At 44.3% G+C, this 72,089-nt stretch overlaps 1 protein-coding gene across 3 annotated transcripts; it reads left to right on the plus strand.

Moving 5' to 3' along the window:
* Positions 1–12,326: 12,326 nt before the first annotated feature.
* On the plus strand, positions 12,327–50,625 carry LOC143987612 (retinol dehydrogenase 13-like). Of its 3 annotated transcripts, XM_077486481.1 has the most exons (8): positions 12,359–12,485; positions 19,522–19,600; positions 27,217–27,335; positions 35,974–36,129; positions 43,465–43,569; positions 45,217–45,429; positions 49,814–49,915; positions 50,295–50,625. In XM_077486481.1, the coding sequence occupies exons 4-8, from the start codon at positions 35,988–35,990 to the stop codon at positions 50,525–50,527; spliced, it is 795 nt and encodes a 264-aa protein (XP_077342607.1). In that variant the 5' UTR covers positions 12,359–12,485; positions 19,522–19,600; positions 27,217–27,335; positions 35,974–35,987; the 3' UTR covers positions 50,528–50,625. The 3 variants fall into 3 exon arrangements, with proteins under 3 accessions (XP_077342606.1, XP_077342608.1, XP_077342607.1); XM_077486480.1 differs by lacking the exon at positions 19,522–19,600 and having other exon boundaries at positions 12,327–12,485; XM_077486482.1 differs by lacking the exons at positions 19,522–19,600; positions 27,217–27,335 and having other exon boundaries at positions 12,346–12,485.
* The last annotated feature ends 21,464 nt before the right edge of the window (positions 50,626–72,089 follow it).

The raw sequence follows: 72,089 nt of genomic DNA on the forward strand, positions 1-72,089 counted from the left end.
CTATAAAAAAATAACTAACCAACCAGCGTCACCTGTAACAGTTATATGGTGATCACTGGTGAAAGGGTTAACTAGGGGGCAATCAGGGGGCTTTATGCGGTAGTATATGGGGGTCCCTGACGCTATAAAAAGCTGCGGCGAACCTAAATACTTACCTGCCTAACTAGCGTCACCTGTGACACTAATACAGCGATCAGAAAAACGATCGCTTATTAGTGACACTGGTGACGGGGGGTGATCACGGGGTTATTGGGGGTGTTAGGGGGGTATCCTAGAGCTAAAGGGGGCTAACCCTAACTGCCCTAACAGTTATTACAGTCACAAATGACACCAATGCAAAAAAAATAAAATGCAATTGGTGTCACTGTGACTGGGGGTGCAGGGGTGATTGGGGGGGTGATCGGGGGGTGAAGGGGGGGTGAAAGTGTGCCTGGCGTGTTCTACTGTACGTGTGGTGTGTTGGTGCAACTCACCGATCCTCTCTCCTCGGTGCCGGAACGAAAAAGACCGACACGAGGAGAGATTACATCACTTCCTCTGCCTGTGTTTACATTACAGGAGAGGAAGTGATGTCATGCTGCACTTCCATTCATCAGGAGCGATCGCGAGGGGGTGGCCATGAATGAATGGCCGCCCCCTCATCCCGGATCGCTCCTGAACGGATTCCGACCGCCGCTGGCACCGGGGGGGGGGGGGGGCCCGATCGGGCTCCCCACCCGCGGGAAGGCAGGGACGTACAGGTACGCCCATATGCCTGCCCGTGCCATTCTGTCCACGTACATCGTCGTGCGGCGGTCGGCAACTGGTTAAAGGAGAATTAACCTTAGTGTTGCCACCTTTTCTTCAAGTCAAACCTGGACACTTTAGTGGCGCACTGCAATTTTTTTTTTTTTTTTTATAGTATAAACTATACATATATTTTGCTATTAAATAACATTTCTAATCATAGGAAGTTAACAAGAGTCCCCCTTTACATCAGAGTCCACAGAGTTCCCCCTTTTACATCTGAACTCACAGAGTTCCTTTACACTGTAAGGGGGACTCTGCAGACTCTGATGTAAAGGGGGACTCTGGGAACTCTAACATAAGGGATGCTCTGGGAACACCGATTTAAGGGGGGACACTGAGAACTCTGATGCACGGAGAGGACTCTGATGTAAGGGGGAACACCGTGGCTTCTGGTGTAAAGGGGAACTCTGATGTAAGGGGTGCTCTGAGAACCCTGATTTGCCTTAGGGTACTCACTCAGATGTGGGAGAGATAAGGGGGGAGACTTCAGCCACAGACAGGGATGGATGGTGAGCTCACTCACCCCTTGGCACCTCTCATGGGGGTAAGAAGTACAGATCATGCCCTCTCTCTTCTCCTGTCTGTGTGTGTGTGTTTGGGGTGGGGGGGGGGGGGTTGTTAGTGCTGGCTTTGGGCAGTGTGAAAGAGTGTAACAAACATTCTGAGCTTAGACAACTGCAGCCAGTAACCCTGCTGGGAGGCCATAGTCCAGGCTAAATATAGTGTCCGGGTTTCAGGCAGTCTGAAACCCGGACACATGTTTCCAAACCCGAACTGTCCGGGTGAAACCTGGACAGGTGGCAACCCTAATTAACCTAAAAAAAAAAAGATTAGTTAAACCCCCAAGGGCTTTTTTACCACTACTATTCCTTTATATTTGCTTTTGAAATGCACAAATGCAGCAATTTAGATTTTGGATGAAAGGTTTAGCACATGGAAACACTTTTTGAAAGATAAAAAGTGCATTTTATATACAACTATATAGATCAGACCAAAATGAGGGACAAATGTGGAGGAAAGAAGGACAGAGGGAAGTTTCTCCAAATCAGGGACAGTTGGGAGCTATGATGCAGGAGCATTTATCCCTGGTAGTGATGGCTGAACGGTTCGCCCGGCGGTCGTTTCGCGGCGAATTTCGGCTGTTCGTGGTCCGCCCGTTCGGCGGACTATTGGCGCCGTTGCCCGGCGGACTTCCGTGTTTACTGTGTAAAAGAACTTTGACCTATGATGACACAACCATCATGGGGTACAGGACAGCCAATTGAGACATTACAGCACATGGCACTTGGACATTCCCCCTAACTTATAAATACACCCGATCCGGCGGCCATTTTACATTCTTTCTTCTGTCACTATAGGGAGAGGTTGCTGTGTGGAGCAGGGAGAGATTACAGTGACCCAAATTGCTAGCTATTTGGTACACAAAAGTTCTTTTCAGGACTGTTATAGGTGTTAGGTGTAGTTCAGGATAGGCAGTGCTGTGCTAGTGATTATTGCAGCAGCCTGAGTGTCTTTTGTCAGTTTAGAGAAAGGGACAGGACGGTGTGTGCTGCAGGGACAGCCAGTTTAGTCATTAGCTGTTACTATCAGGTCCACAAAAGTGCTATTTCAATTATTGTTCCAGTAGCCTCTGTTTTGTCAGTTTATATAGGGACAGGCAGGAAGCAGTGTGTGAGGCAGTGAGGGTCAGTTTAATCAGTAGCTGTTACTATTAGTTCCACAAAGGTTCTTTTCAGGACTGGTATCAGTGGTATGGTAATAGGCTTGTACACGTATAATATTCTTTCTTCCAAATATAGAAAGAATATTATACTTGACTGCTGCCCTTCTGCTGCAGTCTGCTAATCATTCACAACCCACTTGTTCCACAAAGCTCCTTATAAGGACTGGTAACTCTGTCTAGGGTGCTACAGTACATAGGGTTGAGTGAGGTACAGTCTGCCATTCTATAAGGACTGGTATAGGTCCACAGTACATAGGGTTGAGGTGCACTACTGCTGACCGCTGCCCTATACTGCAGCAGTCCTTCATCGGTATAGGGACTGACGTACAGTCTGCTAATCACTCACACACAACCTACTTGGTCCACAAAAGTCCTTATAAGGACTGGTAACTTGGTCTGTCTAGGGTGCTACAGTACATAGGTGTGACAGTGGGGTCACTTTGGACACAGGGTGAATAAAAGAAACCCCCGATATGGTCTGTGATAGCCATATTCAAGGCTGTATATACATTGTATATAGATTGGCTGTATACTGTATATGGAGGTTAAGTATCATTGCTGTGAGGAATTAAGTTGTTTTGCATTTCTATTGTTCATTTAAGTCTGTCCTTGTGTGTATTGTAAAGTGCCAGACAGACTGGCTGCCACCCCTTTGTGAAAAGATGTGTATTGGGTGGGATCGTTTGAAGCCTAGCAGATGTCAGGATGAGGTGTTGAGTCTTGGGATGTGTGGGTGGAGCTGGGCCCTTGTTCATGTTAAAGCATGTGCCTTGAATTGTGTATAAAGTTACAATGTTTCTCATTAATAAAGTCATTCCTACTACAGAAGAGACAGAGTGCGTCTCGTCTTTTTGCCAGAGGGGTCGGCTCCTATAGGAAAGGGTCGTTTAGCTGTGGATATTGGTAGCGAGTGGATGTGTGTCTAGGAGAGGGAACATCGTAAACGGCGTTAACCTCCTTTATATTAGGGGTGCCGTTACAATAGGGTTGAGTGAGGTACAGTCTGCCATTCTATAAGGACTGGTATAGGTCCATAATACATAGGGTTGAGGTGCACTACTGCTGACCGCTGCCCTATACTGCAGCAGTCCTTCATCGGTATAGGGACTGACGTACAGTCTGCTAATCACTCACACACAACCTACTTGGTCCACAAAAGTCCTTATAAGGACTGGTAACTTGGTCTGTCTAGGGTGCTACAGTACATAGGGTTGAGTGAGGTACAGTCTGCCATTCTATAAGGACTGGTATAGGTCCACAATACATAGGGTTGAGGTGCACTACTGCTGACCGCTGCCCTATACTGCAGCAGTCCTTCATCGGTATAGGGACTGATGTACAGTCTGCTAATCACTCACACACAACCTACTTGGTCCACAAAGGTCCTTATAAGGACTGGTAAGGTATAGGGTACTACAGTACATAGGGTTAAGTGAGGTACAGTCTGCCATTCTATAAGGACTGGTATCGGTCCACAATACATAGGGTTGAGGTACACTACTGCTGACCGCTGCCCTATACTGCAGCAGTCCTTCATCGGTATAGGGACTGACGTACAGTCTGCTAATCACTCACACACAACCTACTTGGTCCACAAAAGTCCTTATAAGGACTGGTAACTTTGTCTGTCTAGGGTGCTACAGTACATAGGGTTGAGTGAGGTACAGTCTGCCATTCTATAAGGACTGGTATAGGTCCACAATACATAGGGTTGAGGTGCACTACTGCTGACCGCTGCCCTATACTGCAGCAGCCCTTCATCGGTATAGGGACTGACGTACAGTCTGCTAATCACTCACACACAACCTACTTGGTCCACAAAAGTCCTTATAAGGCCTCCAAAGACATGCAGGTAGGTAAATTGGCTTCTGTTCAAAATTGGCCCTAGGATATGAATGGGGACCTTGGATTGTGGGCTCCTTGAGGGTAGGGACCAACATGAGTGTGCAATGTACAGGGATGGGGACAATTGTAGACACTCACTCAGGTTGAACTGGATGGACTGGTGTCTTTATTCAACCTAACTAACTATGAAACTATGAGACTGGTAACTTGGTCTGTCTAGGGTGCTACAGTACATAGGGTTGAGTGAGGTACAGTCTGCCATTCTATATGGACTGGTATAGGTCCACAATACATAGGGTTGAGGTGCACTACTGCTGACCGCTGCCCTATACTGCAGCAGTCCTTCATCGGTATAGGGACTGACGTACAGTCTGCTAATCACTCACACACAACCTACTTGGTCCACAAAGGTCCTTATAAGGACTGGTAAGGTATAGGGTACTACAGTACATAGGGTTGAGTGAGGTACAGTCTGCCATTCTATAAGGACTGGTATAGGTCCACAATACATAGGGTTGAGGTGCACTACTGCTGACCGCTGCCCTATACTGCAGCAGTCCTTCATCGGTATAGGAACTGAGAGTTTTGTCACAGGGTCATTTAAAAAATGACAGGCAGAGGAAGAGGCAGGCCCTTCTGCAGGGGTGGTAGGGGTAGGGCAGGAGCAACAGGCTTGAGCCAAAGTGGGAAGTTGCAGAAGGTGCGTTCAATTACTTTAAAGGACACACCAGACTTGGTTGAGTGGCTCACTCAGCCTTACTCTTCTGTACTCTCCTCATCCTCTACCACTACCACCAACAACACCACCACCACCACCACATACCTTCCGCTTGAGTCACAGGAATTATTTTCCAATCCATATCAAGACATTTCTGATGCGCAGCCACTCTTGGTATTGGATCAGGAAGAGGAGGCAGCAACAACCGCTACTCAGCAGTCTGACGACAGTACCCAGATCAGCCCAAGGAGGAGGTTGGTCCCCGGTGTTGCTGCCTAGTCTGAGATCTCTACTTATAGCGGTGGGGAAGGTGACGTTGATGATGACGTGTCTAGTGATGTCACGTGGGTGCCCACAAGAGGGGAAGAGGAGGGGAGTTCAGAGGGAGATATGGACCAGCAGATAGGGAGGAGAAGCAGGAATAACTTACATTGCACAGGAGGGACAAAGCAGACTGCAAATGTATCAGGAGCGAGTCATCGACCATGTACGGTCACATCTGGCGCTCCCAGGACACCGTCACATGGCTCCGCAGTGTGGGCTTTTTTTAACATGTCCGCTGCTGACAATAGCGTTGCCATCTGCAATCTTTGCAGTCAACGCATTAGTCGCGGTAAGCCCAACACTCACCTAGGGACGACCGCCCTAAGAAGGCACATGAGCAGCCATCACCGAGCCGAGTGGGAGCAACGGAACACACAAAGCCACACTGCAGGCTCTCACCGTCCAGCCTCGTCTTCTACTTCTCCTTCTCCTCTCTCCTCACAATTGTCCTCCACTCCACCTTCCATCACGCCAAGCTCACGTTTTTCTGCAAAAAGGCAGGCTTCCGTGGGCCTAATGTTCGAGCGTAAAAAAATGATGACGCCGGATAACCCTCTTGCCCAACGGTTGATGACTGGCTTGTCAGAACTCATAGCCCGCCAACTACTGCCATATAAACTGGTGGACTCGGAGGCCTTTCGCAAATTTGTGGCCATTGGAACACCACAATGGAAGGTCCCAGGAAGGAAGTATTTATCACAGAAGGGCATCCCAGAGCTATATGGCCATGTTCAGCGGCAAGTGAATGTATCTCTGGCACACAGTGTCGGTGCCAAGATACATCTGACCACAGACACGTGGTCTAGCAAACAAGGGCAGGGAAGGTATATCACTTTTACTGCCCACTGGGTGAACCTTCTGACGGCCGTCAAGCATGTAACCCGTGGCACCCATGTAGATTTGGTTTTACCGCCACGGATTGCATGCAGGGCTGACTCTTCTTCTCCTCCTCCTCATACTCCATCCTCCTCCCTCTCCTCCTCAGCTGACTCCTCCTTTTCCGCTGCTAGCGTCTCTTCCGCTGCGCCGCCAAAGCTCCCCAGAACCTATTCGACATGCCAGGTGAGACGTTGCCATGCCGTGCTGCGTCTGTTGTGCCTGGAAGCCAAGAGCCACACTGGCCCGGCACTCCTTTCAGCTTTGCGTTCACAGGCAGATCAGTGGCTAACACCGCTAAATTTGACAGTTGGTAAAGTGGTGTGTGACAACGGTGCCAATCTGCTTAGCGCATTGAAACAGGGCAAAATCACGCACGTGCCATGCATGGCACACGTCTTAAACTTGGTCGTGCAGCGATTTCTTGTCAAATACCCTGGGGTCCAGGACATCTTGCGGCAGGCAAGGAAAATCTCGGCCCATTTCAGAAGATCTTACACGGCCATGGCTCGCCTTGCTGACATTCAGCGGCGACACAATCTGCCGGTCAGATGCAGGGCCGGATTAAGACTATCATGGGCCTGGTGCTTAGGATTTTGCTGGGCCTTTTTATGGAAAGTAAACAGCAGCTCCACCATATGTGAAGGTAGGTGCCCACTTCCTCCTTCCTCCATACCTCCAGCATATGTTGGAAAACCAGCATCTGATCAATGCTAGCAGCCAATGGCAGGAGGGCAGTCCCCCTGTCAAAACAAAAAAGGCACATCGAGAGAGATCGCTGCACTAACATCACAAGTATAGTACATCGGTCTCACCATTTTTTTTTCCGTTCCACCTGCTGGGTTGACAAAAGCAAATATTCTGTTGTGTACCAAGCTTAAAGCGGAGGTCCACCCTAAAGTGGACCTTCCGCTCATCGGAACCCTCCCCCCCTCCGGTGCCACAATCGGCACCTTTCAGGGGGGAGGGGGGTGCAGTTACCTGGATAATCCAGGTAACTGCACCCACTTCTGGGATAGCTCTCTGCGGAAAGGGGCGTAACGTACGCCCCTTTCCGCAAGTGCCCGCCCCTTCCCGCAAGTGCCCCACTGCCTGCTGGGAAACACACAGATCCCAGAGGCAGCGGGGAGCGTCCTTATTGCGCAGCGCGATTCGCGCATGCGCAGTAGGGAACCGGGAAATGAAGCCGAAAGGCTCCATTTCCTGATTCCCATACCCAAGATGGCGGCGGCAGGACCCGACAGGCGACCTAGAGATCGGCTTCGGGTGCCGACATCGCGGGCGCGCTGGACAGGTAAGTGTCACTATTTTAAAAGTCAGCAGCTGCAGTATTTGTAGCTGCTGGCTTTTAAAAAAAAAAAAAAACGCGGAGTCCCGGTGGACTCCCGCTTTAAATGAGATGAAGCATCACGTCACAAATAATACACAATCACATGCAAGGCAAATAAAAAAAACAGCATTTTTGCTTGCACATGATTGGATGATGGAAGTCAGCAGAGCCCCCCCTCATTTACTAAGCTCGGGAGCAGCTGCATTTGCAGAGTCTATTTGTCTTTAGTAAATCCACCCCATGTATTCATGCACACAAAGGCATTTAGGCTAAGTTTAGTCATGTAGCTGGGTGGTGGTAAAAATGTGCAGTTGAATTGCATTTTTACTGCCTTCCAACTGCTCCCCCTTGAACTACAATAGGCAATGGATTGGGGGTGTTTACATGCCACGAGCGTGATGCTTCACGCCTGTGGAAAAATCTACCTGGTATGTAGCGATAGGTGGGCGCTAAGCCTGCAGAACATGACACATTCAGGCGAACGGGGAGGTGCCCTGAAACCACGCATTACATTTGTCACCTTCTAACTATATTATCAATCACCTCTGAAGCGCAGTCTGAATAGGTATCATAATTCAGAGGAGATCTACGCTTAGAGGCAGCAAAAAAAGGAGAGAAACATCCTGTGTGTTTTGTGGACAAATAGATACAAACATATATAATGTTATTATATGGACTTCTATATGAATTAGTCCATATAAAATAGAATCCAATCCTCATGGCTCCTCCCTTATGGGGCATTCCTGTATATGGGACTGTCCATACAAGTATCTCCTTATCACATACATCTCTCTGGGTTCAGTATCGGAGACAGCTCACTCATGCGGCTCTGTTTTACTGGACATGACCGCTGGCAGAATTGTCTGTGATGCCCGTATCTCTCCTCCCAGGTTATCTGTAGGTGACCTGCTGTGTGCTACCAGAGGGGAGGAGGCTCCTTTCCCAGTCAAGCGGCAGCCTCTCGGGACACCGGGGAAGGCCTCCGGATGACGTCACGCCGGCCGGGACGTCAAGCTCCGCCTACAGGATGCGAGCAGCCGAGAACCCTCAGCCTCGGCGGCGCAGTGGTAGCGGCTGCACACACTGTCTGTATCGCCGGCGGCCCTGCGCCACAACTACATTTAACCACTTGACTGTCTGACACATAGTGGGCCTATAAATAATGCAATGTGAAGGTATATAGCGGCTGGCGGCCGACGGCCGGGCCGTGGTGGTGATTGACTGATTGATGTGTTTGGGCCTATAATATGATGGGGGCCTGGAGCTGCAGCTCCAAAAGCCCCTATGTTAATCCGGCCCTGGTCAGATGTCTTATTTGCGATTGCCTGATGCGATGGAACTCAACCTTCTATATGCTTGATAGGCTGCTCCAGCAGAAACGTGCAGTTAACGTCTACCTGTATGAACTCTGCGGCAGAACTGGTTCTGGGGAGCTGGTTTTTTTTTCACCGCGCCAGTGGCTGCTCATGCGCGACGCATGCAGACTTCTGCGCCCATTTGAGGAGATCACCAAACTGGTCAGTCGCAGCCATGGCGCCATCAGTGACATGGTACCTTATGCTTTCTTTATGGAGCGTGCATTGCGTCGTGTCATTGATCAAGCTGTGGAGGAGCAGGAGCGGGAAGATGAGGAAGTCGCAACGCTGGATGAATTCCCAGGGGGAGCTACTCTATCTGAGACAAGTGAACAACAGGAGTCTGAAGAGGAGTCAGAGGAGCATGGTGCCGGGGTGGATGAGGAGGAGCAAGAAGAGCATGCATTAAACCTTTCTGGGATCCCTGTTGTGCGTGGATGGGGAGAGGAGAATGAAGAGGACGACATTATCCTGGATGATGAGCAGGAGCCAGGCCACCACACTGCTTCCACTTTAGTGCAAATGGGGGCCTTCATGCTCCAGTGTTTTAATAGGGACCCCCGTATAAAAAGCATAAGGGTCAAGGACCAGTACTGGGTGGCAACGTACTTAGACCCCCGGTACAAACACAAAATGGCGGAAATGTTACCGCCGTCACAGAGGGCTGTCAGAATGCAGCACTTCCAGGCCTTGCTTCGAGAAATGCTGCATTTTGCTTTTGCGTGCGCTGGCAGAGGAGCAATTCCCACTCCCAGAGAAGGAGTTGCGGGTACCAATCCAACAGCGCCTGCAAGAAGAGGCCGGTTTGAAGATGTGTTGGTGACTTCGGATATGAGGTCATTCTTTCAGCCGACCCATCGACAGGTGTCATCCGGATCCAGCATCAGGGAACGCCTAGACCGTCAGGTGTCCGACTACATCGGGTTAACGGCCGATGTGGACGCTCTGAGGAGTGATGAACCCCTGGACTACTGGGTGGCAGGCTTGACCTCTGGCCAGAGCTTGCCCAATTTGCAATCGAACTGTTGGCTTGCCCCTCATCCAGTGTCCTGTCCGAAAGGACGTTCAGTGCAGCAGGGGGGATCGTGACCGATAAGCGTACTCGCCTAGCTCACAACAGTGTTAACTACCTCACATTTCTAAAAATGAATCAGGCATGGATCTCGGAGGAATTCAACACATGTGATCAGTAGACCATGTATATGTCTATAAACAATTTTTTTAATCGAGCACAGAGACCTTCTTTCTTCATTTGGCTCACTTCCTTGTCCAAAAAAAGCACACCGTACTATATGCCCGTACCCTCCTCTTTGAAGAGGTTGAGCGGTGTCATATTTCTACTGGGGCTGCTTATTATGAGGGGCTCCCACCATCCCTGTGCTGTGCTGACATCCTCCTGGGGCTGTACCTCTGCTGTGCATATTATGAGGGGCTCCCACCATCCCTGTGCTGTTCTGACTTCCTCCTGGGGCTGTACCACTGCTGTGCATATTTTGAGGTGCTCCCACCATCCCTGTGCTATGCTAATTATGAGGGGCTCCCACCATCCTGTGCTGTGCTGACTTACTCCTGGGGCTGCTTATTATGAGGGGGTTCCCACCATCCCTGTGCTATGCTGACATCATCCTGGGGCTGCTTATTATGAGGGGCTCCCACCATCCCTGTGCTATGCTGACATCCTCCTGGGGCTGCTTATTATGAGGGGCTCCCACCATCCCTGTGCTATGCTGACATCCTCCTGGGGCTGCTTATTATGAGGGGCTCCCACCATCCCTGTGCTATGCTGACATCCTCCTGGGGCTGCTTATTATGAGGGGCTCCCACCATCCCTGTGCTATGCTCATTATGAGGGTCTCCCACCATCCCTGTGCTATGCTGACTTCCTCCTGGGGCTGCTTACGGTGCTGGTGTGAGTGCTTTATGTCACGCTGCTGATGTCAGTGCTCTCTATCATGGTGCTGCTGTCAGTGCTGTATATCACGGTGCTGGTGTGAGTGCTTTATGTCACGCTGCTGATGTCAGTGCTCTCTATCACGGTGCTGTTGTCAGATCACTCTATCACGGTGCAGGTGTCATTGCTGCATGTCACACTGCTGATGTGAGTGCTCTCTATCATGGTGCTGCTGTCAGATGACTCTATCACGGTGCAGGTGTCATTGCTGTATGTCACGCTGCTGGTGATCATCTCCTGCACCCTCTTCTTTGCCTACCCTGGTCCCTGACCTTCCCTCTCCTCCATTGCCTTCATGCGCTCCACAGTCCTGAATTGTCACAACAATTTCCCATATAAAAAAAGAATGCTTGTAGTTGTCGATCCCAGATTCACCTCATACATGTGTTATATCATTGGCCATGTGGTGGGACTATGTTTGCACAGCTATTAATTATTTTGTGGCTGCAAATTTGACCTGTAGGTTTGCGAAGTTCGCCTCCCATTGAAGTCAATGGGGCCCGCCGCGAACGTTCCAGTTCGCGAACTATTGGCCGTGTTCGCGGTCCGCGAAACGTCCCGTCGGAAGTTCGTCCATCACTAATCCCTGGTTCACACTGACAGCTGGATTGAAATCGTGTGCGTTCAGTTGAACTCTCACAATTTCATCTCTGCATGTCAGTCCGACTTCGGGGGCAATTTAAGAGACATCTGTGCGGGTTCTTGCACAGATGTCTATACAAATCGCATTTCAAATTTGCCAAAAGTAGTACAGAAACTACTTTTAGGAATCGGTGAGGCACTGCAAATGCGGCGTCGCACCGATTCGGATGGTGCCATTGCCAGCAATAGCCGCCGATTTGGCATGCAATTTGACATCAATCAACGTGAACCTAGGCTTAGCCCTGGTTCACACTGGTACGATTTGACATGTCTAATCGGTGGCAATTGTCCCGTCCTAAGCAGTGCAACGCTGCATTTGTCGTTTCTGTAAAAGTAGTTTCTGTACTACTGTTTGCGATTTCGGGGCTGCGATTTGCATTGACACCTGTACAGAAACCTGCACAGATGTCTCTGAAATCGCAGCACAGTGTGAACCTGGGCTAAAGGTAGAAAATAAAAAACGCCCCTGGGAGCAGCAGGAAAAAAACCAATTTGGCTGTATTTATCTGGAAAAGAATTATAATTTATGACCAACTAATCTCAAAACAGCTTCAGCAGAACTGTGTCTCTGAAAATAAACATAGCAGTCAAAATGTAATAAATCACCAAATTCCCTGGTTTATACAGTGACATCCCTACACATACAGGTGTGACAAATGTCATTTTATAATAATGATATAATAATAATGCAGGCTCAGGCTGCTGATTAGAGTGCAGAGCTGACAATCCATCTGTCTCCTCCTTGTACTGTCCCCAGCAGGCCTCCGTAGCTGTAGTAGGAAGTTCTTCCTGCCCACACTTGTCAGTGACCTCTGCTCAGTGCTGTGCATATGTGTGCTGCTTCCATCAGCTTCACCTCTGTTAATCATGAATAAGTATGTAGTAGGAGCTTCCATGTTCGGAACGTTTATATGTGGATCCGTCCTTCTAAAGTAAGTAGGTTGTCATATGCAGGGGATTTGCTATATACCAGTAACACAGAATTTGTTACAGAGCATGTATACTGAATTTGTGCATTTAAAGTGACCATTTATTTTACAACTTCCAGTGTACCTCTAGCCAATTTCTTTTTAGGGATCATGCACATGAATGTAAATACATGTAGCGTGAGGGCTTGTTTACATGTACTTTAATCTCTGACCAGACCTGCTGCATTTGGATCGCTCTTCACAGAGCACTTGACAGGCGGTGAGGATTGTATTGCCTCCTTTCACCCCTTGACTAAGGATGAGCTCAGGCGTGTTCGCATTTTCCACCTGCAGAGCTCGCCAGGATGTCGGCGCAGCGCTGCGCTAATCACAGGCAGTGAGCCATTTTCCCGATGCGTGGCTGCAGAGATCGGGCAATGTCTCACTGCAGCGCAGCGCTGCGCCGACTTCCTGGCGGGCTCTGCACGTGGAGTGTGCTAACACGTCTGAGCTCATCCCTACCCTCGACTGCCATATTAGTTCAGCACAACAGCATGCATTGCAGAGTAGCCCCATTTACCCGCCAAAAGCAACAGGTGGTATAATTCCTGCCGCAGCGGGTGTACAGTTCCCAGCCTGCTGCCTCTGCAGTAAGGATGAGATCCAGCGTGTTCGCACACTCCACATGCAGAACCCACCAGGAAGTCGGCACGGCGCTAATCACAGGCATTGAGACGTTTTCCCAATGCGTGGCTGCAGAGATCGAGAATGTCTCACTGCCTATGATTAGCGCAGTGCCGACTTCCTGGTGGGTTCTGCGTGTGGAGTGTGTGAACACGCCGGAGCTCATCCTTACTCTGCAACTAAAGGTGGAGCGGTTGAGGAGTGGTAAAAACGTGCTTTCAACTGCAGGGTTTTACCACCCCTCCACTGCTATTTTGAACAAGCCCTAAAATACACCCATATTTATAGTGGCTGAGAGCCCCAGCTGCAGCTTATTTCTGCCCATGTTACTTTATTATAAAATGTGTTTATTATATAAACACGTTTTATAATAAAATATAACGCTTCCCTGTAATTCTGGTGTAAGCCTAGGTTCACTTTGGTCCGATTTGGCATGTCAAAGCGGCGGCTATTGCCAGCAATGGCACCGTCTGAATCAGTGCGGCATCGCACCAATTTCCAGAAGTAGTTCCTGTACTACCTTTGGTGACTTCGTGGGGGGGAGGGAATTTGCATAGATATTCAAGCAGGAACCTGCACAGATGTCTCTGAAATTGCTCCAGAAGTCGGACTGACATGCGGCTATGAAATCATGCGAGATCAGCTGAACTAGCGCGATTTCTATCCCGCAGTCAGTGTGAACCCAGGCTAAACACCGGTGCTAGCGATTACTTGCACATGTGGATAGACGTTCTTTCCCTAATGCCGCGTACACACAACTGTTTTATTCCGTCAGAATAAACTCTGACGGTTTTTCTGACGGAGTTCTACTGAAACGGACTTGCCTACACACGATCAGACCAAAGTCCGGTCGTTTAGAACACGGTGATGTACAACACGTACAACGGGACTAAAAAAGGAAGTTCAATAGCCAGTAGACAATAGCTGCCCTTGTGTCGTTTTTGCTCCATCAGAACAGCATACAGACAAACAGTTTTCCCGATAGGAATTGATTCCGTCGGAAAGATTTCAAACATGTTCTATTTCTAGATCCGTCAGAATTAAAAAAAAAAAAAAGTCAGCTGAAGCCCACACGCGATCGGAATATCCGATGAAATGATTCCGGCTGACTTTTTCTGCCAGAAAAGCCGACCGTGTGTACACAGCATAAGTGTCCATGCACACTGGCTTAAAAATTGGTACTTCTACAGGAGTTTTGTCTGTAGAGGCAGCTCAGTGTTATCCTGTGCCTAGAGGCGATTCAGTTCGCATTGTGCGCTATACAAGTATTTCATTCATTCATTCATCCTATGTGTCCATGCACATTAGGATGATCAGAGGCATATTTTAACCGCTTGCGGACTGCCCACCATAGATATACTACGTGATCCACATACCTCCACCACCTCGGCTGTGCTGCGATTGGCTGCAGCACGAGGCTGATTAGTCACTGACAATCGGCTCCTGACATTACCGAAGAGAGCCCAGTGTTTGTTTACCTATTTTGACAGCAGCAATGTGCTGTTTTTTTTTTCTTCCTGCAAAGCAAGCGATAAAAACAGAGCACATTGCTTAGTAAAAAACAGTACACAGTAACACATGTTGGCCACACATTTAACCCCTTGATCGCCCTAGATGTTGCCCCTTTTCCTGCTAGTGTCATTAGTACAGTGACAGTGCATATTTTTAGTACTGATCACTGTATTGGTGTCACTGGTTGCCAAAAAAGTGTCAGTTCCACTATAAGACCCCTTTCACACCAGGGCGTTTTGCAGGCGCTATAACGTTAGAAATAGCGCCTGCAATCCGCCCTAAAGAAGCTGCACCATTGTGTGCAGTGTGAAAGCCCCGAGGGCTTTCACACTACAGCGGTGCGCTGGCAGGACGTCTCCTCCACCGCTGCTCCCCATTGAAATCAATGGGGAAGCGCTGTAATGCCGCCGGCAAAACGCAGATATTGCGGCGTATTGCCGGCGGTTTTAACCCTTTCGCGGCCGCTAGCGGGGGGTAAAAGCGCCCCGCTAGCGGCCAAAATCCGCTGCAAATCCGATGGTAAAACGCCGCTAAAAATAGCGGCGTTTTACCACCGACGCTATCAGCGGTGTGGTGTGAAAGGGGTCTAAGTCACCAATCGCCGCTATTACAAGTGAAAAAAAAATCCATAAATATATCCCATAGTTTGTAAACACTATAACTTTTGCGCAAACCAATATACGGTTATTGGGATTATTTTTACCAAAAATATGTAACGTAATACATTTTGGCCTAAAATGATGAAGAAATTCGATTTTTTTTTTTTTTTTTTTTTTTTTTTTATTGGATGGGTTTTATAGCAGAAAGTAAAAAGTATTGCGTATGTGTGTTTTTTTTTTTTTTTTTTTCTTTTATATTATCAGTCTTTTTTTGTTTTATAGCACAAAAATTTTAGTTGGGTACAGTGTAGCAAATGTCAGTTAAAGTAATCCAGTGCCATATTGCAAAAAAAAAGGCCTGGCTGCTTTCACACTGGAGGCGCTTGAAAGGCGCTATAGCGCTAAAAATGGCACTTTAAAGAGCCTCTCCTCTCACTCTAGTGTGAAAGCCCTAGTGGTTTCACACTGGACCGGTGCGCTTGTAGGATGGTAAAAAAAAAAAGTCCTGCAAGCAGCATCTTTGCAGCGCTGTAGGAGCGGTGTGCACACCGCCCATGCCCATTGAAATCAGTGGGTAGCGGCACTTTGCGGGCGGTTTTAACCCCTTTTCTGCTAGCGGCCGAATAGCGCTGCTGAAACGACGGTAAAGTGCTGCTAAAAATATACTTTACCGCCGATGCCCCCAACGCCCCAGTGTGAAAGTAACCTTAAGCTCAATGTTTAGGCTGCATGCACAGTGGGCTTAAAAAAAAAAAGTAAAAGCACTCATATAGAGCATTTTTTTGTACAAAGTCTAGACAAGTTTAGAAGAGTTTTACTTTTTTCTGGCAGTAAGCTCCACTCAGAAACGTGGACCGTAAGGGTTTTTTTTCCCCCCTTGTTTCTAAACATTGAGCTCAAAATATGCCAGAAATCATCCTAATGTGCATGGACATGTAGGATGGCATTACAGGCAGAACACAAAACTCCTGTAGAAGCGGAGGTGTTTTTTATTATTATTATTATTATTATTTTTTTTTTTTTTTTTCAGAGCTGGAGGCTAAACCTTGCTCTACAACAGCTTAATATTGATATTTATCCTACATTCACCTTCCCTGCAGGCTATTTTCTGGTCACCCTTCATCCCAAGCTCTGTTCATCTTACCTTTTGACCTGGTCCCCCTGTCCTCTGTGACTGCATCATAGATGTTTCCCCTTGGGGTTCTTTGATGGTTGCGGTTACTCATTTGGTGGTTGGTTTGGGTTGGATATTACTGCGGGTTCATTATGACATTCGTGGTTCCGCTTGCACATCCCCTGAAGAAGCAACCCAGCGAAACATGTTGGGTTAATGTGCAGCATCTTAAATATCCGAAACAACCTACCTGTCTGGACCACCATTTCTTTGATTCTCTGTGATAATGTTTTTATTCATTTTTTAACTTTGATTATAATAAAATTGTAAAACCATAATTTCATTTGATTGGTATTAATATCCTTGCACCGTTAAAATCCCTATCTCTTCTCATTCCTATATATTTTCTTACCTTTGGGATGTGGTGCCATTAACTTCGGGTGTTTCGCCAGTTAGCGGACTAAAAATATACATCACAGTATCATATTACTCATTGGTACAAAATAAGACAAAGATTGCAGTTGGCTTGCTCAGAGAAAACAAGCGTGACATGACTACAGGGCCTTATTAATAGCATCATGGGCCCCTGGGCAAAGTAATGTCTGGGGCTCCTAGAATGGCGACAGTGCAGGTAAACAGACATCAAGTAGGTAGGAGGCACAGCTTCCCCTTTTTTGGGTGGAGCTCCACATTATCTACATGAACAATTATTCTGTAGAGGAAAGAAACAGTAGGAAAATACTACATACATAAAGTAACAAAGCTGTCCTGTGCATATAATATATCTGCTAGGTTGATGCCTCCCCAGCACTCTGACCCCTCTACATTCCAGATATCCCCCCAGAACTCTGACCCCTCTACACCCCATATATTCCCCAGTACTCTGACTGCTCTACACCCTAGAAATTCCCTCCAGCACTCTGGCCCCTCTACACCCCAGCTATCCCCTCCAGCACTCTGGCCCCTCTACACCCCAGCTATCCCCTCCAGCACTCTGGCCCTTCTACACCCCAGCTATCCCCTCCAGCACTCTGGCCCCTCTACACCCCAGCTATCCCCTCCAGCACTCTGGCCCCTCTACACCCCAGTTATCCCCTCCAGCACTCTGGCCCCTCTACACTCCAGCACTCTGACCCCTCTACATTCCAGATATCCCACCAGAACTCTGACCCCTCTACATTCCAGATATCCCACCAGAACTCTGACCCCTCTACATTCCAGATATCCCACCAGAACTCTGACCCCTCTACACCCCAGCTATCCCCTCCAGCACTCTGGCCCCTCTACACCCCAGCTATCCCCTCCAGCACTCTGGCCCCTCTACACCCCAGCTATCCCCTCCAGCACTCTGGCCCCTCTACACCCCAGCTATCCCCTCCAGCACTCTGGCCCCTCTACACCCCAGCTATCCCCTCCAGCACGCTGACCCCTCTACACCCCAGCTTTCCCCTCCAGCACTCTGGCCCCTCTACACCCCAGCTATCCCCTCCAGCACTCTGACCCCTCTACACCCCAGATATTCCCCCAGCACTCTGGCCCCTCTACACCCCAGCTATCCCCTCCAGCACTCTGGCCCCTCTATACCCCAGCTATCCCCTCCAGCACTCTGGCCCCTCTACACCCCAGCTATCCCCTCCAGCACTCTGACCCCTCTACACCCCAGATATTCCCCCAGCACTCTGGCCCCTCTACACCCCAGCTATCCCCTCCAGCACTCTGGCCCCTCTATACCCCAGCTATCCCCTCCAGCACTCTGGCCCCTCTACACCCCAGCTATCCCCTCCAGCACTCTGGCCCCTCTACACCCCAGCTATCCCCTCCAGCACTCTGGCCCCTCTACACCCCAGCTATCCCCTCCAGCACTCTGGCCCCTCTACACCCCAGCTATCCCCTCCAGCACTCTGGCCCCTCTACATCCCAGATATCCCCTCCAGCACTCTGGCCCCTCTACACCCCAGCTATCCCCTCCAGCACTCTGACTCCTCTACACCCCAGATATGCCCAGGTGTGCCCACTCATTAAGACAGCCCTGCATGTCTATCTTGTAAGTGCAAAGGGGTAACAGGGTCTCCCCAGTCTCTTTTCCTTCTAATTAAGATATAGTGAAAGTGCAGAAAAAGCAGATTAGAGGGGAGAGGAAAGGGGAAGGGAAACTGGTAAGGGGACAACTGGATGAGTGAGTTATGATCCCAGGAGAGTTTTCCCCTCATTGGAGAGAATAAAAATGTTCCAAAGACTCCAGATCTTTGTGTATTTCTCACGGTTATGTTGCGCAGTAAGAACTTTTCTGCAGCCAACTTGCAGTTGTCAGTGGGCATTTATTGTTTCCAGTAAAGAGGTATACAACATTTAGCTGCATTTAACAGCTAAATAGATTTTTTTTGTAGGTATTAGCAGGGATTTTTGAAAGGTGTAGAAGTAAAAATGCTGCATCGTCTGGTATCTTGTATTCTGTGAATTTCTGCATAATGCAACGGACATCTCCCCAGAAATTCCACAGTCTAGGGCAAGACCAGAAGATGTGAAGTAGCGACACCACTCCCCCCCACAATGCCAACAATGATCCAAAGTGGCATTTAACGCCTGTATAATCTGGAGGGCGTGAGGTTCACTCTGATCAATATTTTTCGGCTTTAGGGAAATCTCTAGGGAAAATGGCATTGGAACCGACTGCATTAGAAAAGATATCACCATAAGTTGATCTAGTAGCAGGAGGAGGGTTTTATAGTCTTGTATAGTGTAGCTATCTGGGGCCTGGGGCTTTGCCTGGCTTCAAAGCTCCAATAGCTAGCTGAAGTTCCTCCAGAGTTATAGGGGAATCTGGTTCTTCCAGAACCTCTATTGGGAGGGACAAGAGTCGACAAGTCATTATATAGTCCTCAATGTTGGTTTGGGAATGTGTTCTGTTCGGTAAATTGTAAAGGGCGGAATAGAAGTCCCTGAACTCTTGTGAAACTTGTGCGGGGAGTGTAGCTTTCTGCCCAGAGGAGCACATAATGTGGGGAATGTAAGCTGAAAGCCTATGTTCCCTGACCATTCTAGCCAACACCTTCCCACACATGTCTCCCGCCTCATAACTCGTTATACGACAGAGTTGCAATGCTGCCTTGGCTTTATAGTGTAATAAATCCGTGATCTGTTTGTGTAATAGCCCAAGTTCCATCTCCAACGTGTGGGAGAGGGCATGTTTGTGGCTCGATTCAGCAGAAAACAGCCTGGAAAGGAGTCAGGTGAGTTGTTTTTCATTCCTTCTTTATGCACGCACCATGTTTGATAAGTATCCCTTTTAGAACTGTTTTATGAGTTTCCCAGAGGGTACCTGGGTCACAGCCTGGGCTGTCGTTCGTTTGGAAGTACAGGGTCAACTCTTAAGTCCATACACTCTATCTGATTTTCTGCTGATTTTTTATTTCTTTTTTGTTTTCAGATTTACCAAAACCATGTAGTGCGAGGGCCTGCCTGATTGCATACAAATTGAAACTCCTAAGGTTTGACCTCATATTTTATGGTTCTGGTAAATCTGAAGGAAAAAATCGACAGAAAATCTGAAAGTGTGTATGGGGCTTTAGGATAAATCTGCCAGCACCTCTGGGACCTGTAGGAGGCTCTTGTTTAGATGCCAAAAGCGTTGTGTGGGGGAAGACATTCCGGAGAGTGTGTATACTAGGGATATAGGAACATGATCCGACCATATTATGTGACTGATGGAAGAATCTGACACTGAATGTAGCTGACAATGGGGAATCAAGAAATAATCTATCATGGAGTAGATCTTTTGCAGGGAAAAGTAGAATGTATAATCTCGCTCACCTGAATGCTGTAAGCGCCATATATATATATATATATCAGCTGAGCTGTATGTAGGGCGTTAGCTATCCGTTTCCTGGAAGCTGGGGGGACCGAGTAAAAAACCTGAATAGACGTCTACCAAGGGGGTTAGGGGGACATTAAAGTCTCCACCCAGTATCAGCTGGCCCTCTGTAAACTCCAGGAGTTTTTCTAGGGTATGTTGGATAAAGGTATCCTGGAGGTCATGGGGGCATATAGTGTTGCCATGGTAATTTTCACTTCGCCTATAAGACCCTTAAGGAATACAAAGCGTCCATCAGGATCTTTCATGACATCTTGGCACTGCCATGGTAGTTTACTGGACGGCAATATAGAAAACCCTTTAGTCTTGGCTGTTGGGTTAGTGGAGTGATATGTAAAGGGGAAGTACTTGTTTTTGAGAATTGGGAGTTTCTCATTTTTAAAATGAGTCTCCTGGATGAAAGCAAAATCAGCATGAGAACTCCTTAAGCCATTTAATAGAATGCATCTATTCTTTGTTATATTAAGACCTTTTGCATTTAATGACACCACACAGGGGGAGAGAAGTAGAAACTAAAAGAGCAAATAGGTGTAAGGAAAGAAAATAATCGAAATTTAGGGGGGCAGAGGGTGAGGGAAAGAAACAAACAAAAATGCTGAAGTAACTAAAATTGCAAGTAACAAACTTGTTATATCGTAGCACAACCGAAAGTGTACGCTAGATTTCGTGGGGGAGAAGTTAGTCAGTGACTAATGCCCTGTACACACAGTCGGACTTTCCGACAGAAAATGTGCGATTGGACTGTGTTGTCGGAAATTACGATCGTATGTGGGCTCTATCGGATTTTTTCCATCAGAATTTCCGACACCCAAAGTTTGAGCTCTGGATCTAAAATTTTCTGACATTAGAATTTGATTGTTTAAATTCTGATTGTGTGTATACAATTCCAACGTACAAAGTGCCACGCATGCTCAGAATAAATTATGAGGCGAAAGCTATTGGCTACTGGCCTCTTTATAGTCCCTTTTTACGTGTTGTATGTCACTTCATTCTGAACGATCAGATTTTCCATCAACTTTGTACGGCCGTGTGTATGCAAGACAAGGTTGGGCCAAAATCTGTCAGAAAAAATCCTACGGATTTTGCCGTCTTAATGTCCGACCGTGTGTACACGGCATGATACGTCACTGGCTAACCCCCATGGGAACTTTAGTTCAGTTAAAAACATTAATGATGAAAGATGGGAACACGTGGCAAAAAAGAAAATGAAAATAGAGCATCATATCGCGCAGAGGAGTGTTCCCCACCTGGCACTACTTGTCTCATGAGGCCTGCACCCCAGCTGTTTGAGTCCACCTATTCCCCACTAGTGGATATGAGGTTCCTCGGGGCATGGTTCAACTTTATGTAGCGAACCACGTGGGAAGTCTATCACCCCAAATAGTTATTTAGCTGGATTCTCTGACTCTGGATTACCTGTGGCACTTGGGGTGTATAAAGATTCCCCCTACCCAACATTTGGGTGGGGCAGAGCCCAGCAGTTTAATATACATTTTTAGGCATAAATAGTGTCTGAAATGCCCTCACTGTGAAGCTCACGGCTCCACCAGATCTTACCCTTATGAGTCCCACCATTTCTGCAGGGAGCGGAGATCACATCAACAGAGTGGGGGGGGGGAGCCCACCGCCGAGCGTTCAAAGTGACTGCAGCATGGCCCGCACGGCCGAAAGATTGCAGAATAAAAGCCAGCCAGTTAGGGACCACAATCTGTGCAGAAGCCAGAAAGGTGAAGAGAGCTGGGAGGCACTCCGGTGAGTGGAGAGTGAAGAAGCGCTGGTGCTTTTTGAAAGTAATCGATAGGGGGAAGCCTCAGTGGTAGATGACATTCGGCCTCCTGGCTAGATCCAGGAGAGGCTTCAGAAGGGCTCGGCACTGTAATGTTGGCTTTTGTCGGAAGTGCCTGAAGGATGGATTTCAGTTCAGCATCCGATCTGTAAGCTAGGGCTAGGTTAGATGAATTCCACGGGCCCTACAGGAAAGCTGGTGGGATGGCAGGTTAGGTCTCCGAGCTCAGGGATCCTGCGGGGGAGGCTGGATAGGCAAGAGGGTCGAGTCCCTCTGAGTTCGAGGCAGGTGTATCTGCCATCTTAAACTCCTGTGAGCCCAACTGGGGGAGCTGGAAGAACCACTGGATCTCACCCAAGGATGGAGCAACTTGAGTCAGTTTTGTGTTCTTCATGTTCCGCTTAGTTGAGTACTTCTTGGATGGGAGCATAATGTAATAAATTGAGCTAAGTAAGCTGGGGTAGATAGGAGATGGTGTATTAGAGCTGCACTATGAATCATTATCGTGATCTTCACTAAAGTCTTTCACAATTCTTTCTATGCAAAGAATTCTCTCTGCTCTTCTGAAGCCATGGCCTTCAAAAGAAAGGAAGAGAAAAACTAGGCAGTCTGCCAAGAATCAAAACATTCTTTATCAGTTGAACTTAACATAAACATTATAAACATTGTAACAATTTGTCAATGGAATAGACTTTGTGTGTAAAGAAAAAAGTTTAAACGCTAAACCTTTTTCTGACATTTGTTGGTTTCAAGTTAAAATCTTTTTTTGCTAGAAAATGACTTGGGACCCCTATATATATATATATATATATATATATATATATATATATATATATATATATATATATATATATATACATACATACATACATACATACATACATACATACATACATACATACATACATACATACATACATACATACATACACATATATATATATATACATACATACATACATACATACATACTATGAGAATAAAATGGTGGTTGTTGCAATATTTTATGTCACACTGTATTTGCGCAGCGGTCTTTCAAATGCTATATATATATATATATATATATATATATATTAGTCATTTTTACTTTTCTATATTACTAATGGTGGTGGACTGCGATTGCCCTACCCATCTGACACTGACTGATGCTGGGGGAAACTGACTAATGGCCACTGACATCACCAGTGACATTAATAAAGGGATCAGTGATAATCAATTACATTGTCGCTGTACTAATGTCACTGGCTGGGACGGGGTTAACATCTGGGGCAATAAAGGGATTCAATTTGTCCCTAACAATGTGTATACAGTGTTCTGCTTTTTACTAAAGCTCTCTCTGTGTTGTTTACCAACATAGAGATCTTTGCGGTGATTGAACACAGCCAATCAGCAGGTCCTGGCGGTGAATCATTGCCTGGGATTTGCTGTTAGGCTTATGTGTCAGAGTAAACCGTGAGCCGGCAGGTAGGTATATTTTACTGTAGAAGGACATTGCATGCCTCTAATGAAAAAAGAGCTTGCCTGCTCAGATATTGATAGCAGAACTTTTAGTTTTGCTTTAACACTTTTTAATTTTTACCAGCGCGGCTTGTCACAGCTCCTGGTCTTTGTAAATGGGAGGCAGTAGAACATTCTCTCAATTGTGTGACCATATGGAAAGTACACCCGGCTTCTTGGCATTAGCATCCAGTTAAAGGGACACCAGGTTAGGGGTTCAAAGAGATAGAGCTGTATCCAAGTTGGTTACATTTCTCTAACCCTTTAGTTATTCCAAAGTATGATCCAGGTCCACAAGTCCATGCTTGTGTCTTGAGATTATTTTCAGACTGTTCTAGGATTTTCTGAAACCCATGGTGCCCTATTATGGGTTGTATACTAAGTAGAAAGTTGACCTCAGCAGAAGTTCAGGCAAAAACATCAGTTTGAATTCCTTTTGATTGGCTTTTTTTGGCATCTACATTAAAACGGAGCTCCACCCAAAAGGGGAAGTTCTGCTTTAAGAACTAACCCCCCCCCCCCCAATATGCCACATTTGGCATGTCATTTTTTTGGGGTGGGGCGGGGGAAACAGGTACCTAGTTTTGACAGGTACCTGCTTCTACTTCTGCTCTAGCTGCCTCCTCTCCCCTTTCCTCCTTGCAATCTTCTAGGACATGTCACAGGTCCCAGAAGATTGCCCGACCAATGGGGAGGCACTGCGTGAGTGGCACATGCTCAGTGTGCACCCAGCTGTGAAGCCGCAAGCTGTCACAGCTGGGTGCCCACACTTGCAACGCCGGTGCTGCATAGAGGCGAGGGAGAGAACCAAGGGTTTAGGTGGCCGCATTGCTGGACCGTGGGGCAGGTGGGTGTTTGTTTATTAAAAGTCGGCAGCTACACTTTTTGTAGTTGCTGACTTTTAATAAACACAAAAACTAGTGGAACTCCGCTTTAACCAGGGGGGAGAAAACTGTTCAGATTCAGCATGACGTATTTACACAAATTAAAAGCAATTGCAAATGTAAAAATAATTGAGAACGTCTATGGCCCCTTTCACACTAACGTCCCGTTCAGGCCCGCCTGTCAGTTTTTCAGGCGGACCTGAACGGGTGCTCCATAGAGCTCTATGGAGCGTCGGATGTCAGCGGTGACATGTCCGCTGACATCCGACCCGCTCCGATCCGAAAAAGTGTGACGGAGGAAAAAGCTATTTTTCCATCCGTCTGCGGATCGGATCGGATGACGACGGGCACTGCGGTCCGTCGTCATCCGATCTCCCATAGGGGAGAGCGGCGCTGTGACAGGTCCGTCCCTGCGCAGTGTGCAGAGACGGACCTGTCATCTCCCTGCTCAGCGGGGATCGGCGGAGTGATCCCCGCTGAGCAAACGGACATCCACGGGGCGGATCAGAACTGATCCGCCCCGTGTGAAAGGACCCACTTCCAATCCTTCCCTTTTTCCAGTTATGTTGTGTGTTCATTTCTTACCTATGGGAATATATAGTGTACAAGAGGAGATTGGCCAGAGCGCAAACCATCCAAACTCCAGTTGCTATTCACATAGTAAAATAACCCAGGTACTGGAGATCCTGAGACATGCTGAAAATAATCTGAGGATTTTAGCAGGACTTTGAAGTGCATATTTATGAACCTTGGCACGTTGAGTTGGGAGTTGAACTGCATCTAAAATAGTTTTTATATTGGTGTGGTTGCCTTGTAATATAAATGTGATTATTTGGCAGCTCCTCCAATAGCAGATGCCTGCTAAAGACTTGAATTACAATTGGTAATGGAATATCAAAGGAAAGGATCAATAAGGCCAGCCATAGACGGAGTGAATTCCTTTCCTGGAAACACAGTTAACAGTCAGTGTTGATGGGTGAATCCCTTCAGTGGAGCAATTGTGTTCTCCTGGCGGGGGAATTCGCCCCTGCTGGGAGAACACAGTGATTGCTAGGGGCTATAGCAGCTGCTAGCAATAATCACATGTAAGATCCAGCAGGCTGGTTGTACCCAAGTTTATTGATCAATCAACATGGGTACATTCAGACTGCCCATACATGGTTCAAATCTCGGCCGGTTCCTGCTGAACTAGCCAAGTTTTGAATCCTCTATCGCTGGTTTAGGCAGGCCATACATGGGTCAAATTTTCGAAAGAATTTTCTTTCGAAAATCTTATCTAAGAATTTTTGTTCGAATTTTGCACCATTAGTGGGCTGCAGCAACAGCTACTTTTTGTGCAGCCATTGAATTTGAGTAATTGGGCATGTTTGAAATTTTTGGAAAAACAAACGATTTTCTAATCAATGATGGGAGAATTGTGCAAGAAATGTAATCGAAAAGAAATGTGCAAGAAAAGAAAATTCCTGGAAAGAAAAGAAGATTCTCAGCCACAAATTATTTTCTGTAGCAACAGGAGGTGAAATTGAAAGCTTGGTTTGTCGAATTTTGAAATCAATGGTGGCACCATCGGATCACCCCAAACGCACAAAATTTCTGATTTTCATAAGAAAATTCTTTCGAAATTCGACCATGTATGGCCAGCCTAAAGGTATAAAATGAAAAATTGTATCAAATACTTACCATAATTTTCCTTTCCTGATGCTAAAACATGGCAGCATACTAATGATGGAGATCCGCCTCTTGACCACTCCCTCAGGACTAGTGAATAGCATAAAAATAGGATTAGTTAGCCCCCCCCCCTCCATATTCTTTGTAACAAGCTACATACCGCAACGTACAGGGTGGGTCCATATGCTGCCATGGTTTGGTGTCTGGAAAGGAAAATGATGGTAAGTATTTGATACAATTTTCCCTTTTGCTGATGCCAACATGTCAGCGTACTAGTGATAAATAACTAGCTGACAGGGTGGGTTCTACTTGCCAAATCTTCTAATTAGGATGGGACAGAGGACTAAGTAGTCTTTCCTACAAAGTCCCCTGATCACAAGGCACCCGGGTCTAATCCCTAAAGTTTGAGTAAGTATGCTGGGATCACCATGATACCTCTCTACAGATGGACACCATTGTTGCTCTCAAATGTGCTGCCTATGAGGCTGCAACCGCTCTGGTAGAGTGTGCTGCTGACAGAGGTTCGCGACCCCTTGTCCTATATGCACAACCAAGCCTGCTAGAGTCCAGGCAATAACCATTTTTCCTTGATGGTTTACAGCTGGAATGACAAAAGGTTTATTAGATGACCTGAAAGGAGCAATTGTGGACAGGTACTTCTCTAAAGTTCTGAAAGTGGGGGGGGGGGGGGGGGGGCAGTGGCTAACTAGTCCTTTTTAAATGCTATTCACTGGGCCGAGGGAGTGGTCAAGAGACGGAGCTCTATCACTAGTATGCTGCCATGTTAGCATCAGTAAATATTTTTTTTATAGGTCAGTGGGGTTGTATAAGAGAGAGCAGAGTGGAGAGAGAAAAATCTGATGCAGCTATGCATGGTAGCCAATCAATGTCTAACTTCAGCTTGTTCAGTTAGGCTTTGACCAAAAACCTGGAAGCCAATCTGTTTCTATGTAGATTTTGCACTTTCCAGTTTTCCTAAATCAACCCCATTATCTGATGCATTTTTGGGAGGTCACATAAATCTACCTTTTTCAGTGCTTTGAAGCAGATGTGTGTTGCCTATTAGTGACTAACAGATTAACATTAGCACATGATGGTATTCCATTAAAAAATGCATGATCTTTTTTCCTATTTGTCTAGGGAATATGTTGGTGGTGGACCTTGTCCAAGCAAATCAAATATAGATGGTAAGACAGCAATAGTAACTGGAGCTAACACAGGCATTGGTAAAGAAACTGCTCTGGAACTTGCAAAAAGAGGTAAGATTTTTCTTGGCTGCCTCAAGTAAAGATATATTTGGACATGGGCACAATTTTTTTTTTTTTTCAGGAATTTACCAAAACCTATTCAACCTATTATAGTTGTATAATGGTTGTGGGCTGAAAGTGCACACACTCAGGTTTTATTTGAGAGTATGTACATCCAAATTGGGACCAAAAGTAATTGGCCAATTGAATCAAAAGCTGTTTACTGGCAATGTGTGGGCTACTCCTTCGTTATTTATTCATCAGTTCAGCAGATAAAAGGTCTGGAGTTGATTCTAAGTGTGGTATTTGCATTTGGAATCTATTGCTGTGAACCTACATCATGCGTTCAAAGGAGCTGTCCATGCAAGTGAAACAGGCCATTGTAAGGCTTCAAAAACAAATGCGAAAGAAAAACGCACTGGTGAGCTCAGCAACATAAAAAGGCCTGAACGTCCACGGAAGACAACATCGATGGATGATTGCAGAATTCTCTCTATGGTAAAGAAAAACCCATTCACAACATTCAGGCAAGTGAAGAACACTCTCCAGAAGGTGGGGGTATTATTGTCAAAGTCTACAATCAAGAGAAGACTTCGAGAGAGCAAATAAGAGGGTTCACCACAAGGTACAAACCATTTATAAACCAGAAAAATAGAAAAGCCAGATTAGACTTTGCCAAAAAAATCTAAAAAAGCCAGACCAATTCTGTAAAAGAATTATTTGGACGGATGAAACTAAGATTAATCTGTACCACAATGACAGGAAGAAAAAAGTTTGGCGAAGTCTTGGAACAGCTCATGATCCAAAGCCCACAACATCTGTAAAACATGGTCGAGGCAGTGTGATGGCATGGGCATGCATGGCTTCCTGTAGCAACAGCTCATGATTGGTGTTTATTGATGATGTGACAGAACACAGAAGCAGCCGGATTAATTCTGCAGTGTTTAGAGCTATATTGTCAGCCCAGATTCAGCCAAATGCAGCAAAGTTGATTGGACACCACTTCACAGTACACATGGACATTGATCCAAAACATACTGCAAAAGCAACCCAGGAGCTTTTCAAGGAAAAGTGGAATATTCTGCAAAGGCTGAGTCATTTACCTGATCTCAACCCAATTGATTTAGGCAAAACTAAGGCAGAAAGACCCACAAACAAAGAATAACTGAAGTTGGAGCCCGGCAAAGCATCAGAAAGAAGGAAACCCAGTCTTTGGTAATGTCCATGGGTTCCAGACTTCAGGCAGTCATTACCAGTAAAGGATTCTCAACAAAATATTAAAAATGAACATTTTATTTATTATTATATGCATTTTAACCCCTGAAAATGGGGGGACTGTGTATAAAAATGGTTGCATTTCCTAAAATTTGAACTTGATATTTATGTTCAACCCCATGAATTAAAACTGAAAGTCTGCAGTTCAAATTCATTTGGATTGTTTCATTCTAATTTTATTCTGGTAGCATACAGAGCCGAAAGTATGAAAATTGTGCCAGGTGTCCAAATATATATGGACCTAACTGTATAAATGAGGCAGCATGACTATGACTTTTAACACACACACACACACACACCAGCCCCCTTCAGAAACCTCATCCCATAAAAGGCCACCAAGTCTTCTACTAAGTTCACACTGGTCCCACATGCGCTCCGACTTCGAGACTTCGAGAGCACAGGTTGCATGGCATGTCAAAATTAAAAGTTCCCTATGAGAGCCGTTTTAGCTGGTGTGAGTTTGAAAATGCTTCCTGCACTACTTTAGTCTGACTTGGACATGATTTTAGCCCATTGATTTTGAATGGAAGTTGGGATCATCATCTTAACTGATCCAACGTGTGGCCTCTGAGTATTTGAAGAGGGAACCCCATGCCAAAATGTCAAAAAAAAAATGGCTTGGGGTCCCCCCACAGATCCACACCAGGCCTATGTGTCTGATGTGAATCTTAAGGGGGAACCCAATGCCAAAAATAAATAAATAACAAACCCCCCCCCCCCCTTATCTGAGCATTCAGCCCGGTAGGTCAGGAAAGGGGGGGTGGGCATGCACCCCCCCCCCCCCGGACCATGCCAGGCCACATGCTGTCAACATGGAGGTGGGTGCTTTGGGTCAGGGGTGCTCCGAGCCCCTTCCCGACAACCTTGGGCGGTGGTTGTGGTGGTCTGCGGGCAGGGGGCTTATCAGAATCTGGAAGCCTCCTTTAACAAGGGGGCCCCTAGATCCCGGCCCCCCTATGTGAATGAGTATGGCGTACCCCTACCCATTCACCCAAAAAAAGAAGTGTAGTGTTACAAAAACAAGAGACTGTTTTTGAAAAGTCCTTTATTAAAAATGATTCTTCTCCGGGTCCTCCCTCTGCCAATGACTTCTTCCTCTGCCAACCTGGTCCTCCTCTGATGCTGGCTCCTGCTGTTGTCTGTTCCGGTGTCTGCCAGTTCTTATATAGCCATGGGGCATGGCCATCCAGGGACGTCGCCTTGTGACATGGGGGAAGGGTCTCCATGTGACATCATGAGGGGTGGGATCTCCGGATGACTTCCCCCAAATGGCCATACCTTATGGCTATATAAGAACTGTCAGACACCGTACAGTGGGAGCCAGCGATGGAGGAGGACCGGGTCAGCGGAGGGGATAGAACCAGAGAGAGAAGATATGGAGATATGACAGGCGACATTCCTAATTAACAATGATAAAAAACTTTTATTTTTTTTGTGAACAGTTAGGGGTACATATACTCCATACTCATTTACATGGGGGGGGGGGGGGTGGTCTGCTCTGATTCCAATAAGTCTACTGCCCAGGGTTGTCGGGAAGAGGCCCTTGTCCCCATCAACAAGGTGCTTTGGGGAGGAGGGTACTCCCCCCCCCCCCCCCCCCCATTTTGAGGAGAGTATGGTCCAGGAGGGGGGGGGGGCGCTAAACCAGACCCTTCTCTGGTATGGTCTCGGGGGTGAGCCCAACCTGTTTGTGTGATATATGTATATATTTTTCCAATTTTGGTGTGGGCTTCCCCCCTCAAGATTCATACCAGAATCTCATGCATTCATTGAAGTTGCATGGAAGTCGGACATAAAATTGCAGGACACAGTCGGACCGGAAGTCGTACAACTTTCGTATCAGATTAGTGTGAACATAGCCTTACCCACTCCACAAACTATCCCACCTCCCCACCCCACATGTAGAGCCTTCCAGCATTTCAATATATGTTTTTGTTTCCCATGCCTTTTTATTGTTTGAGTATAAAAAGTTTTCTTCCTGTTAAGGCATGGAAAAGGTTTTGTAAGAATTTACTGGGTCCTGGTATCGAGGTTGAAAACTACTGCCCTACACCACTGGTGCCCAAGTAATAACATGGCAGTTTGTTACCAGATGCTTATTACTTGTCTGTGCAAACATCGCAGTAATTTTATACTTTCATAAGCATGACTGGTAAATATGCACCAGTTAAGATTGCAAATTGAAGCTACAGTAGTTGTTGAAAGGAACAATAAACTAAGAGTATTTTTATACTAAAACTCGCTTTTAAAATTGAAGTAAAGTTATCCGTGACATATATATGTAGTCACATTGTTAGTATAGTTAAAATAAAGATCAGTGTCCCCTTATTCAAAAATAATTCAGTACCTTCAATTCTAAGAAAAGAAAATATTACCTAGCCACTAAAATATTTAGTGGTATTAAACCCCAACCTGTCCAACAAAAGTGGCATATAGAGGTTTGAGAGAAACCATTTGCCATTGACAGGGGTTATTTAAAACCTTTTAGTACTGGTTGACACTGGTGCAATTTCCCATGCGACTTAAGTTGCACAGACTCCCATGACAAGGGGAATTGTATTATTTATTGCATTATATATTGGTGCCTGGTTACATAAATGTGACTGTGGTGTGATCTTTGAAAAAGATTACTGTGCTACTTTGGTTCAATTTCAGTGCAATTTGGCTACATAGAATATACTAACCGCATCAAAGTCGTACTACATAATCACACTGAAAATTATATCAAAAGCACATCGCAGTAGTGTTATCCGAGCCTTATTGCAAAAGAAAAAAACAAATGTTGCTTTAACTGCTAAAATATGTTTTGGAGTTTAGCTTTAATTTGTTAGTCAAGTCCCATCTAACATTGCCCTCTCCCCAGATTGGCAATGCTGGTGTCTTTGTTGTTATTCCAGTGGCGTAGACACCCTAAGCCCTTGTACACACAGTCGGAAAATCCGATGGAAAATGTCCAATCGGACCGTGTTGTCGGATAATCCGACGGTGTGTGGGCTCCATCAGACTGTTTCCGTCGGAATATCTGACCGACAAAGTTTTTTAGAGCTGGGCTATAAAATTTTCCGACGACATGATCCAATCGGACTTTGTCCGACGTTTGTAGAGAATTCCGATTGGACAAAGTGCCACGCAGGCTCAGATCAAATTCCTAGACCAAAGCTATTGGCTACTAGCCTGAACATAGTCCCGCCGTAACGAAATAACGTCATCACATTCTGAACGATTCGATTTTCCGACAACTTTGTCCGACCGTGTGTATGCAAGACAAGTTTCGGACAAAATCCGACGGATTTTGTTGTCGAAATGTCCAACCGTGTGTACAAGGGCTAAGACAGAAATGGCTGGATCATCACTGCCTGGAGGAGGAGACCGATCTGTTCACACTTAGTATGAACAGCAAATCTGTCTCCCTTTTGACAGAACAGAGATCTGTCTATTTACACTGACAGATCTCTATTCTGTCTCTGTCAGGAGAGATTGGGGTGCCCGGCGGACATTGCGGCCACCAGGCATGCGCATCGTCATGCCCCTTAGTGGTCTTAAAGTTGACAACGTACAGCTACGGTGGTTGGCCCAGGGGAGTATAACTGCGGCGGCTGGTCCTCAAGTGGTTTTAAAAGGGAAATGTAGAAAGGCATGTTGATATACAGTAAGTCATGAGCAGGAACAAAGCTTTATGAACAATCAGATGTCAGGTGCCCGTGGCCAGAAAAGGAAATGGAGACCCTGAGAAGTTTAATGCCAAGTGCTCCATGTTGCCCCCACGTGGCCCCCCCACCCCAAAGCACCTTGTCCCCATGTAGATGAGGACAAGGGCCTCTTCCCGACAACCCTGGCCATTGGTTGTCGGGGTCTGCGGGAGGGGGGCTTATCGGAATCCGGGCCCCCAGATACCATCCCCCCACCCTATGTGAATGAGTATGGGGTACAATGTACCCCTACCCATTCACTGGTGAAAAAAAAGTAAAAAAAAACACACAAGGGTTAAAATAGTTTATTGCACAGCCCGGGGGGTCTTCTTCCGTCTTCGGGGGTCTTCTCGCCGGACTCCTCTGCTATCTTCCGCTAGCTCTTTTACTAGCGGAGGAGCCCGGCTTTCTTCTTCTTCGCCGACGCCCTCTTCTTCTGACTTCGGGGGTCTTGTCCCCCTCTTCGGTTCTTCTTGCCGGGCCACCGCGCCTTCTTCTAGCTCTTTTACAAGCGGTGGCCCGGTCTTCTGTCGCCGCTGCCGCTGCCTTCTGTTCTTCTCTTCAGGAGATGTTGCCTTGTTGCTGTCTCTGCTCACAATGACAGGGACGCGGCGTGCGGCGACTTATATAGGGACATCACCGGATGATGTCCCCGCCCATTATGATGTCACAGTCCCAGCATCCTCTTACATTTTTTCGGACAGTCCGGTGGTTTGTCCGCCAGAGTAAGTCCGCCGGATAGTCTGATACATGTGTATGCGGCATAAGAAGTAGGAGTGGAAGGTTTTTGAACCATAGGTTTAGCCTACTTTTTAAGTTGTCACTTTAAAGCCCCATACACGCTATCAGATTTTTCTGTTGATTTTTGTCTTCAGATTTTCCAAAACCATGTAGTGCATGGGCCTGCCTGATTGCATACAAATTGAAACTCCTAAGATTTGACCTCCTATTATATGGTTTTGGTAAATCTAAAGGAAAATCTGTGTGTGTGTGTGTGTGTGTGTGTGTGTGTGTGTGTGTGGCTTTAGAGTAGTCTTACCCATAGTCACTTTCTATGTAATCATCCAGGGCAGGACCAAGCAAATGTTCCACATGGTTCTTACAGGGTAATCTCACTAGTAGTATTTCCCTCTCTTGTTGTGGTGATGAGCCCAGCCTTAAGCCTAGACTTGCTGTCTTTAATGCTACCCTCATCAAAGTACATGAGGATTTAAATAAAGCCTCCAGAGGTTTCATCTTTAAATACTGGTACCTCTTTCAGTGGGCACGTGAGGGTCTTATTGAGATAAGAAACTGCCAGATCCACCAAAGGCATACCTCCATTTCTTAGTGAACTCACTTTCTATGGTGTATTGTTGAGCAAAGCTATTTGGCAGAAATTAGCACTTTGTCCGGGTGAGCCCAGTCTGCATACAATACAGTCCTTTTTTAAATGAGGATGCTGTAGTAGATGCCATAATCCAAATTGGGAGATAAACCCTGACCCTGGGGTTCTTCAGAAGTAGATTCCTCAGATTAGTTTTTTTCAGCATCCCCTTTTACCAAAATATTCCTGTCTTCCTGTACCTCCTCTTCCACTGGTTTCTCTTCCCTTTAACAGAGAGGCAGAAAGAAAAGTACCTGTTGTGAACTGTAATCCATGAAGGAATGTTATGCTGCGACCTGTAGTCCTGAGAACCGTCGGCTCTGATTGGAACTGTAGCCCCCCCCCCCCCCAAGGCTCTGCTCCTGCTATCCCAGAGACTACTTCCTCTACTACACATGGCATAAAGATGGACACTGCCGGGGCGCCTTGCCCTGGTCAAGATGTCATGACTATACTGAGAGCATGCATGTGCAGCCCAGTTTGTTCCCAAGTGAATGCAAAGGGTGGAGACAACCCTCCTGTATTTGGTGACCAGAAATTCCCCTACCGCCCCTAAGGCCCAGGAAGTTCTAATATGTACAAGCACTATACAGAATAAAACTAAATAATAAATCCAAATCGTTCAGGGAGCTACTTTTCCTGTCCTCTGTCAGGGGAAGAGTTGTGTCACTATAAAAGGGTACCAGCAAGGACTACCCCAGGGCACTCGTAAGTACAAACCGCAGAACCCTTCTCCCCCCCCCCCAAAGCAAAGTTCCAATCTTTAGACATGACAATGGGCATTGCCACAAGGGGCTTTAGGGACTCAACTCCACAGGTGGGGATGACTGCCCTGGACCTGTACAGCACCCGTCTGGTCTGCCAGGTAATATTACATTGCATAGGTTTCTATTCTACAGGGTGCAGTGAGAACCGGCAATGTGACAGGGTATCCCTGCGTGGCCAGAGCGGGGTTCAGGTACGATTCCTCTGAGTATAGAGAAAAAAATTGAAAAATGGATCTGGAAAGAGCTAGTCTTCTAATCTCAGATGCAACTGTTGAGAAACTAGCTACATTTTTGTGCAGACATAATCGTGATCTAAGACCCTAACAAAAGGGTTATGCCTGTGAGGGGACTTCCTGTATTTTTGCCAGTACCCTGTAGGTGGCAGTTTAACCTTTTTGTAATGGAGATGAAGATACATTGGGGTTGATTTAATAAAATTGGAGTGCAAAATCTGGTGCAGCTGATAGCCAATCGGCTTCTAACTTCAGCTTGTTGAATTAAAGCGTTTTGTTAACCCCAAAAAATAAAAATAAAGATCCTGTTCCTTTAAAGCATGTTATACAGCACAGTGCTTGTGCTGTGTATTTTGGCCCCCTGTATCACCTAAAATACCTTGCTGATCCTGCCAGTTTCTACCCTCCCCTCTGTACGCTGACTCTGGTGTCAGGGCTCCGCAGCCCTGATCTATACACAGCTATCTGCAGCTCTCCTGTTTCTCCCTCTGCCCTCCTCCTTCCCCTCCCTTCCTGCCTGTCATCTCTCACTGTCGCTGATCTGCTCCTCTCCCCACTGCTTCAAAACAAACTGATCATTATATCATGTCCTCTGTTACATAAAAAGCTGCTTCCTAGTGCCTGTGCTTTAAAAAAAAAAAGATTTCTACCTGTTTTAACAGCATCTCCCAGCGATAAGATGACTCCAGGCTCCCAACTCTCCCTGTGTGATATCTCCAGTGGGTGGGGCCAAGATTCCCCTGCTGACATCAGCCAGGCAGGAGAGGAGCTTGCTCACCTTTACTATGTCTGCATGCTTAGAGGTGCATTTCTTCCTTCTCCCTTGAGAAAGAAGAAATGTAAATGCAACCTTGTAAAAAAAAAAAAAAAAATATATATATATATATATATATATATATATATATATATATATATATATACATACACACACACATGTAAACCCAAATGCGGAACTGCAAACTGGATTTGGGGATTGTGGTGTAAATGAGTACTGATGAAAGCACAATGCGGTTGGTTTACTAAAACTGGAGAGCGCAAAATCTGGTGTAGCTCTGTATAGAAACCAATCAGCTTCCAGGTTTTTTTTTTTTTTTTTGTCAAAGCTTTATCGATAAAGCTATAGTTAGAAGCTACCCTGCACAGCTGCACCAGATTTTGCACTCTCCAGTATTAGTAAATCAACACCATTGTGACATGTCCATAGTCTTTGTCAAAATACTAATAGTTTACACCTCGAGTTACTCACCTTTACTGAATACCATGTGTGCATACTTGGAAATCAAAACTTTTATCTCATTCTTTTTTGTCATTAATGTACAGGTGGCAAAATAATTATGGCATGTAGAGATATGGAGAAGTGTGAAAATGCTGCCAGAGAAATCCGTGGCAAGACCCTGAATCATAATGTGTATGCCAAACATCTGGACTTGGCATCAACAAAGTCGATCAAAGAATTTGCAAAGGAAATACTAAGAGGTAATATTTTTTTAATTGATGTTCTTTGCAAACCAAAGAATGTATATACAGGGTGCATTCCAAGGGCAATACTATGAAAAAAGACAACATCATGAAAAATAGATAGAAGACTATTAATAATGGTGTGCCAATTTCACAAACAAGTTTGACTAAATCCTACAAGAACCTCAGAGCCAGTAAGCTTGAGATGTCCTTAGGGTAATATCTTCACAAAAGGGGAGTCTCATGGTTATGCAATAGAGTTTGTCTGTCAGCTTACCTGTCTCCATTTGTTCATCTCTAGAGACCAGCCGACTCTCACCTGACTGCTTTTATAATCCCTCCTCTAGCATTGCTCCACCCTAGCTCCTATCAGAGAACTCTGTATTAACCTGTGCACTGCAGGCCAACCCTGCTGATCAACCTTTGTGTGTTTGGCTTCCTATTACCTGCCTGATGTGTGCTCTACATTTGTTTCTCTTACCGACCTTGGCATGTTCTCAACTATTCTTGTCTGCTCGTGACCCTGACCTTTTGGCGTTTCCCCGACTATCCCTGTTTGCCTGTGACCCTGAACCTTTGGCGTGGACTCTGTTGTCCTTGTCTGTTTGTGGCCCCGACCTTGGCTTATTCCCTTACTATCCCTATCCTCCTGTTGCCTGCTGTGGGCGTGAGCTGGGGGACCCTGGGGGTGGCGACCTGGAGCCAGTTGCAGCCAAGTCCATCCTCACCACTAGAGGCTCTGGTGAACACCTGCTGGCTCTTAGACTCCACACCCTAGGGAATCTTATGCTTTAACCCCAGCGGGATCTGTCTTGGTGTTCCAGCGGCTCTACCTTCCTTACCACCTTGACTCCCATCCTCAGCAGTCAGTCGTAGGGTCCACTACCTTGCGATGCACTCCTGATCTCATCGGTGTGCATCTGTCACCTAACCTCAAGGTGACCTGACAGGGAGGTACTACTCAAACATTTTGTTTTGTCCTTGATGTAAGTATAAACACATTTTCTTTATAGTTCTCTTTGCGTTAGTCTCATAACTAAACAATTATTGTTTTTTAAAGTGGAATTCCACCCAAAAGTGGAACTGCTCATTTGTCTCTCCCCCATCCCCACTTCTGGGAGGCTGGGCCATGGTACATTACATCAGCAGCTGGGCTCCCTTCTCCTTCCCCCCGCTGCCAGACCAGTAGGAGAGCGTAGTGGTGCCTTGCGCATGTGCAGTAGGGACCCGGCGTGAAGCCGTAATGCTTCACTACCAGGTTTGCTTACCAGCAATGGCGGTGGCAGCAGCACACGACATCGCTGGACTCCTGGTTGATATTCTGTTTCTATCATTTAAAGCACACCTATGATAAAACTTATAGGCCTTAATTTCTTTGTAAGTGGGCAAACATACAAAATCTGCAGGGGATCAAATCATTATTTTTCCCACTGTATATTCATTAACTGTAAGGTAGTACCTGTTGATCCTGCCGGAAATCCATTAAGCGTGAAAGTTCTTTTGCATTCTGCAGTGTTATCGGCCTGCCAAGTTTATATCTGTCAACTACAAAACACCTCCCCCAGGTTATGGAAATGCTGGAGATGAGGAGAATGGTAGGTGTTCTATAATTAAAACACTTACTGCGTACGCTGCAATGCTATGCCTTGTTTGACATGTACATTGTCACCTTAAGACCTCATGCTCACTATGACACTACTCCTGGGAGGAGAAAAGCAGCAATAGAAAGTTGCATTTTTCTAACGCATTGAGACGAATTTAGAAACGTTGAGGCAAATCAAAGGTTTGCTTATACACACAGCAAGTCAAACGTATGGTCATTTGTTAATTACTATTCAGGCCAATGGAATAATTTCTGTCAATGAATGAACACTCAAGCGCTAATCGTGCCTAGCATTTAGGCGTGTTTAGGCACGTCGGTTGTTTCTGCCCAAAAGCTCCTCTCCTAAATGCGATTTTGGTGCATTCAGATTTCTGCCCCTGCCACTAACTTCCTGTAAACGCCATAGAGGGGAGTTTATGGGCAGAAAAAAAGTTAAATGCCTCTAAAACAGGCGTTTGACAGCTGCAGTGTACATGAGGCCTGAAGTGTGATACTGACAGTATCACTGGGTTAAAATTTAGGTAAAAAAGCTTAAAAAGGAAACTAATGTAGCTTGAACATATAGGGACAATATAATATGACTTTGTTCTTGGGTTTAGATCAGAGTTTGTTGAGATAAAAAAGGCAATCCCCCTCTGGGTGATCAATGTGCCTTGCAAGGATTTAAAGTGGAGTTCCACCTATATAAACGTCGGCAGCTACAAAAAGTGTAGCGGCTGACTTTTAATAATTGGACACTCACCTGTCCTATGGTCCAGCGATGCGGGCGAATGAAGCCCTGCTCCTCTCCCCCTCCTCTCTGTGGCGCCGGCATCATTACTGTGGGTGCCCGGCTGTGGCTTCACAGCCAGGCACGCACAGCGCATGCGCTGAGATTGGCCGGGCAATCTTCTGGGACCTGTAACGTGTCCCAGAAGATTGCAGAGAGGGAGAGAGTAGAGGTGAACTTTCCTCCGGCGCCACAGAGCCCCGGGAGTAAGTGGGAGCTGGATGCCTCTAAAAAAAAAGGGTATCTGCCCCCCTCCCCCAAAAAATGACATGCCAAATGTGGCATGTCGGGGGGGGGGGGGGTCACCGTCACTTAAAGCGCAAGTTCCATTCTTGGATGTTACTCAATTTGAAGGATTTTAACAAAGTTTGCATTTGAGTGTTAAGGGGCTTCCTTTAGGAGCTTTCACTTTTGTTGTGGGAAAAAAAAAAACCTTCGTGACCTGAGTACATTTCAAGGATTTTACCAAACTTTGCAGCAGATCCCCACCTGTTTCTACTATGAAGGAATATTTTTTTTGTGTGTCCTGTGCACAGTGATTTTGAATGGGAGTGAAAAATGAATATTAAAAGAGAGGTATGGCCAATGCTTTTTTGGTCATAGTTGTTCTGTATGTCTCAAATCAGACCCAAACTGAGCGATCAGCAGTCATGTTGCAGCTGCAGCATCAAACCAATACGGATTTTTTTTCTGCAAACCCAGACTTCTTTAATCAGCTGATGTACTTTAAGTGTTCTGATGTTGGGGTGTGCATGCCTTTAGAAGTAATTAACCCTTAGGGAATATCTCGCCAAAAATGACATTCTTGTTGCAGAGGATGCCTTACATCTGACTTGTATCTTAGTGCAAAGTTCTTCACACAATCAGGAAATTTAATTTTTGGAGGTGTTTTGTACATCAGTGGCGTACAGCAGTGATTCTCAACCTCAGTCTTCAAGTACCCTCAACAGGCCATGTTTTTCATATTTTCCTTTACTTTGCACAGCTGCTTTAAATCAATATCAATGTCATGGTATTGATGAGAGCTATTTTATCTAAGGGAAGTTCCCAAAACATGGACTGAGATTGGGAACCACTGGCATACAGAATGCCTCCAGTTTGCCATATTGCATTGAATTTTGCTGAAAATTACAGCACTGCGTGTTGAAAAGGTAAGGTCATTTTTTAAGTGCAGTAAACTGCAGTATGGCTCGTGTAGCAATTGTATATGTAGTTACTTAGTTAGTCAGGTTGAAAAAAGACACAAGTCCATCCTGTTCAACCACAAAAAAATAAAAATAATAATATCATACAATCCCATATACCCAATTCTATACCCACAGTTGATCCAGAGGAATATATGCTATATTATGTTTTATTTTCTTCCATGAAAGTGGAGTTACCCTTAAAGTTTGTCATGAGGGAAATATGGGGGCTGCTAATGCTGGCTTCTTGAATATATTAGCTTCCAGTTGTATCTTACTTTAATTTCTTCTCAGTCTCTGACCTAAAGCAAGCATGCAACAAAGTAAAATTGGAGAAAAGTTATTACTGTAAGTAAATTTGATCCAAATATTGTAGCCAAAGCATCAAAATGAAAGTCTGGAACTAGCATTTTCAGAAGGAGAGATCATGAATAGGATATGGTTGGGGGAGGTACAGTGCCTTGAAAAATAATTCATACACCTTGAAATTTTCCACATTTTATCATGTTACAACTAAAAATGTAAATTTATTTTATGTGATAGATCAACACAAAATGGCACATAATTGTAATGTGGGCGGAAAATGATAAATGGTTTTCAAATTTTTTGACAAATACGTGAATAGTGTGGCGTGCATTTGTATTCAGCCCCCCTGAGTAAATACTTTGTAGAACCACCTTACGATGCAATTACAGCTGCAAGTCTTTTTGGGGATGGCTCTACTAGCTTTGCACATCTAGAGGGTGACATTTTTGCCCATTCTTCTTTACAAAATAGCTCAAGCTCTGTCAGATTGGATGGATAGTGTCTGTGAACAGCAATTTTCAAGTCTTGCCTCAGTTTCTCAATTGGATTTAGGTCTGGACTCGGATTAGGCCATTCTAACACATGGATATGCTTAGATCTAAACCATTCCATTGTAGCTCTGGCTGTATGTTTAGAGTTCTTGTCCTACTGGAAAGTGAACCACCACCCCAGTCTCAAGTCTTTTGTTGACTTTAACAGGTTTTCTTCTAAGATTGCCCTGTATTTGGCTCCATCCATCTTCATATCAAATCTGACCAGCTTCCTGGCCCCTGCTGAAGAAAAGCTTCCCCACAACGTGATGATGCCACCACCATGTTTCACGGTGGGGATGGTGTGTTCAGGGGGGATGTGTGTTATTTTTCCACCACACATAGATCTTTGCTTTGAGGCCAAAAAGTTCAGTTTTGGTCTCATCTCACTAGAGCACCTTCCTCTACATGTTTGCTGTGTCCCCCATATGGCTTCTTGCAAACTGCAAATGGGACTTGTTATGGCTTTCTTTCAACAATGGCTTTCTTCGTGCCACTCTTCCAAAAAGGCCAAATTTGTGGAGTGCACGACTAATAGTGTCCTGTGGATGGATTCTCCCACCTGAGTTGTGGATCTCTGCAGCTCCTCCAGAGTTACCATGGGTCTCTTGGCTGCTTCTGTGATAAATGCTCTTCTTGCCTGGCCTGTCAGTTTAGGTGGATGGCCATGCCTTGGTAGGTTTGCAGTTGTACCAAAGGGCCTTTTCCACAACAAGCCCGCTCAATTCCGCCTGTCTATTTTTCAGGCTGATCCATTCATTGGGCCATTCATTGACTCCTATGGGCAGTTGGATGTCAGTGGAGATTTGTCAGCAGACACCTGCCTGCCATCCGCTCCGCTCAAGACAGACATATGGCGATACATCTGCCATCCGTATTGGTGGATCAGATGGGCTGAGAAACGGACACACTGTTTGTTTTCCTCCGATCACCCCATAGGAAACAGCGGGGCTCTGACAGGTCCCTGCCCGCTCAGTGAGAAGAGGACGGACCTATCATCTGCCAGCTCAGCGGAGATCAACGAAGCGGTCTCCCGTTGAGCTGGTGGACTCCGCTAAACCGATCTGCCCCGTGTGGAAGGGGCCTAATTCTCAATTTTTGGATGTTGGATTAAACTATGAGATGTTCAAAGCTTGGGATATTTTTTCATGACTTAACCCTGCTTTAACCAGTTCCCGACCAGCGCACGCCGATGTACGTCGGCAGAATGGCACGGGCAGGCATATTGGCGTACAGGTACTTCCAATCTTCAATGCCGCCCTGCCATCGTGAGCCCACTGCCGGCGGCGCGCTCGTGTGCCGGTCGGGACCCCCGTGACTCCGGTCGCGGGTCCCGCGGACTCTATCGCCGCGGGCATACCCGCGATCGTCTCACGGGACGGCTGAATGGAGGAAATGCCGTGTAAACAGCATTTCTCCATTCTGCCTAGCAACTAGTGACGCTGATCTCTGCTCCATATGATTGGAGCAGAGATCAGTGTTCACTAAATGAAAGCCCAACCCCCCCCCCCCCCCCCAGTTAGTAACACACCCCTAGGAACACTTAACCCCTACACTGCCACCCACTGGTTAACCCCTTCACTGCCAGTGTCATTTACACAAGAATCACTGCATTTATATAGCAGTGATTTTTGTATAAATGACAATGGTCCCAAAATTGTCCGATGTGTCCGCCACAATGTCGCAGTCACAATAAAAATCGCTGATCGCCGCCATTACTAGTAAAAAAAAAATAATAATAAAAAATGATTAATAAAAATGCCATAAAACTATCCCTATTTTGTAAACGCTATAACTTTTGCGCAAACCAATCAATAATCGCTTATTTCGTTTTTTTTTGTTTTTTTTTTTACCAAAAATATGTAGAAGAATACGTATCGGCCTAAACTGAGGGGAAAAAATGTTTTTTTTTAATATATTTTTGGGGGATATTTATTATAACAAAAAGTAAAAAATAATGCATTTTTTTTCAAAATTGTCGCTCTATTTTTGTTTATAGCGCAAAAAATAAAAACCGCAGAGGTGATCAAATACCACCAAAAGAAAGCTCTATTTGTGGGGGAAAAAAGGACGTCAATTTTGTTTGGGAGCCACGTCGCATGACCGCGCAATTGTCAGTTAAAGTGACGCAGTGCCGAATCGCAAAAAGTGGTCTGGTCTTTGACCAACAAAATGGTCCGTTCTGTAAGTGGTTAAACTTCCCCACAAATGTATCCCTGACCGCTCTGGTGTGTTCCTTGGCCTTCATGGTGCTGTTTGTTCACTGTGGTTCTCTAACCAACCTCTGAGGGATTCACAGAACAGCTGTATTTATACTGAGATTAAATTACAGGTGGACTATATTTACTAATCAGGTGATTTTGAAGGCAATTGGTTCCACTAGATTTAAGTTAGGGCTATCAGAGTAAAGGGGGCTGGATACAAATGCATGCCACACTTTTCAGATATTTATTTATTATATATTATTTATTTGTAAAAAAAATTGATTTATACCATTTATCATTTTCCTTCCATTTCACAATTATGTGGAGATTTGTGTTGGTCTATCGCATAAAATCCCAATAAAATACATTTAAGTTTTTTGTTGTAACATGACAAAATGTGGAAATTTTCAAGGCACTGTAAGTGCTTGTTTTAGGGATTCAGTGGGGTTTAACTGCAACATCTTGCTTTAGGGAATAGCGAGGAGACAAAGCTCTGACTTACTATTATTATTCACCCTGCCTCTGTTTCAAAAGCCTTGTGCCAAAAACAACCACTGCTGGGAGACTGGCACTGAAAATCAATGCATCGACTAAAAACCTGACTAACATGCTTCTAATAGAACCAATGTTCATTTTTAAAACGGAAGTGATTTAGTAGTTCTGTAGTGATATTTGGAACTTGGCACACATGCAAGCATTTATATTATGTGTAATATATATATATATATAATTATAAAAATGTTTTTTTTTTCTTTAGAAGAGGAACACCTGGACATTCTCATTAATAATGCTGCAATAATGAGGTGCCCTCAGTGGAAGACAGAGGATGGGTTTGAAATGCAGTTTGGTGTCAACCATTTGGGTAAAGTTTTTGAACATTTTAACACTGTGACATGCCAAGATATAAAGCTTGCAAACATTTGATAACCTTAAATGAATCTGTCATCAACCAAAATACTTTTCTAATCCTAGGCAAACACCTAGTCACATTTATGCCAAAGAGATGCTTTGTTGCCCTGAAAATAGTATACATCTTCTGAGTTGGATAGTGACTGCCTCTATCAGATTTGTAGCTTGATGATCGATAAATTTTAACATTCAATCTGCACTTACAAGTGTTCGGTAATGTTTTAGTTGCATCTCTTAGGTAATTGTATGTAATACTGATGAAATACCTTTGCTAGTTAAAGCATTTGTTACCCCCAACACATGCTGTACCATGTACTTTTATAAAAAAAGTATCTTGTTCTCTCTGTATTGATCCCTTTATATGAAATGCCTGGTGTTCCTGCCAATCCCTTTGCTTTCCTACTAAAAACTGACCACGCTAAGTAAGCGAACAAGAACACAGCGTGGTGAGTTCTCTAGCTATGCTAGGGAACTCGGCCTGCTCTCCTCCAATGATCAGACTTGTCCTGACACGCCCCTGCTGCACAGCCATTCACTGCCAAGCTCAGTGTGTGCTGCTTCTACACACAAGTGTGAACTTAAAGTGGGATTCCGCTCTTTTTTTATTTTTTTCTTACCTGTCTCACTGGTGGGCGAGTGCTAGCTTCGATTGGCATCCACGTCCGGCGTTTATTTGACCCCCGGCGCGACGAATCTTTTCTTCAGGATGACTTATAAAAACCTGCTCTGGCATTTTCCATTTTAACTGTGGGCGTCTGAAGCCCACAGGCATTTACTTCCTGGTATATGATGACGTCTGGCTCCCAGCATGCTCCGCTCCATCTTGCACATGCTCAGTGAGAGCAGTGACAAGGAAAGAAAAACTTTCATTGTCCCCCATGGATTCTTGGGAAATTTCCCAGGGACCATTGCGAGGACGATAGCCACCCCTACTCCCACGGGAGGAGAACCCGGAAGTCAGCTGAAACATCAGAAATAAAAGGTAAGTAAATAATAATTTTTTTTTTCAGGGTTCGTTTAGGTAAGTATGCTAACTGTTGATTTTAATAACATGAACTTTCATTTTTAGGTACCAAACCACTTTAAGTTAAGGGCTAGTGTAGTATATAGACAGGCTAGGGTATACAGACAGGCTACTAGGGTAGTATACTGGCAAGGACCAAGGACCCACTGCGACCCACTGGCCCTGAGTGATGCATATTCATATTGGCAAAATTGGGCTATGAGATATTCGTAAACCCAATCACTAAAAATTTTTCAGTATTTTTTAATTCGTAGCTTCCATTACCCCTTCCTGCTCACATTGTGTTTGTTGATGTTCCACAGCATGATGTCCTATGCCATGGATTAAATAAAGCAGTTTATGAAACAGTGCTTTAGCACACAAAATGCTTAGTTAGGGTTTACATCTAAACTTTTGACATATATAAGGCATGGCATGTAAAAAATGTCAGTAAAGAAAACTGAATAGTCCCACCTGAAATTGAATAGCCTTTATGCATGAGTTATTTATTTTACGTTGACGTTGTTACCTAAAATAAAATGGGTATTTTTCAGTTACTGATTTATTTAACCTTTTCATAAATCGCTACTTTTTAAGGTCACTTCCTTCTGACTAACCTGCTGCTTGACAAGATGAAGAACTCTGGTCAGTCCCGCATCATCAATGTTTCTTCCTTGGCTCACATAGCAGGGGAGATTGACTTTGAGGATTTAAACTGGGAGAAGAAGAAATATAACACAAAAGCAGCTTATTGCCAAAGCAAGCTGGCTAATGTTTTGTTTACAAATGAACTGGCAAAAAGGCTACAAGGTGAGTCCGTCCTAAGAAAACACCTTGTTCTTGTCATTTTAAAATAATGTAAACATACCTGTTTCCCAGAGGGCTTCAATTTAGGCCTAATTTACATTGGTGCTTACACCCATCGCCTATGAATGGGCTGTGTGTTTATGCGGCTTAGGCTGCCAGGTGCTGTGTGCAGGCAGCATATTTAGGTCTATGGGAATGCAGCAGCTGCATTGACACAGTCACTCCTCCAATTTGACAATTTGGATGAGCAGCCCTAAACGCAGACTATGCGAATTTGGGGCTGCTCACCTACATGTATGACAAATTTGGATGACTATGTCCGTCCATGCAACAGATGTATCCTTATAGACTTAAATGGACTGCCTGCACGCAACATTTGTTGGCTCAAGCCACATAAAAACAGAGCCCATTCATAGACTACAGGTGTCAGCACCCGTGTGAGTGAGGCCTTGCCGACCAGTCATGTACCTGGTACATCACTAGATTTCAAGTGATTATACTAGGTGCAGGCATCATCCCAGTACCGTTTTTTTTTTTTTATAGAGCTGACAGTTCTTTTGTAAAAGCAAACCTAATGGCTAACTACTTGTTGGATTGCTTTTACAAGCTGTGGGAGGGGACCTCCTCTCCCTCTTGCCTCTTTCTGCAGCTTTACCGGGATCTTCCTTCCTACCAAGAGTCCTGATAAATCAGCCGGCTCCTCGGCTACGATAACCCAAAAGTGATGACCTGACATCACTTCTGGTTTATCCGGATGTCAACAAAGCCAATTTTCAAAAATCAAACACCGATCTTGGTGTGCTCAAATTCTTTTGAGGGCAGAAGAGGGATTTTGGGTCTTATAGATCCCAGATCTCTTTATAAAGAGAACATGTCACATGCCTATTGCTGTCGCAGAGGATGTTTACATTCCTTGTGACAGCAATGAAAGTGATAAAAAAAAGTTCTTAAGTTAATAATGTAAAAAAAATATTTAAAGTGCTTTTGCATTGTTTGATTATCTATTTACTTGGTGTAACATCATCTTTTATATTTTCCCCAAAATTTGGGTTATATATTGTGTTTTTTATGCATTAGAAATCAAAATAGTGTTAATTTTTTTGGAAAAAATACATTTGAAAAACCGTGTGACACTCTGTGTAGATACTGTGTGACATAAAAAAATAAATCAAAAACCCACTAATTTATTCTCTATGGCCTCTGCTTTAAAAAACAATATGATGTTTGGGGGTTTCTCTGACCCTGACGATCTTTCGCTCCTGAGGACTGAAGTGAAGCGGCGCAGGCACGCATGTGCGAGATCTGAGAGGCAGAGGTACGGTAATAGGATACAAGGGCGGACCAGACAAGTGAAAGGGGGGTGTTTTGCGTTAGTCTTGGAGACAGGGGGGGCTGGGCAGGCAGGGAGAGCTGACCAATCAGAATATCATTTGTTTACAACAACCAGCAAATCGCTGGTAAGGTGGCTGTTATACCACATACAGCACAGCACCAGTATCTACCAGTATACCTGTACATACAGTGCACCACCAGTATCTATACCTGTACAGTATCAGTATCTACAGTACAGCACCAGTATCTATACCTGTACAGTACAGCAACAGTATCTACAGTAGAGCACCAGTATACCTGTACAGTATAGCACCAGTATCTACCTGTACAGTACAACACCTGTACTGTATCTATACCTGTACAGCACCAGTATCTACGGTATACCTGTATGGTACAGCACCAGTATCTACAGTACAGCACCAGTATCTATACCTGTACCGTATCTATACCTGTACATTACAGCACCAGTATCTACAGTACAGTACCAGTATCTACAGTATACCTGTACGGTACAGCACCAGTATCTAAAGTACAGCACCAGTATCTATACCTTTACAGTACAGCACCAGTTTCTATACCAGTATCTACGGTATACCTGTACGGTACAGCACCAGTATCTACAGTACAGCGCCAGTATCTATACCTGTACAGTACAGTGCCAGTATCTATACCTGTACAGTACAGCGCCAGTATCTATACCTGTACAGTACAGCGCCAGTATCTATACCAGCACAGTAAAGCACCAGTATATATACCTGTACATACAGTATAGCACCAGTATCGTACATACCATACAGTACAGTATACAAATGTCCAGCAGTCAAAACCCCTCCATGGCTCCACCAGCAAGAAGAAAGAAATATGAAGCTAGTTTCAAACTTAAAGTTGTAAACTTTGCCATGGAATATAATAACTGCGTTGCTGCAAGACAGTATGGAGTAACAGAAAAGATGGTTCAGGACTGGAACGCAAATGTAAAAGCATTAAAGAGTATGCCAAGGGGTAAGTGTGCATTAAGAAGTGGCACCCCACATTGGCCAGAACTTGAAAAACATGTAGCAGACATGGTGAATGAGCATCGCCAAAACGTTTGTTTGCACTTCAGTGGGCCAAATCCAACCCAGATCACAGCAACAGATTTAAGGCCACTGTATCCTGATGTACTAGATTCATAGGAAGGCATAATATGGTACTGAGGCAAAATACGAAAATTGCCCAAAAATTGCCTTCAGATCTTGATAGCAAAGTAAATAGTTTCCATCGATACGTTATACAACAGCGCACTAAACATGGCTATGCGTTAAGTAGTATTGGAAATATGGATGAAACTCCAATGAATTTTGATATGGTTGGAAATAAAACTGTCCATCAAAAAGGTGAAAAAAAATATTTTAATTAAAACAGGACTAGAGAAGTCCAGTTTTACAGTGGTACTAGGATGCACAGCTGATGGTGCCAAACTGAGACCAATGATTATTTTTAAAAGAAAAACTATGCCGAAACTCAAGTTCCCTGTTGGTTGTTTTTTACATGTGAATGAAAGGCTGGATGGATGAAGAAGGGGTAAAGCTATGGCTTGATAATGTATGGAGCAGGTGACCAGGGGGACTTATTCAAAAACGTAGTCTACTGGTGTGCGATATGTTCAGGGCTCATTTAACTCCCAGTACCAAGCAAAGGCTTGCAAGACTAAACACAGATGCGGCAGTTATTCCTGGAGCATTGACATCGTTGGTACAGCCACTGGATGTGTGCCTAAACAAGCCATTTAAAGACCGCATTCGAGAACAGTGGAATGAATGGATAGTTAGTGGCGAAAAGTCATTTACAAAAGGAGGAAACCTGCGTGCTCCACGGTTGGATGTTTGTCATAAAAGCCTGGAATGATATTGATGCATAAACCGTAATCAAGTCTTTCAAGAAGTGTGGCATTTCAAATTCATTAGATGGTATGGAGGACGACTACTTGTGGCAAGATGAGGAAGCTGAAGAAGAGGAAGCTGAAGCTGAGACCACATCATCTGATACGGAATTCGATCCATATAATGACTGCCTTACAAATGTATCACAAGATGTCACTGATGTACTTATTATATCAGATGACGAACAGGAGGATTTTGAAGGTTTTTAAAGGGAAACTGTCCCGTCAGCAAAACCTGTAAAAATATGGTAGCTTGCAGTTATGTTATGATGGGTGTTGCAAACTCGCCAGGGACTTGCCCGACACTTGCTTTCTCTCTATTGTTTGTTTGTTATCTTCCTCTTATCATCAGTTCCAGTTTGGTCGACAGCTTAGAAAACAAACAGCATGGTAGCTCCCATGGGTTTATTGTCTTATGCTTCCTTTCAGCTTTAGAGTGAATTAGGAAAAGTTTAATCCACTTGTACTGTTTTATGTTTACATGTTTGATGAAAAACAGCCTTATGTTTATAAGTGACAATTTTCCTGCTAAGTACCTGCATGACATAAGCATTTGAATTAAAATTACCATATTGAAATCAAATCTGATGTTTTTAGAATTTTTTTTTGGTGTGTGTTGGAAGAGGGGTAGTCTTATACAGCGAGTATATCCCGACCTCTATATTTTAACTGGAAAATTTGGGGGTCGTCTTATATGCCCAGTCGTTTTATACGCCGGAAAATACGGTAATTTTCTAGCAAAAAATACAGATTTTTACATGTAAAAAAAAAAAAAAAAAAGTGCCAGAATAGAAACTGTTTCAGACCATTCTACTTCCTCAAACAAACCTCTAAGTTAGGCAGTCTACCTGCTGTTATCCAATAATCAGTTCATGTGTGAAAAGGAAAACCCTGTATCCCCCCCCAAGTGTACAATATCATTCTTTGTTGTCTTGTGGAACTCCTTGGATGTTAGGCAAAGACTGTTCACATGACCTCAGCTCTTTCTTATGTTCAGATTTGACCCCTCATAGTGCGAAGTCCCACCCTGTGATTCAACAGTAAATTGCCAGAGCTTCACAATATTGAAAATTAGTTCAATTTGATGTTTAAGGGTGTATATTTAAAATTTTACGTTTCCATTTTTCTTTATAGGGACGGGGGTGACTGCAAATTCTTTGCATCCAGGTGTTGCAGAGACAGAACTCGGCAGACATACGGGGTTGCACAAATCTTCATTTTCTAGTTCAACACTGGGTGAGATAAACATTTCCAATTAAAAGCTTGTATCCATTAGAGTAGTTTAAAGCTGGCCATACACCTCTAAAACAGATGGACAAATCTCCTGTTGTGGCTTTTGTATTCTGACAGCTAGTGCTACCAGATGTTGGAGTACTTGAACAGTACTTGCATCTGAATGGATGCAGCTGCTGTTTAGCCAGCAGTTTTTTTTTTTTTTGTTTTTTTTTTTTTTGATTTTTCAGGCAAATTTAACAAATTTCTTCCGGTTCATTAGAAATCAACCAAAATTCACTCAGTGTATGGCCAACTTTACCAACTGCACTGTTACAGAATAGCTACACTAAACCTGATAAATAACTGGTAGTTATTCTAAAAAAGTGTTTTTATGTTGCAGGTCCCATATTTTGGTTCTTGATAAAATCACCAAAACAGGCGGCACAGTCCAGCATCTACCTAGCTGTAGCTGAAGATCTCCAAGGCACGTCTGGAAAATATTTCAATGCACTAAGAGAAAAGGAACCTGCTCCCCAAGCTTTGAATGAGGAGACTGCAAGGAAACTTTGGGAAGAAAGTGCGAAACTTGTACATCTTGATGAAGCTTTACAAGAATGTAAAGTCAGGAAATGATAGCAAATTCACTTGTGAATTATTTTCAGTGACCTGTCTGTGTAAATAACCCAAATAAGTGCTTTACTTTTTTATATTAAAATAAACTAAAGCTATTATATGTGTTTTGAGGTTTTACATTGTGGTGTCCCCAAGTGATAACACTGTATATTTCCCAAGGTGTAGAAATCACAGATCTGATAAGGACAACAGATAAAGGTGGAACAGTCATAGTGCTTTAAGTGTTACTGTTGGAAGTGAACCGGAAGTAATGTTATATATCTAAAGTTCGACACATCTGTTTGTACAACCGAACTCAGCCATATTGATCTTTGCAGTCCCATCTGGGGTGCCAAATGAAATAACTGATCAATCCAATCTATTACTATTATTATCAGTTATGTATTCCTTTGTCTAGTCCCTATAGTTCAGCTAGTCTATCAATACGCCAAGCACATGTTATCGTTAATATCACAATATTACCACCATTGGCTATGAAATCAATACACGGTCTAAGATCAATTTAAATCTCATTTATTTCCCAAGGAAATAAGAAAGCGTGCATAAACTATCAATAGAAGTTACAATAATACATAGCATACAATTAGAATACAATATAAGCCTTATACTTATGCGACCCTCGTGACTGTGCCTCCTGATGGAATAGAGACTGAACTCATTGTTGCAACCCTTTTTTGTTAAACATACCTCAGCCATACCACACCCCATAGCCCACCCTACTTTTCCCGTGGACCAATCAGCGTCTCTGGGGCGTTTCCTCCCCCAGGCTAATCACCTCGGACAGTCCTGCCATACTTGGCCTCTGGGGGGCAGTGTCTGACCATGAATTGCAACTGCTCCGACTGGGTTCCCATCTTGTGGTTCGATCTCGGACGCCCCTCCCGCTCACTAATTATATTCTTTGTTCTTACAGACAGACCGGCGCCATATTGTCTTTGAAGTTCAGTACACTCCAGGTGGGCTGAATAGAACTCATTCTGCTATTCAGATTGTGTTTTGGTGCCACATTCCTTTCTCCTTTAAACATGTGGGACTGCAAGTATCAATATGGCTGAGTTCGGCTGTACAAACAGCTGTGTAGATGTATAACATTAATTCCTGTTTGATTCCAACAGTTACTATACCCATTACCCTGCATTCACTATATCTGGTCTCTCACAGTACACAGTATATTGAAATGCAGTCATTTTTGTAAATAGAAAATGCTATATACCTTTTCTCATCAGCAGTATATAGCAGTCTTTTGACTTCTATCAGTTCTTGGTTATAACTTGTAGGAGGAGTTTTCATACTGCACTGAGCTGTCCTATCAGGATGCAGGACCCCTGACCCTCTGTCTGGACAGTGCCGTTTGGCCATGTGCTGATAACATGCACTCTCCTAAGAAAAGAAAAAAAACAACTCTAGCAATACACACCAAACTGAGCATGTGCAGCCTAACTCCAATGGCTCTGTTTTATCCGGAGCTGTTTTGAAATCAGTGGAAGAAGAGGAGAATCTGTGCATACAGGATCAAACAGCCTTTTTACACAATGTGCAGGATTAACTCCTTAGTAGGGATGAGCCAAACCACCCCCTGGTTCGCTTCACAGCAAAAAATGTGAACAGGCAAAAAATTTGTTTGAACACTGTTAAAGTTTATGGGGCACGAACATGAAAGATCAGAAGTGCTAATTTTAAAGGCTTATATGCAAGTTATTGTCATAGAAAGTGTTTGGGGACCTGGGTCCTGCCCCAGGGGACATGTATCAATGCAAATTTTTGTTTTAAAACTGCTTTTTTTTTCAGGAGCAGTGATTTTAATAATGCTTAAAGTGAAACCATAAAAGTGAAATATTCCTTAAATTTCGTACCTGGGGGGTGTCTATAACCACTTCCCGACCAGCGCACGACGATGTACGTCGACAGAATGGCACGGGCAGGCATATTGGCATACAGGTACGTCCAATATTCAATGCCGCCCTCCCAACGGGAGCGCGCCGCCGGCGGCGCGCTCCCACGCTGATCGGGACCCCCGTGAGTCCGGTCGCGGGACCCGCGGACTCGATCGCCGCGGGCATCCCCGCGATCGTCTCACGGAGCGGCCGAATGGAGGAAATGCTGTGTAAACAACATTTCTCCATTCTGCCTAGCAACTAGTGACGCTGATCTCTGCTCCATGTGATTGGAGCAGAGATCAGTGTTCACTAAATGAAAGCCCGACCCCCCCCCCCCCCTCAGTTAGTAACACACCCCTAGGAACACTTAACCCCTACACTGCCACCCACTGGTTAACCCTTTCACTGCCAGTGTCATTTACACAGGAATCACTGCATTTATATAGCAGTGATTACTGTATAAATGACAATGGTCCCAAAAATGTGTCAAAAATGTGTCAAAAATGTCCGATGGGTCCCCCACAATGTCGCAGTCACAATAAAAATCGCTGATCGCCGCCATTACTAGTAAAAAAAAAAAATAATAAAAAATTATTAATAAAAATGCTATAAAACTATCCCTATTTTGTAAACGCTATAACTTTTGCGCAAACCAATCAATCGCTTATTGCGATTTTTTTTTTTTAATCAAAAATATGTAGAAGAATACGTATCGGCCTAAACTGAGGGAAAAAAATGTTTTTTTATATATTTTTGGGGGATATTTCTTATAACAAAAAGTAAAAAATAATGCGTTTTTTTCAAAATTGTCGCTCTATTTTTGGTTATAGTGCAAAAAATAAAAACCGCAGGGGTGATCAAATACCACCAAAAGAAAGCTCTATTTGTGGGAAAAAAAGGACGTCAATTTTGTTTGGGAGCCACGTCGCACGACCGCGCAATTGTCAGTTAAAGCGACGCAGTGCCGAATCGCAAAAAGGGGTCTGGTCTTTGACCAGCAAATTGGTCCGGTCTGCAAGTGGATAATATGCCTGTAAAGTGGCGTATGTTTCCTGTGTTTAGAACAGTCCAAGAGCAAAATGACATTTCTAAAGGAAAAAGTTATTTAAAAGTACTCACGGCTATAATGAATTGTCGGTCCCGGAAATGCACATAAAAGTAATTGAAAAAAAGGAGAACCCCCGAACCAATATTAAAAAAAAAAAATGGCTTGGGGTCCCCCCAAAAATCCATACCAAACCCTTATCTGAGCAACCTGGCAGGCAGCAGGAAAAGAGGGGGGTGCTCTCGCCTGAACTGTACCAGGCCACATGCCCTCTACATAACATGGCCAGCCCCCCTCTGACGCTACGGGAAAGTGGGTGGCAGCATGCGGTTTTTTTTTCCTTTCTTTTTCGGTCTGCGAGAGAAGGAGTTGAATGGACTTTGTGGGACACTTTTATTTTATTTTTTAATAAAGGAATTGTCCCAAGCCGTGTCTTGTGTTTTATTTTATTTTATTTTTATTTTTTTTACCATTTTAAACTTTTTTTGTGAAATGGTAGGGGTACATCTGTACCCTGTTACCATTTCACACAGGGGGGAGGCTGGAATCCGGGGCTCCCTTTGTTAAAGGGGTCTTCCAGATTCTGATTAGCTCCCCCGCCTGCAGACTCCCACAACCACTGGGCAAGGGTTGCAGGGATGAGGCCCTTGTCCCCATCAACATGGGGTCAAGGTGTTTTGGGAGTACCCCAAAGCACCCTCCCCATGTTTTGGGCATATGGCCTGCTATGGGTCAGGAGGGGGGTGCTCTCTCGTCATCGCCCCCTCTTCTCCTGCAGCCTGCCAGGTTGTGTGCTTGGATAAGGGTCTGGTATGGATTTTTATGTGGGTAATATCCATACCAGGCCCTCAGGCCTGGTATGGAATTTCGGGGATTCCCACGCATTTAAAAAAAAAATTTTTTTTTTGGTTCACGGTTCCCCTGTGGGGGAATCCCATGCAGTTTTTTTCAATGACTTTTATGTGTATTGCTGGGACCAACAATTCATTATAGCCACAAGTACTTTTAAATTACTTTTTTACATTGATACCTGTCCCCTGGGGCAGGACACATGTCCCCAAACACTTTTTATGACAATACCATGCATATAAACCTTTAAAATTAGCACACTTGATTTCTCCCATAGACTTTTAAAGGGTGTTCCGCAGCTTTCAAATTTGCTGCGAACACCCCAAATTGTTTGCTATTCAGCAAACAGGCAAACACCCAATGTTTGAGTCGAACTTATGTTCGACTCGAACATTGGGCTCATACCCCTTAGTGAGTATAATAAGCATGCATATACAGACTAATTTTACTGTTATAGGTTTAGTAACACTTTCCTCACAGTATAGGGAGAAGGGTTTAGGACAGCTCCAAGATTCCATGATTTACCAGACCTTGGAACAAGATCCTACCAGGGCTTTTGGGAGGTTACTGTTGAAGTCGATTGAACAGAGTAAGAGAATATGAGTTTTAAGTACAAAAACAGCTAAATACCTTATGCTGGATACCCCTATCACCCCCTTTTTCCATCATCTTCTCAAAGTCCATAAATCGGGTGTTCCCATACGGGCTGCCTGATTTGACTGTTGATTGTCTGTTGGAACGTCTAAGAGAGTGGGTGGATATGCATTTGCAGCCATTGGTTATGAGACTACTGGGTTACATCAAGGATACAGGTATGAAACTAGCATATATTTGTGATCTACCATGGGGTAACATTGGATGGTGGAGTCCTTTTTCTCCTTGATCCCTCATCACCTAGCATTGACAGCATTAGAATGTCATATAAAGAAGTATAGTGCATATACTGCAGAGTTGCAGCAATTCCTTCTAATTTCTATGGATTTTCTGTTAACTCTCAACTTCTTTTTATTGTATAGAGTGTGTTTACAAAACGTGGATGGGTGCCAAATTTTCTCCCTTTTTGGCACAACTGTATATGGAGTGTTTTCAGAGTTTGTGAGTTTTCCATTTTTATGGTTAATCGCCCCTTTACGAACTATATATGCTGTGGGAGGGGAATAAGGAACACTTACATGGCTTTGTGGATTACCTAATCAATAATCTCCTAAATTTGCATTTCTCATGTGAGTGGAACAACAGTTATTAACTTTTTAGATGTGACATTGATGGAAGAAGCAGGGACGGGCTCACTAAAACCTTCCTGGAAAGTATGTGCAGGCAGTTCCAAATGGCTGGCTTCAAGCTATCATCCTTCAAAAACCAAGAGATTGACACTGATGGGAAAGTTCATACGTACTGGAAGAAATTGTTCTATATTTTGCTTGAGTTGCACTATAGTAGAAAACAGACTGAAAGATAGAGGCTACCCAGGTTGAGGAATTAAAAATATTGCTCATAATAAAACCAGGGAAAGATCCTTGAAGAATAGTAGGAGTAGTGCATCCAGACTTAAATAGTTTGCTGATCAGCGTGTCACTTTTGTGGCTACCTTCTGTGCAGAATACCATGATATTATAATCATAATTGGGAGACAATCTGATCAGAAAATTATGATACAAACGCTGTGCCGCATCCCTAAACTTGATGCATCAAAACTATTGCAATAGTGAGGACATGGGACTTTTAATGCATAGCATATTTTGGTAAAAATAACATTTATTCAAATAATTTGTAAAATTTGACAAGTTCAATCCATATAACAAAAATTTACAATAACATACAATTATATAGAAAACCAATCTTTCTCCATACTGTAGTGATTGCGCATAGTAGTTTTTACAGCTCAACGCGTTTCTCGGACAAAGTCCTCTTCATCAGGAATATCAATACAGACTTTCTATAAATGGCACCTAAATAGAATGACAAACTTTTTAGTAATCATATCATAATACAACAACATACATAAAAATTTTTATTGAATTGCTCAGTACGGTTCACAGGGATGTTCCCCCAGGGTACACGTACATAGAGCCCTTTCCTCCCCCTCCTCCTCCAACCTCCAATGTAATCCTATTTGCTTAATTTCTAAATAACTTTCCTATATTACATTTATTTACAAGACTTGTCTTCTAGTTTAGCATGATAAACCTCTTTTGGAAAAGGATAGAAAAATAATTTACCTCTTTCCTAGAATAAAAGGAATATTAAAATTGTGTTCTATATCTTTTTCCCAGTTGGTTAGATTGTGATCTTGTAGTTTCAGTGGTCAGTGGTCTAGTAGTTTGTTTCAGTGAACGGTACTATATCTCTATATAGAAAATGAACATTGATTTATATTGAAGAAACCCCATCAAATCAACATAATGACATAAATGATGCTACAAAGTAGATGACGCTGTTGAGCATATAGACAGGTAATTGCCTTCCATAGTCTATTGTGCGGTATGGAAAAGCAAATTCACCTTATCACTGCTGTTATAAATAATCCAAAGAGTAAGCGTAAAAAACTCCCTCACAAGATTAGTTTAGATTCCCTCAATTGAGAGGAGTCTCTAAAGAAAAAAAAGGGGGGGATGTGTTAGAGAAATGGACCTCTCATGGAAATCTTTGTACCTGTGTTCACTTTATCCAATCTAGCGATTGACCAACCTGTTCCTGGCCTTTGAAGGAGGAAGAGAGGTACCTGGAGACACCCCAGGCAATATGTGTCCCTGATTGTCCCAAATTGGCTCCAGCTGAGGGTTCGGAGGCCGGATGTTGTATTCGGCGACCCTGATCCAAAATGGCCTGAAAGGCCTTAAGGCAAACGGCGCGTGTGTGCCTGATTGTATCGAACAGCGCGTCATGTTGGACAGGCGCGGCTTCTCACACGTCAATCAAGGAGGATACTAAGAGGAGAGGAGGGGGAAGGGGATCCACCCACCTCTGACTCTCACTATGCCTAATAGGCACCCTGACCATGATGTCACTCCTGGAAGTGTTCAATTGCCCACACCTGGGCCTATCCTGATTGCAGCACCAACCCCAAGGGAAAACCAAACGTGCAAGGCATAAACAATAATTCAATAATTAAAACAATTACAGCATTTAAATTGCCAACAATGTCATAAATGTAATAAAACTACAATGGAGAAGAAAACCCCATATTAACCCATCAGTACGAACCCAGCATGGTAATGATAGATGGATTAGGGAAATTCTAGGAGTATTGCGCTTGGTCGTATAGTATACATGATCATGGATACGTTTTTGAAAAGGACACTTCCCTTTTCCCACATAAAAAGCACCACAGGTACAGGTCATGAGATAGACCACACCTGTTGGGGAAAAATGTAAAACTCGTTACCATGTAAATTGCGCCACAACAGGGGTGACCTCATGACCTGTACCTGTGGTGCTTTTTACGTCGGAAAAAAGAAGCGTCCTTTTCAAAAATGTATCCATGATCATGTATACTATACGCCCAAGCTCAATACTTCTATTGGATGTCACATAGGCTTGAAACATAACTACAACACCAGCCATGAGTTTTATGGCATTGGACCATGTACGGGAAGACCCTAGAGGGGGATATTTTGACAAATTAGTCTTACAACAAGAAATCAGATGGATTCATTGTTTAAAGACTACAACCCCTCAGGGTTAAACGATGTGATTAGATTTGCACCTTTTTTGTAAAAAGTACCCATTCTGCAACTGCATGCAATATCCTTGTACAAGAATTTCCTTAATCCATCTATCATTATCATGCTGGGTTTGTACTGACGGGTTATAATGGGGTTTTCTTCTCCATTGTGGTTTTATGACATTGTTAGCAATTTAAATGCTGTAAATTAATTTTCAATTATTTCATTATTGTTTATGCAGATTTTGACAGTTTGTGCCTGAAATGAAGCCACCTACTGTCACAATTGGAGCATGTTGAGTCTTATAGAAGGTACAATCTTTAAGGGGTATGTTTTAAATGAATTACAAGAAACCTATCAATGTTTTAAAATGGCCTGAAATGTAAAGAAATTCTTTGTCATATTCAGCTATATTTTTTTATTTATTATTCTCCCCCTTTTTTTATCATTATAGACTCTTCTCATTTGAGGGAATCTAAACCAAATTTGTGAGGGATGTTTTTCTTCTTACTATTTGGATTGTTTATATTATGACAGCAGTGATGAGATGAATTTGCTTTTCCATACCGTACAATAGGCTATAGAAGGTAATTACTCCTCTATATGAGTAACAGCTTCATCTATTTTGTAGCATCATTTATGTCATTATGTTGATTTGATAGGGTTTTTTAATAGAACTTAATGTTCATTTTCTATATAGAGAGATAGTCCTGTTCACTGAAACCACCAGATCACAATCTAACCAACTTGTATAAAGATATGGAACAACAAAAGTTTAATATTACTTTTATTCTAGGAAAGAGGTAAATCGTTTTTCTATCCTTTTTCCAAAAGAGGTTTATCATGCTAAACTAGAAGACACATCTTGTAAATAAATGTAATATAGGATATTTAGAGATTAAAAATACAAACTGGATACATTGAGTATAAACATATTGATGTGATGCAAGGGTAAAACAGTACATCTCAGTCATAACATGAATATCATGTAAAGCAGCAAGCAACAAATTCCCATTCTCAGTGGGGTGTAAGGTAAACTAACAACGCTGTACGGGTAATGATGAATAACAAGGCATATGACAGCTTTACGCGTTTCGTGGGTGGAGGGCCACTCATCAGGAGCCAGCACTTGATGTTTCTAAAAATGAAAAAATTGGACATGAACTTGGATAATAAAAGAATACAGATATAGGCAGGGGTGAAACCAAAAACCCCCATACCAGATACGATCAAACTTACTCGAGTTCACAAAGGGGTGGTGTGGTGCCGAGCAAAACAAACCATCCGAACAGAAATCCCCACCGGGAGCTGCGGCGGGCAGTCCAGCAGGAGCACCCCACAAGCACCAACCAGGGCGGGCACAGAACCAGAGGCAACCTAAGTGAAAAGTGAATGTAGGGTGAGCTATGTGTTCACAGGGGAGTGTGAAAGGCATGAGAATGTGAAAAAGAAATAGGGTGGTGGAAAGGGGGAGTGGTGGTGGAGCTTGCGCAGAAAAAGAAGGAGTGTAGAAGTTGGAGAGGACATACTAGCACCAGTGAAGGAAAGGAGTGAAGGATAAAATGAGAGCCAAAGTGAAAGTAACTGAATACCTTGTGTGAAATGCAACTAATTGCCGAAAGAAGAGAGCCTGAACTATGTGTGGACCAGTGTGGAAAGGAGCCTCGTGTGCCAAACACCGCCCAGAAGGCCCATTTAAAGTCCCTAAAACCTGTTCCGCTATTAATATTTAGAAATTAAGCAAATAGGACTAGGTTGGAGGAGGAGGGGAAGGAGGAAAGGCCACTCTTGGGCCCCTGTGCATACATGTATGTGTACCCTGTGCCCTTGCAACCCCAACCCTGGGGGAACATCCCTGTGCACGGTATTGAGAACTTTAGTTGTATTATGATTATTTTGATATGGTTACTAAAAAGTTTGTCTTTCTATTTTTAGATGGCATTAATAGAAAGTCTGTATCGATAGCTTCTGATGAAGAGGACTTTGTCTGAGAAACGTGTTGAGCTGTAAAGACTACTATGCACAATCACTACAATATTTTCTCACTATTTCAATAGTCTCAATGCATAACTAGGAGACACTTACCTGTTCTTTTTTTTATTCTTTATTTTTGTGACCATATACACAAAAATTTACACATTATGGCTATCTTAAGTAATAACATCTGGTCTTGCAGCAACAGGTAAAACTTAGAACAGAGCATAGTTTCCATAGTAAAGTGGGACATAAGGGCAGCAGTACACTTACCTGTTTTTATTTGTGATATTTGATGAATGGTAGTCATTTTTCAAATGTGAATGCCACTGCTTTGGGATCACTATTATCTCCTAGTTACTACAAATCGGGAGAGAGTTTAAAAAAAAAAATAGATTTATCACTTCTGGGCTCATGTAAATGTGGTGCTAATACATGCAGAGACTGCAGAGCAGTTTCCAATTCAGCCATACATTAAAGAGGAAGTAAACCCTGATGAGTTTACTTCCTCTTTCATTCCCTGCAAAGGCAAAGCATAATGGACTACTATGCATCGCATAGTAGCCCATTATGTGTCACTTACCTGACACAGGAGCCAGCAAAGTCGCCGCTGTCCCCTGTAGTCCGCCGCATCCATTTTGTTGGTGGGGTCTCGCAGCTCCGCCGCTGTCATTCGGCGAAGCCGTGATGACGTCACTCCCGTGCATGCGCACGGGAGCTGACACGCGCGGCAGCTCCGTCGCTGAGAATGCCGCGCTCAGTGCGCCTGCGCGCCGCTGTCTACGGTGCATGCGCCGTAGACAGCGGTGCCCGTTTTCGGGCAAATATCTCCTAAACCATATAGGTTTAGGAGATATTGCTTGGACCTACAGGTAAGCCTTAATCTAGGCTTACCTGTAGGTCAAAGTGGTTTGTAAGGGTTTACAACCACTTTAATTGCAATGAATGCAACAATATACTGTGGTAAAGGCTCTCTTGGGTATATGGGCTGCATCACTTGACCTTTACGGATAAATGTTTCCAAGAATTTCATGGAAGTCCATGGGGGTGATATGACCTAATTTTGTTTTTGTGGTATTGAGAGGGTGTATTTTACTGACAGAAGAAGTGAAATACACCACATGTTGCTCAAATGGGAAGTATAGTGGATCTTTGAATTGTACACTAGAGCAGCCTTCAATATTTCCACTCGCCTGCTCGCATTTGGCAGGGGAAATTAGCTGAGGGCGAAAGTTTCCTGGCTGATCGCTTCTGGCAGAAGCAATGCAGGCTTTTTTTTTCTACAGTGCACCAGAATGGCTGGGGGGAGATTGTCTCCCTGACCCTCAGGCTGCTCTAATGCCCTTTAAAAGGCCACACCTCTTCTACCAGAAGTGATCAGCCAAGAAACTTTCAGGATGAGAACCGGCTGAATCACAGAGAGAGAGGACATCCCGCTAAGACGCAGCTTGTATATGAAACGCTGACTGCTGTCAAACAAAGTCCTTCTGGATAGACAGCACACTGGTCTAGAAGGTGGAACTTTGTTTGACAGCAGCCGACGTTTCATCTCCAAGCTGTGTTACAGCGGGAGATCCCCTGATCTGTGTGATCTGGCATGCAATCCTCCCGATTCCTCCCTATGATCCCTTCTGCATTGATAGGCACTAAAGAGGCTTCACTGATGGGCCTGCACTGATAAGGCAACACTGATATATTGATGAAGCAGCACTGATATTCTGCACTGATGGGTACTGATATGCTGCACTGATGGGCACTGGTAGGCTGCACCGACGGGTACTGATATGCTTTATGTTAATTTTGATGAAGTTGTTAATTATTTTTGTAAATTAATTCTGTATAAAACCTTTTAACAGTGTCATTTCATGAGATAATTTATGAGAGCATGTTTAGGGGCAGAGCAGGGTAGGGGTTGGGTGGGGAAACTGGTGGCGAGTAACTCTTAAGGCCTGGCTAGTAGTTCAGATGCCTCAGTTTGGCATGTATTGTGTATTGTAGCACATATCATTTTCAAACAGATTTGTGTCATAGATCATACCATATGTACTTGTCCAATAGAGTGCATGGATATGGTTACATCTGGTTCCTGTTTAAACTGGATAGAACTAGGCTAGTTAGGGCTATAAAAAGGGGTTCCATAGCCAGCAGGTTCATTCGCCTCAGAAGAGGAACTGTGCTGTTCTCCCCTGGGGTTTATCTCCACTGAACAACAGTCTCTTCTGAGGCCAGAAGATGTGTCTCCTGAGGCATCTGATAGAGCAGGCTGGTGGGGAAGCCTGGATTCGCCAGTGCTTGAACTTAGCCCGCTCGTCGTGTCAAGAGGCTCCTGTGGGAGCTGCAACATCCATCGGCGAACCCGGGCTTGCTTTAGCCGTGGAAGAGCGGCACGTTGTAGAAGTCAGGGAGCCCGCACTGCGCCAGGAGGAAGTCCATCTGGAGAACAGGGAGGAAGATCCGGGCCGGCGGCGAAGAGGAGACACTGCCCCCACTAGAGTAGGTGAGGCAGCGAAGAGAAGGTGCACCGTGGATACTCCCCTTCCCCGCCTCACTCTCCTGCTGCGCATGATCGTAGCAGAGGATCGGCGGGCGGAGCCAAGGGCTTGTCTACTACTAGATCCAGGGAAACCCAGCAGAGAGGTGGAGCGTCGAGAGGCAGATTGGTAGGAGTGGCAGGGGACGGTTCTGGAGGCAGGACAGAGGGTGGAACTGCATGTATCGAACAGGCTTCAGCACAGCAACCACAGCTGTCTACAAATCAGTTAATAGCTCCACCAGCAAGCGAAGCAGGGCCTGCATTGAGGCCTGCTATCTTCTCTCCTACAAAGGAATCTTCAAGAGATCGGGATGCCCAGATGTCTTCTACTCCATTGGGTCCTTCTCAAGATTTGAGTGAATCTAGAATTTTATTGTCCAACATAGCTGAAATGTTATATAAATTAGCGAAATAATTGCATGCAGGTCATAGTAATACTCAGCCTGTACAAAATTGTTCTATACTATCTAATGATCTTTCAGCTGTTGGTGTTTGGTCGCCATCTAGTGCTATTCCTGCTAATTGTGATCAAACTCCCCAAATTAACCACTTGACCACTGGGCACTTAAACTCCCTTCCTAACCAGACCAATTTTCAGATTTCATTGCTCTCACATTTTAAATGACAATTACTCAGTCATACAACACTGTACCTATATGAATTTTTTGTCCCTTTTTTCACACAAATAGAGCTTTCTTTTGGTGGTATTTAATCACCGCTGGGTTTTTTATTTTTTGCACTATAAAAGAAAGAAGACCGAAAATTCTATAAAAAAATGAATTTTTCTTTGTTTCTGTTATAAAATGTAGCAAATTAGTAATTTTTCTTGATAAATTTTGGCCAAAATGTATACTGCTACATAGCTTTGGTAAAAATAAGTGCAAATTGGTGTATATTATTTGGTCTTTGTGAAAGTTATAGAGTCCACAAGCTATGGTGCCAATATCTGAAAATTGATCACACCTGAAGTACTGACGGCCTATCTCAATTCTTGAGACCCTAACATGTCAGAAAAGTAGAAAATACCCCCCAAATTACCCATTTTTGGAAAGAAGACATTCCAAGGTATTTAGAAAGATGCATGGTGAGGTTTTTGAAGTTGTAATTTTTTCCCACAATTCCTTTCAAAATCAAGATTTTTTTTGTTCACAAAATTGTCATATTACCAGGTTATCTCTCACACATATGCATACCACAAATTACACCCCAAAACACATTATGCTATTACTCTTGAGTATGGCAATACCACGTGTGAGACTTTTACACAGTGTGGCCACACACAGAGGCCCAACATGCAGGGAGAACCTTCAGGCATTCTGGAGCACCCAGTACAATTCTGACATTTGTCTCCTACATGTAAAAATCATCATTTATTTGCTAGAAAATTACATATAACCCCAAAATATTATATATGATTTTTGACAACGACCTTAGACAATACAGTGGCGGTCGTTGCAACTTTTTATCTCATTCGGTATTTGCGCAGCAATTTTTCAAGCGCATTTTTTTGGAAAAAAAGTTTTGTGCTTTAAAAAAAAAAAAAAAACATTAAAGTTAGCTCAATGTGTTTGCATAATGTGAAAGATGAAGTTACGCCGAGTAAATAGATAACTAACATGTCACCCTATAAAATTGCACACACTTGTGGAATGGCGCCAAACTTTGCTACTTAAAAAATAGCCATAGGTGATGCTTTAAAATTTTTTTTACTGGTTACATGTTTTGAGTTACAGAGGAGGTCTGGGGCCAGAATTATTGCTTTTGCTCTAACGTTCGCAGCGATACCTCACATGTGTGGTTTGAACACCATTTTCATATGTGGGCGGGACTTACGTATGTGAGCACGCTGGGACAGGGGCGATTAAAAAAAAAAAATGTATTGTTAATTTTACTTTAATTATTTTAGTTTGACACTTTTTCCCAAAAAAATTTTGATCACTTTTACTCCTATTACAAGGAATGTAAACATTCCCTGTAATAGGAATATGGCATGACAGGTCCTCTTTACAGTGAGATATGAGGTCAATAAGACCCCACATCTCACCTCTAGGCTGGGAAGCCTGAAATAAAAAAATAAAAAAAAGATCTTGGCTTTGATCGTATTGGTGATTCGGTAGAAGCACCAGAGGGCAGCGGGAGGGGGGACATCCTCTCTCGCCTCCCGTAAGAACGATCAAACAGCGGAAGAGCCGCTATGATCATCCTTATGGTGTAGGGAATCGCCTTTTGAAAAAGATGATATCTGAATGATGCCTGTAACTGCAGGCATCATTCAGAGATCCCTGCATAAAGTCAAGGACGTCATATGGAAGTGGTTAAAATGCATTTTTTTTAACACAAAGTTGTCCATTTATACAATATTTCTAACACATAGCATGTACATACCAAAAATGACATCCCAAAATAGATTCTCCTACTCCTCCTGAGTAGGGCGATACCACATGTGTGAGACTTCCACAGCCTGGCCACATATAGAGGCTGAGCACAGCCGAGTATGGCTGGGTATTTCTGAGTATGGCTGGGTACGGCTGGGTATCGCAGAGTATGGCGGTGTATTACCGAGTATGGCTGGGTAACACTGAGTATTGCAGAGTATGTCTGGGTATCACTGAGTATTGCAGAGTATGGCTGGGTATCACCGAGTATTGCAGAGTATGGCTGGGTATTGCAGAGTATGGCTGGAACAACGTGCAAATCCACAAATAAAAGTGCAAACCATATAACACAATGTTGTGCAAAAGCAAATAAAGTGCAAATTGCTAGCAAATAATTTTTCAAGTGAATCCCTGTATCACACTAACAATGTCATCTTGTGAGCAATTGAATTTCTTAGCAAAGTCCCAAAAGTAATCAATAATGCTTCAAAAAAGTTCAGTTGATTCATGCAAATAAAACTGGGTGCAAATCACTTCAAACAGTGACAGTCCACCAATGTACTGTGTTCCAAAGTGCTCCGGAGTGCGCCCCTTGTTTCCCCCAGCCTCTCACCTCAATAATCGGCCACTATAGGCCATATGACACTGTGTATACACTGGCTGTGAATAACTCCTTTAGATTGATACACCATTTATCATTCCCCAAAGGTAATTCTCTCATTGATCAAATTGATGATAATTTATCATTGGTTTCTTATGCTTCTTTTGAGGATACCCTTACGAAGCTTAGATGCTTGGGGAAAGGAGCTATGATGGCAAAAGCGGATGTTAAATAAGCGTTTCACCTTTTTCCAATTAAGCCATTATGTTTTAACTCCCTATGTTTTTTCTTTAATGCCAAATTTTATTTCAATAAATGTCTGCCAATGGGTTGCTCTCTGTCTTACTTTTATTTTGAATCTTTTTCTTCTTTATAAAATGGGTGGTTTCTTTTCCTTACACAAAGCATGACAGCATACACGAATGGGATAGGCTCCGCCTCTCGCCCAATCAGGACTGGTTATACTATATTTAAATAAGTCGCCTCTCCCTAGGCGGCATTCTCTTTTTTTTCTCAAATGCTGGTTATAACTGTGAATTTATGAAGATTTTTATTTTTGCTCTCACCTGCTGGATTCATCTGGTTCAGCCTCTTTCCTGTGATGAAGCCCCTCTGTTCGGTTGTAAAACTTCCATACGAGGGAGACCCCCCTCCCCAGGGTCCTGATACTGAGGGGCTGGGATACTGGTCTCTGGATGCAGGTAAAACAGTTCTGTCTTATGGTTAGCTGATCCAGTCTCTCCTCCCTGGTGAGTTGTGGCCCCACACACACCTTTTGTTGTTAGTTTGGCTATGTTGGTTTCCCTTGCAAAGATACTGGAAGTTTTTTTTGTGGTCAGCGCTGCCCCTTCCAAGATGGCTCCTTGTCTGTTTCCTGTGGCTGGATGCAGCTTTCAGTCGGCAGGGAGCAGTGAGATGTTGGGGTAACTTCTGGCCCACTGTAACAGTGGTCGGGAGCTCCAGGCGGCTGCCTGGGAATGGATTGGTGTCCACCTGTCAGGTATGGAGCCTCTCCCATCCCCCCCTTTGAGCCAGTCAAGGAAGGGTGTTGCACAGAACAGTTAATCTTTCCATGGGCTGTCATGGTGTGTCTGAATCATTATGCTGTTAATATACAAGCTGCCAAAGTAGGTTAAACTGCTGTGTACAGTTCTGTCTGTTTCATTTGCCTCAGAGATTTTGTTTGTCTGTCTGTAGGACTACTAATGTGTTTGTTGCAAAGTTGAGTCTTTCTATTAACTCAGCAATTCCTGGCTTTGCAGGTTTTGGGTCACTATATTAATGTTCTAATGCTTGGATTTGCTGTTTTAACCTTTACAGGGCAATTGCCTAGTGTAGGTGATCCTGCCAGGTATATTAACCCTTAATTGCACTGCTTATGACAACAAAATAAGGCTTCAGTATGGATGCCACTGCTATGCATTGTGTTGCTGCTATGCGTTGTAAGGTCTGCGTTTAGGTGCAATGTGTTTAATGATTGCTATGCATTAACCTATTTGTTATGTCTAAATCAGTGTTCTGCTTAGGTTACAGTGCTTTAAGTAGTTGGTTTAGTAAACTATCTGTAATTGCTTCTGTTAAAGGGTTTAACCCTTGCTCACAGCATATAGATCCCTTTGTTGCTTCAATGTCTGCAAATGGATATGTGAGAAACCATGAACCAGACTGAGACAGAAGTACAATTAAATCACACTTGTTTATTAATAAAAAATAAAAAGGTAAATAGAGTAAGCGTAGTCAAAGCATAGCCAGAGGCAAGCAGGGTAAGAAGCCAGAAGGGATGTCAGCAAGCCAATCTTTAAACAGAACCGCAGGAGATGGTTTCTTGTGATGTGACCAAGGCTGTCAGGGAACTCACTATGTGAATGTCCGTCCCCGTGTAGCAGCGGTTCACCTTTGTTCTAGGCGCCATGCGCGGTGTCCCCGTCAGAGGCGTAGGAGTTCCGGAACGAACGGACGCACGCTAATCCGAACACGTGGACTTACACCAATCCGAACACGTGGACGCAACCGCGCAAACCGAGCATATGTACGTACTCACGCATGTACGGCCACTTCCACCAATCCTGGCACATCTCTCCCTATATAAACGGGATCCTGGCCTGATACCAGTGCTGGATCGTCTTCAGCTATTCCTGAGACACCTGACCGTTGTTGGTTCCTGTGATCTTGTTCCTGATTCCCCGGCACGTTCGCCTATTCCTTTGGATACTCCTTGTTACTATTTCCTGGACTATTACTGACCCCGGCTTGGACTTATTACTTCGGCTTGCCTCCTGATTTTGTACCTCACTGCCAGCACGTTACCAGACCATTGCTCGTCCTTGACTACGCACCTGCCTTTCGTTCCTGTACCTCGTTGCCAGCCAGTTGCCGACCTTGCTTGTTCCAGACGTGCAGTGTTTCCTTTACGCCTGCTGGGCTTCCTCTGTATTCCTCCGTGATCAACCTACACCTCTTCCTCCGTGAGGACCCAGCGTCTCCAGGCCTTCAACTTCAACCTGCAGGCACCTGCACCCTTTCGCTGTCTTCACACTCCCTGTTCCCACCTCCAGGGGTGTGGAGACCGGAACCATGCAAGAGGCCACCCTCAACAGTCTGACTCCGCTGTAAGGTATGTGACAGTACGATCCAGCCAGAATGGAGTCCGACAGGGGGGCCTCACCTTTGGAAGCCTTGTGCCAACAGATCTCCGCCCTTACCCAGGCAGTCCAGGGCCTGCAAGATGGTTATCATCAACTTGAACAGAGAGTGGAGTCATTAACACCAAGCACCGCTGCTTTCCAAGGGGCCACAGCATCTCGATCTGCCGGTCTTCAGCATCTGCACCTGCAGTAGTGGTGCCACCCCCCGAGCCTCGAGTTCCCACTCCAGAGAGGTTTTCTGGAGATCGCAGCAAATTCTGTGCCTTCAGAAATGCGTGCCAATTATATTTTCTGCTACAGCCTCGCACCTTCTCCTTGGAGAGCACAAAGGTGGGATTCATCGTCTCCTTACTTCAGGGGGAACCCCAAACCTGGGCTCACCGCTTATTAGAACAGGCCAGCCCTCTGCTTGATACTATGGACTCTTTCTTGAATGAGATGGCTAAGTTGTATGATGACCCTCAGCGTGCCACAACTGCTGAGGCCAGTCTCCATGCTCTGCAGCAGGGTCGCAGACCCGTAAAAGATTATGTAACTGACTTCAGGCGGTGGAGTTCTGACACTCAATGGAACGCCGCCGCCCTACGTTACCAGTTCCGCATTGGGCATTCCGAGCCTCTAAAAGATGAGTTGGCCCGTATCGGAGTTCCCAGTTCTTTGGAGGACCTAATACAAGTATCAATTCAAATCGATCGTCGTCTCAGGGAACGGAGATCTGAGAGAATCGGCCAGATCCGCCCCACGTGGATGTTACCTAAGGTCCCGAATCATCCTCCCATTCCTACACCTGCTACCACTTCTGAAGCTCCAGAGCCAATGCAAATAGGCTTGCTTCGTTCACCGTTATCTCCGGAAGAAAAGCAACGCCGACGCCAGAACAATCTTTGTCTCTATTGTGGAGAAGCTGGTCATTATGCAAATACCTGTCCAAACAAGATCCGTAAGTTCAAAATCTCATCTCTTGAACCCAATACATTACCTTTGACAGAATCGATTCACATCACTGTTCCCCTTTCCTTACAGCTTCCAGAAGGAACACTCCAGGTTCACGCTATAGTTGATTCTGGCGCCTCTAGCTGCTTCATTGATCATGCTCTCGTTCTTCAACACAACATTCCATTGATACCCAAGCAACGTCAACTCTCCATACGGTTAGCGGATGGATCAAACATCAGATCTGGCCCCATTACCCATGAGACTCAACCGTTATCCGCCAACATCCTATCCGATCATCAAGAACTACTCCGCCTGGATGTCATTTCTTCACCACTTTTTCCAATCATTTTGGGAATGCCCTGGTTACAAGACCATAATCCCCAAATAAACTGGGTGACTGGGGAGGTAGTTTTTCAGTCCACTTACTGCCTTCAGAATTGCCTCAAGATCTCACACCATCTGGTCCCAGTCATTGCCTGCTCAGGCCCTACATCTGAGACCCAGAGACTGGTTCCAGCCACTTATCATAGTTTCCTAGACGTTTTTGACAAACGAAAGGCTGACACTCTTCCTCCTCATCGGGTTTACGATTGCCCAGTTGAATTATTACCAGGAGCCGAAATTCCTTTCGGAAGGATATTTCCCTTATCGGAACCTGAACTTCTGGTCCTCAAAGAATATATCGATGAGAATCTCAAGAAAGGGTTTATCCGACATTCTTCTTCTCCAGCTGGTGCCAGAATATTCTTCGTCGAAAAGAAGGATCATTCGCTCCGCCCGTGTGTCGACTACAGGGATTTGAATAAGGTGACGATTAAAAATCACTATCCCCTTCCTTTGATCCCGGAATTATTCCAGAGACTCCGGTCGGCGAAAATATTTACAAAGCTGGATTTATGAGGGGCCTATAATTTGATCAGAATCCGTGAAGGGGACGAATGGAAAACGGCTTTTCGGACACGCTTTGGCCACTTTGAGTATCTGGTCATGCCATTCAGACTCTGCAATGCACCAGCTACTTTTCAGCATTTTGTTAATGATATTTTCAGGGACTTTTTGGATTTGTTCGTAATTGTTTATTTGGATGATATCTTGGTATTTTCAAACACTCTAGAAGCCCATCGTGACCATGTAAAACAGGTTCTTCTCAGACTAAGGCAAAATTGGCTCTATGCTAAAGCCGAGAAATGTGAGTTCGAACGTCAGACCATTCACTTCCTCGGCCTGGTGATATCAACTGAGGGAGTAGAAATGGATCCTCAGAAGGTTTCAGCCATTTTGTCCTGGCCACCTCCAACTGACAAAAAAGGGGTGCAACGTTTCATTGGATTCTCCAATTTCTATAGAAAGTTTATCAGAAATGTCTCCAGTGTCATAGCACCTATCACACAACTCACCAGCAAACAAAATCAGTTTCAATGGACTGTTGCAGCTCAAGCTGCATTCGATAAACTAAAAGGACTATTCACATCTGCCTCAATACTTAAACATCCTGACCCTGCTCTACCTTACACTCTGGAAGTGGATGCCTCAGAGAATGCTGTAGGAGCCATTCTGTCCCAACGCCAAGGGCCTAAGTCATTAATGCACCCTGTAGCTTTCTTTTCCAAAAAACTAGGTGCGTCGGAAAGGAACTATGATGTGGGAGATCGGGAACTTCTGGCAATCAAATCGGCCTTAGAAGAATGGCGGTACCTCCTGGAGGGGGCAACACACCCATATTGATCTTCACAGATCATAAAAATTTGGAATACCTCAGAAGGGCCAAACGCCTCAGGCCCCGGCAAGCAAGATGGGCTCTTTTCTTCTCACGCTTCAGTTTCCATATAACTTACAGACCAGGATCCAAAAAACAGTAAACCTGATGCGTTATCCCGTATGTTCACAGAAACTGAAGTCTCATCCCCTCCGGACACTATTCTGCAAGCTGGAAATTTTTTACTAACACAATCTAGTTTTCTATCACAGGTTCGTCAGTCGTCCCGAGGAGCATCAGTCTCTCCAGATACTAACCTCCAAGAGAAGGATGGTCTCTTCTGGCAAGGAGACAAACTCTTCATCCCTCAAAATCTCCGCACTTCTGTTCTACAGGCTTGTCATGACTATCCCCTGGCAGGTCACTTTGGGGGTCACAAGACTATGAATTTTAGTTCAAAGATACTTCTGGTTGCCAAATCTTGCAAAGGACTGTAGGAACTATGTCAACTCTTGTCCAACCTGCCTCCGGAATAAAAATAGCAAAAATAAAGCCTGGGGATTGTTGAGACCATTACCCATCCCTGAAAGACCATGGGATAAAATCGCAATGGACTTTATTGTTGAGCTCCCTCCATCTGAAGGGTTCTCTTCTATCTTTGTGGTGGTGGATCGTTTTTCTAAAATGGCACACTTCATTCCCATGAAGGGAACTCCATCTGCAACTGAGACAGCCAGAATATTCATTAAAGAAGTTGTTAGGCTCCATGGAATTCCCAGTGATATTGTCTCTGACCGTGGAGTTCAGTTCACGTCAAGATTCTGGAAGTCGTTGTGTGAAGCTCTAGGTATCAAACTAAATTTTTCCTCAGCCTATCATCCCCAAACAAACGGGCAGACAGAACGTACTAATCAGACGTTGGGGCAGTACTTGCGTTGTTTCACTTCCTTTTCCCAGGAGGATTGGGCCTCATTATTACCCTTGGCAGAATTTGCATTCAATAATTCTACTCACTCTGCCACAAACCAGTCACCATTCTTTTCTAATTATGGTTTTCATCCTTCTTTTCTGCCAATATTTATACTGGATTCTCCTGTACCAGCTGTCCAGGATAGGCAAAATTTCTTTGTTACCAACAATCAGGTACTTAAGGAAACCATTTCCAAGGCACAGGAAGACAATAAAAGATTTTTCAACAAGAAAAGAAGGGGGGAATTGGACTTAAAGGTCGGTGATCGTGTATGGCTTTCAACCGCAAATCTGAAACTAGCATGTCCCTCTAAAAAATTGGGACCCAGATATTTGGGACCTTTTCCAATTAAAAAGAAAATCAATCCAGTGGCCTATGAACTTGAACTTCCCAGCT

The sequence above is a fragment of the Lithobates pipiens genome, unplaced genomic scaffold, assembly GCF_037356315.1.
Source record: "Lithobates pipiens isolate NorthernLeopardFrog02 unplaced genomic scaffold, aLitPip1_a1.2 Scaffold_18, whole genome shotgun sequence".
Lineage (NCBI taxonomy): Eukaryota > Metazoa > Chordata > Amphibia > Anura > Ranidae > Lithobates > Lithobates pipiens.

What these genes read in the sequence shown, in the direction of transcription:
- LOC143987612 (XM_077486480.1), top strand. Translation starts at nt 12,421, where the DNA reads ATGAATAAGTATGTAGTAGGAGCTTCCATGTTCGGAACGTTTATATGT. An exon ending in TGTGGATCCGTCCTTCTAAA is followed by an intron (nt 12,486 to 27,216) that starts GTAAGTAGGTTG and finishes CTATTTGTCTAG; the next exon opens with GGAATATGTTGGTGGTGGAC. An exon ending in GTTTGGTGTCAACCATTTGG is followed by an intron (nt 43,570 to 45,216) that starts GTAAAGTTTTTG and finishes CTACTTTTTAAG; the next exon opens with GTCACTTCCTTCTGACTAAC.